This window comes from Patella vulgata, chromosome 6 (assembly GCF_932274485.2).
Source record: "Patella vulgata chromosome 6, xgPatVulg1.2, whole genome shotgun sequence".
Taxonomy (NCBI): domain Eukaryota; kingdom Metazoa; phylum Mollusca; class Gastropoda; family Patellidae; genus Patella; species Patella vulgata.
Genome location: NC_065884.2, coordinates 31,873,839 through 31,945,927, shown reverse-complemented (window position 1 = coordinate 31,945,927; position 72,089 = coordinate 31,873,839). Strand labels below are relative to the sequence as shown.

The following is a 72,089-nucleotide window of genomic DNA, read 5'->3' as shown; positions in this document are numbered from 1 at the left end:
CTGACAGTTCGCTCAACGACGTTACGATATCTATATCGATGAACTAAATCTCTTTAATTTCGTAGTTTAATAGTATTTTCGGTAACAAAACTACTGAGAATTATCAGATACAATCATAATAAGTTAGTTGTGTGTGGTTTCAGGAATTTATAAAACATGGTTCATGTTTTTAAAACATGCATAAAGCGTGGTACGGCCCGGAATGATGTGAGACTGTGACGAGAGACGGCATTTGTGACGTTAACTGAAGTTAACCACACAGTATACTATTACTAGATAATCAAAGAGTAAATTAAAATTATTGTGAATTACTGAACGGTTTAAAATTAGTGATAGTGCTTCAGTAAATATTTTATTGGTCGGATTAAGGCCTACCAGTAAAAGGGAAATGTGATTTTGGATAGCATAACAGTATTAGGCTTACTGTTTTATTAAAAGCTTATTGCAACTAAAATAAAGATACATTATGGGAGATAAGATAACGAGATGGCAGTTCTCGCTATAATAGTTAAAAACTAGATAGTGTAAAGGTAATTTGCTGAAAATTTCAGTCAAATTGATCCACCATGAGCCTAGAAAGAAGCTCGTGAAATTTTTGCATAGTCTCAGTCATCATTACTAAAATTATTAATATAAACAGCAAGTCTCGATTATCCGCTTTTCTTGATTTAATTATCAACGGCCGTTAGCGGCATATAGGAATTTAATCCAGCCAACATCGAAGGCTAGCCTTGACATCGAGAGTTTATTATGGTCTGGATAAGTTAATTAATTTCTAATTGATAATTAAGATAACATTTCAGGCCTAAAGAAAGACTTGTAATAAGCAGATTTTGCTCTTGCATAATGCATGTTTAAGCAAAATAATATTTTTGTTATGAAATTTGTAAAGGTATATAACATACCATAAACTTAACACTTAAATTGTTTACCACAAGTAATTGTAGACCTACATAGAATCACATTTTTCGATACACAATCTTAGAAAAAATTAGGCTTGTCCATTATCCTTTTGCCAGACTACAACATATTCTTCAGAAAATATAGTTAGTTCAATTTTCAATTGCTTTTAATAGTTTTAATGACAACATATGAATCTAAATTTATTTTATTCGGTGGACTGTAGGCCTATTATTGTGTTTGTAGATTTCGGTGGACTGTAGGCCTATTATTGTGTTTGTAGATTTTAGTTGCTTTTACAAAAAATATAGAATGTGCAACTACAGACAGTAAAGCTTACTATTTAAAATTTGATCCTTTAAAAATCACAACTACATGTAATTCTAAAATTACGAAAATACTAGATAGCATGCGATAAAGAATGCAGGGAATGATTTGGTTTACATCAATCGCAAGTACTTCTTGCCTCGGGTACGCGAAACTACTAAAAAAGGGCCTATTAGACCTATGACATATCTTGGAGTCAAGTGGCGTGGTTTCGATTCCCCGCTTGTACTAGACAAGGAGTAGGGTCGCCTGCCCAACCTCGTGGGCTTTCACCGGGTCCCCCAGTTTCCTCTCAATGTTAAAAAAGACCCATCATCAAGTGAATTATTGAAATAAAACTGAACCATGTCAGTCCCGAAATGACCTAGTTTGTGTCGAGTGGACGTTAAACCAAATTTCTCTCTTGTCTCTGAAGTCTCTCCCTACATTACATTAATTTGATTTGATTTAGCGTAGACAAATTAGAGCGAGAGGTCATATCATCAAGGTAAAGACGTATAGATCTACTTCTAGGCCTACAGTACTCAATACTCTACATTGGAATTTTTCATAATATGCAATATAATGCCAATTAAGCCTAACCAATCAAATATGAAAACATCTTTCACCAAATATGTACTCTTACAAAATAAAATTTTTGGTGATATATATTGCTGTTCTTATAATCTATTAGATCTATGTTTATAATCCTTAAGTGGCATTTAGCGATTGAACACATTAAAAACACAACACAGTTTATATGGAAATACAATCACTGGCTTAAAAGTAATGATTTGTGCTTGATAACGTTAAGAGAATACTTGTCGAAACGTCGTGCTATACTAATAAACCAGTGATTATATTTCCATATAAACTGTGTTGTGTTTTTTTAGATCTATGTTATTATGACTCAGTATTTTTATTATATATTTATAGCACTAGGCCTAGCACTCGACCATGACTCGTATCGTACTGGTAGCGACGCGACGTAGACTGGGCTCTTTTTCTTCAGGAATGCTGAATTTTTTTAATCCCTCAATAGTCCCTAAAATTAAAAAAACTCGCCATAGGACCTACACTGGTTACCATATCTACCACTTGGATGTTTACATTTTCTTTTGTTCAACTGCGAAACGTCTTCTTTAGCCGCCATGGTTAGTGACATTACAGACAAACTGTTACGAAGATAGAGATGCTGTTATGTTTGATATTTCATAATTTTAAAATTTCACATTCCGTTCACCATCCGCAATATTGTAAATTAAGAAATTGTTTGAGTAGTCAATCCGTAATTTCCTTATAACCCTCAGACATGCGTCTCATGTGAAGAGCATGGCTGCATTTTCAATTGCTATCAAGTTGTATGCCATCACAAAATTATTTTACGTGCTTCATATAGAATTAAAATTGTTATTTGTTACGACTTTTGATTATGTGTGAAGTCCAGTACGCCCGAGCCTGAATATCCAATACGGCCAACCGTAAAGTTAAGCCAAGCATGGTCTCCAGCCGTTACAGTAAAAAACTTTAACGGTTTTGTCAAGAAAATTGTGATATGCTGCCGAGCATCGATAATACCAAATTCAAGTAAAGAAAAGACTTTTGTGTTTAAGAAGTTGTCGTGGAATAAATTGAACAATAAACATTAACAACGGTGATCGGATTTGAAACTGTTAGCTTAAAAGTAAAAGTAAGCTGTATAGTGTATCACGTGAAAACGGAAATTGTTAGAAATTCACAGCATCAAGAGTAAGAATTAGTATGAATAATTTATTCATCATAGTTTTATAACGTTTTGATAAATTAGATATTTTGAAAGACAAATTAGTTGTCAGTAATCTGTGATACACTGCACGAGAATTCTGAATCCTAGATCAAAGAAAAGCGGCCGCCAACAGTGTTGAGGGTCACGTGATCGCTGATTCATCGACATTAAAGGCACATGTTGCTGAGAAGATTTATACCACGATTTCAACATTAGAAGTTTTTGAGGTTTTGTATGTAAATTTAAGACGGCTGATTTGTATGGAACTATTTATTACCAAGACACCTACACATTACATGGTATTGTAACATACTTACCTTTTTCAAGAAATACCAAGACACCTGTTTTGTTAGGAACTAAGAAGGTACTCTTACAGAGAACTAAAGATACCTATCAAGCCTGAAATTATTAAGACCTTGATATTTATAGAATTTATTTTGCATCAAGTTCAAGTGATCTACCTAGTTATTTTCATTTAAAGACACCAAGAATTTCTAGGAAATTTCACATACTTCAAGCTTTGAGATTAAGTTTCAAGATCAAGATGACATCAAATCCTAAATATCCTATATAAGTAGAAATAGTTGATGGAGAGGAAAAGAAAGAAAAAATAGATCAAGAAGATAAAAGATCAAGAGTTTCACATGGTCCTTCTGTCAAATCCAAATATTCGAAATACTCTGTTGCTAGTTCAACTAGATCGGAAATGGTTAAGAAAGCAACCCTCCTAGAAACAGAATTGAAATTTCATCAACTTAAAGTTGACAAGGAAGCTGAAATTAAAAGATTGCAAGCTGAAAAAGAAGATGAAATTCAAAGATCTCAGCGAGATTTAGAGAAACTGCAAATGCTAGAAGAATTATCAAAGACAAAGGCTGTAATTGAATTTATAGATAAAGAAGAATATAATACGTCTGTTGTCATGGATTCAACTTTGCCGTATGTAAATGGTGGGCCTGTTGATAACAAAGATTTAATGGATAGTTATTTAGAAACACAGTCGAAGTACAGTCAACCTTTACCCCCACCACCAGAAGTTCAGCAAGATAATAGCCCTACAGAGTTTGTCAATCAATCTTACAGAGCTTGTCAATCTTATGTCAAAAAGATAGCGATTCATTGCCCAAACCTGAACCCGAAGTGTTTCAAGGCGATTTATTACAATACCCCATATGGATCAAATCATATGAAACTTTGGTGGAAAGTAGAATAACCACAACTGCTGGTAGATTGTATTATTTACGCAGATATACTGGTGGGGATGCCAAGGATGCTATACTTTTCTACAACAGGATACTGAAGATGCTTATCAAAGTGCCAGGGATACTCTCGATGACAGATATGGAGACAATTTCAAAGTCGGTGAAGCCTACAGAAGAAAATGAAGAGATTGGCCAAGAATTTTGTCACAGGATGGACCTGGATTAATAAAATTCTCTCATTTTCTTTAGCACTGTAAAACAGCAATGCAACAAAATGAATATTTAAAAATCTTGAATGATCCTGAGGAAAGTAAAAAGATATTAAGAAAATTACCTAGTCGATGATTACCTAGCAGGAGATGGTAGAAATAAGAGTAACCTTGAAATCAGCAGAAAAGAAAATGGAAGACATTATCCCAAGTTTGCTGTATTTTGTAATTTTATAGAAAAAGAGGCCAGAATAGCATGTAATCCAGTGATGACTACAATGTACCAAAAAGATTCTGAAGATAACCAGTCTTTTAGATACAGAGACAGAAGTGTAAGATATAGTGATAAAGAACTAGATAAAAGGCCACGGCAGCCTAGAAGAAGTCATAGTTTTGCATCATGAACCATACCCACGCAATCATCTACATCAAAGACCACCGCATTTACAAGTGATGAAACTGAATTAAAGAAAATAGTAGATAAGAAATCTTCACAACCCAAGAAACCTTTTTGTCACTATTGTAAAGATCAACACGATATGTGCACCTGTGAGAAGTTCCTCAAAATTCCACTACCAGAAAGAAGAAATTTATTGTACCAAAAGGGAGTATGCAATGCCTGCCTTTATTATGGTCACACTCGGAAAGACTGCAGAATAAAGAAGACTTGTCAGAAATGTAAACCCAATCACCCCACTTGTCTACATGACGAAGAACTGTATCAGAAGCATAAGGAGAAACCGGAAGCTAGCACTGTCTCAAACTGTATCAAGGAATTTGGAGATTGCTTAGATGTTTCATCACAAATTGTTCCTGTTAAGGTTTTCCACACCGATTTCAGAGAAAGACAAGAATTGGCCTATGCTCTTATAGATGAACATTCTGATGCTTGTTTTATGATAGAATTCCTTGCAGACTCATTAAAGATAACTGGTATACATGTGGACTTAAAATTATCAACCATTACTGGTGTAAATTTAATTCAAAGCAAGAAATATACTGGTTTAGTTGTCCAAGGATATTATGAGGAATTTGAAATTGATTTACCACATGTTTACAGCAGAGACGAAATACCAAGATTAAATACCAAGATTAGAATCTTGTAAGAAGTGGGATCATTTCCAAGGAACCTTGTCAAGACTGATGCCCTATCGTGATGATATCAAGATTGCTCTACTTATAGGTTTAAACTGTCCACGAGCTACTAAACCACAAGAAGTAATACCTGGTAAACTGGATAAACCATATGCTGTGAAAACTCAACTATGGTGGAGCGTTATTGGTATGACTAATCCAGATTGTCATCGATTGTTAAAGTCTAAAAATCAACAACCCCATTTTGAGAAGAACGACCATTTTGTATTCCGGGCTACAGTTAAAGAGCTAATTACCCAAGCCAACCATATGTTTAATTTATACTTCATAGAGAAAGATGAAGACTGTACAAGTTTATCTTGGGAAACAAGAGGTTTATCAAGATAGCTCAAGAGAATATTAAACATAAAGAGAATGGTCATTATGAATTACCCTTACCATTCAAGAAAGATGGTGTAATTTTTCCAGATAATCGAGATATGGCGTTTCAGACTATTATAAAGTTTAAAGAAGAAACTGCAATCTGACCCTGGCTACAAGAAAGTGCCTGAAAAAGATATATAGACAAAATGGTAGAAAGTGGATGATCCCACATCATGGTGTTTACCACCCACAAAAACAGAAGATAAGAGTTGTATTTGACTGCAGCGCACAACACCAAGGACAATCTTTAAATCTACACCTGTTAAAAGGACCAGACCTCACCAATAACTTGACTGGTGTTTTATGTCGATTTCGTCAAGACACCATAGCTATAACATGCGATATTGAAGGAATGTTTAATCAAGTCCCAAGTACAGCAAGATCATAGAGAGCACCTGCGATTTCTATTGTGGGTAGATGGGAATTTAGACAGTGAACCAATAGAATACCGCATGACAGTGCAATTGTTTGGGGCCACGTCCTCCCCCTTTTGTGCAAACCTTGCATTAAAGAAGACAGCTGATGATTATCAAGAAGAATATGGCCAAGACGCGGCTGAATTTATTCGCAAAGATTTCTACATAGATGATGGCTTGACCTCCGTGTCTTCAATCCAAGAAGCAGAAAAACTACTCAACAGTACTAAAGAATTATGCGGAAAAGGAGGATTTCATCTTACACAATTCTTATCGAATTCCAAAGAATTTCTTCAACTGTTATCTCCAGTGCAGAAAGCCAAGGGTGTTAAAGACCTAAATCTCTTCAAGGAAGAATTACCAATCGAAAGAGCTCTTGGAGTTCAGTGGTATGTTGAGTCTGACTGTCTGGTGTTCCAAGTAACCCTGAAGGATAAACCACTCACCCGTAGAGGAATTTTATCATTGGTCTCATCAGTCTTCGACCCACTTGGTTTAATATCACCGTTCATCCTCACTGGTAAAAGATTCCTGCAAAAACTATGTCGCCATGGTACAGATTGGGATGACAGGATACCTGATAGATTGGTACCAAGCTGGGAGAAATGGAAAAATGACATTTTCCACTTATCAGAGCTTAAGATACCCAGATGCTATAAACCAGACTCATTTGGTGAAGTCAAGAAGGCTGAGCTTCCCCAAGACGGTTATGGGGTGTGCTCCTACTTAAGGTTAATCAACCACAAAGATCAAATCCACTGTTCGCTCGTGCTAGCGAAATCTAGAGTAACGCCATTGAAGCCAATAACCATTCCACGCCTCGAACTGAGTGCTGCTCACATGTCTGCTAAAATCAGTAAGTTTCTAGTTAAAGAACTCAATTACCAAGATATTACCAACTTTTACTGGACAGACAGCAAAGTGATACTGGGATATATTTCCAATGAAGCTCGACGTTTCCACATATATGTTGCCAATCGTGTCCAGTCAATTCGTGATATCTCATCACCAAATCAATGGTCTTATGTGTCATCTCAAGAAAATCCTGCCGATTTATCCAGTAGAACCAACTTATCAGCTGAAGAATTGGTGAAGAGCTCATTATGGTGGAATGGGCCTGAATTTCTATGGAAGCCCGTTGATCTGCAAACCTCCTGTAAATTTGAAGACTTGTCACCTTCTAATCCTGAATTAAAACTACTTACCTCATTTTCTACTATTGTCAAGGAGGATTTATCAGTTCTACAAAGACTTTCCCTCCAGAAGAGGTTTAAACTCAAGAAAACTGATGCTAAAAAGAAGAAAAAGGAAACAATATACGTACCTGTTCAAGTCAATGAGATCCAAAGAGCTGAATTGCGGATTATTAAATTAGTACAAGAAGAGGAATTTAAAGCGAGAATTTCAAATTTTGTAAGAAAGTCAAAACATAATTATTTCTATGTCTTTTGCTCAATAGGTTGTCAACTCACAATGACACGATCATAGGCATCATTCTCACACTTAAAACTCATTTACGCAGGAAATAATAACACAATTACCTCCCAATTACCTCCCTTGTTTTCTATCCTCCACCATGGAGTAGGTTTTTTCAAACGTTTGAATTAGAAGAGGAAAATGATATTTTTGCCAATTTCTCAGCTGGCAATAGTGAATTATAGGATTAATAGGATTAGTCTTTAACAAGGTAGGGCTGTTTATGGATACCATCTATTTTCAGGCTTTATTTTAATAAATTTTAAAAATATAACTTAAAAATTTGAAATTTCCGCTTTAAAGAAGAACTGAAGACGTTAAAGGCTGCTGTTCGTCAAAATCCAGATGTAGAAAAGAACCTCATCAAGCCTGCCAGTTCATTATATAAGTTAGATCCTGTATTAGATCAGCATGGCATAATTCGAGTAGGTGGCCGAATCAAGAACTTGACTCTTCAAGACAAGACTAAAAATTCTATAATATTACAAAGGAAAGGCCACATTACAGATTTGATAGTTCGTCATTACCATGATAGAGTACAGTACCAAGGTCGGGGTATAACACACAATGAGATCCGGTCAGCTGGTTTTTGGATTGTAGATGGAAGCTCCTGTGTTGCCTTAGAGTTGGGCGATAATTCGATATTACCGAAAACACCGGTTTGGATCTCAAAACGGACGATACGATGTAGGAAAAATCCGAAACCGGTATATCACCATGATAAAATCGTTTATGATATCGCCGATATTACGCACTAAATACCGAAATATCGAGTCTGAACTCAACTTTCGCTTTCAATCATACACATCGAAGGATTTCCGCTTTGCGTTGTCGGGATTATAAGGACTTATTTAGAATCACTATATTACTTTAGCGAGCTATTCAAGACGATTTATGCCGCATCGTCACCATAACAACGGTAGCACACGCTCATTTCAGTCGGTGTGTAAAACTAAAGTAGTAACCAGTGAACACGTTTTTTATAATATTAAATCAATTTAACATTTTGTAAGATGAACACCGGTAAGCCTACATCTGAATTAAGATTAAGAACAGGTCTAGACCTAGACATAGAGTCAGAGGACAACCTGGTTCCGCCAAAAAAAAAATCTGACGAGTGATATTTGAGTATTTTTTGGGTACAAGACAACCGATAAATCTCAAGTTGATCACATTTGTCGATTCTGCAGGAAGCCAGTTGCAGCAAAGGGTGGCAATACAACAAATTTATTTCTACATTTGAAAAACAAACATCCAGCTGAATACGCCAAATCTAAAGAAGAAGTGGGCCTGTTGTACCCTCCATCACCAAAATTGGTTAGGTCAAGATCAAAATCTACAACCCCAAGTCCAACTTCAGCTAGTTTATTAAGCTCAACAACCAAATTACAGGCAACCAATCAGAATCAGACAACAATTTTGGACACCTGCAAATATAACAAAAACAGTAAACGATGGCAATCGCTTACTGAATCAGTTACGAGATTTATAGTAAAGGGTATGCTTCCAATCTATACTCAGCCAAATTAAAAACTTGACACTCGGGATTTTTGGGACTAGATTTGTAATATTTGGTTTAAGGCAACTATTTTAGTGTTATGTTGTGCACAGACGACCTTGACATCAACAGAAAGCAAGAATACGTCTCGCTGAAAGTCCTTGACATTGATAACGTTCGTGATGTCACAGTACCCCCCAAAATGAAATTCACAGACTTGGAAAACAATCGGAATAAAGTGTTTAGTAACGGTTGTGGCCTTCTCTAGCGTCTCGTACTGCCACACAACGTCTTCTCATGGATCTCAGAACATTAGTAAACACTACCCGAGGAAGACGTCGCCACTGCTCAGCCAGAGCATGTTGAAGGTCCTGCAACGTCTGGTGGATTCACTTGCTGACGAACACGTCGACCCAGTTCGTCCCAGATGTGTTCAATAGGATTAAGGTCGGGGCTAAGCGACGGCCAATCCAGGACTTGGACACCGGCATATCTTAAAAAATTCTGGGTAGCAATTGCTATATGGGGTCGAGCATTGTCTTGTTGAAACGTTAGTCCAGGCCCATGTCTCTGCATAAACGGAAGAAGAACAGGAAGTTTTAAAAGACATCCAGGATTTTCAGTACTTTTCTTAGGGTGACCCATGTACTCTCAGAAATACAGTCCACCGCTGATAGTTCGAGACTACCACTGAAGCGTGCACATTCGCTGTGCCGAGACCAAGTTTCTGACAGTATGATACTATAAATAGCCATGGCACGTGCAATTCTCTACAAATCTATCAACTATTACAGCCGTAAAAAATTTATTGTTGACGATTTTGAATAGCAGTTAAATTAAGCTTCTTGGTTATTACAGCAGATTTAGAAATTACGTTCGTTTCATTTTTTAAATCGCTTTATCATTAACTGTACCGTTAAGAGCGGCATCTTTTGGTTTAGTACAAATAATATCTCTGAATCACTCGGGTTAGGCAGGAACATGATACTAGCAGTAGTTTCATTTTACTTTTACAAGCTTCTTAAAACGATTGTTGAGCTACCTAACGTGCTTATTTCTAAATTCAATTTCTTGTTCTAGCTTTCTGTTACGTTTCGTAAAAAAGTAGTCTTGATTATCCCGACCTGTCAATCAGACGTAGAATGGTCGATAGACTGGTTAAGCGAGACTAATTTCAAAACAAGGGCACGTAACCTATCTTTTACTCAAAAGTATCTGGATGTTATGGACGACTCTTGGAACCAGTTTTCAGTCTATTATTTATACATGATTAATGGTCATAGCTTATTAAGTACAACATGATCGTTTATTTAGTGACTATAATTGTGTGAAACTGATTTGAGGCTTGGCATATATATAAATATTGTGGCGTAATTGTCGAGATATATGGAGATATTTATTTATGGTGGGTCACCCTACTTTTCTGCAAACACGGATCTCTGGTCCAGTTCTCAAATGGAACCGTTCATGTCTTTTACTCTACATTACATTGATAAATTATGGAACTTACAAACAAGGCATCTTCTAACAATGTTTTTCCCTGCAGATCATACTGGCGAAAATTTATCAAGTGGATTGAAAGATACATTAGATGACTGGGGTCTTGAGGAAGACTTTCTTGTTTGTTTAACAACTGACAATGGTTCAAACATTATTAAAGCTACTGAATTGAACTCCTGGACCCGTCTTCAATGTTTTGGACACCGCCTCCATTTAGCTATTAATAATGGCTTGAAAGATAATAGAATTGAAAGAGCAGTGGCAGTATGTAAGAAAGTGGTGTCTGCTTTTTCGTTTAGCTGGAAAAAGAAAAGAGAATTGTTCAAATTGCAGAATCAGCTACTTCTTCTAACACACTCTTTAAAAATTGCTTGTGACACAAGATGGGGCTCCATGTACAAAATGATTTCAAGATATATAGAACAAGAAAAGGCTGTAACTGCAGTACTTTCAGCAGATCGAAAAAGTTCTAGTCTAATACCAAAGTGGCAGGATATTGAAATTTTAGAGAGTGTTGTGAAAGCATTGGAACCAGTTGCAGAATTTACTGATGTCCTAGGCAGCGAAGAGTATGTTAGCATATCCCAGTTCTGCATATGCTAAATAATACCACACTGATTGAAAAGCCTGGTAATAGCCAACTCACTACAGATACTAAAACCCAAATTTTGAAATATATATCTGAATGAAAAATATTCAGATGCTACTTCACGAATGTTACTTAATATTGCCACATTTGTCGATCCACGCTTCAAAGTCAAATATTTAAAGGATGGAGAGGATGCTTCTGTCCATACCAAATTAAAAGAACAAATTGTGCTTACAAGTGAATATAGTGAACTTCATTTTAATCTAGTTGTTCCTAACCATGACCTATCTGAACCAAGCTCCAACAAAAAGTTTAAATTGGCAAAACTTTTAAGACAACATGAAGACAGTGGAGTAAATGATTCTAATAGTAGTTTCAACTTGTCAGAAGACCAGTTAATAGATAGAGAAATAAATCACTACCTCTCACTTCCCCATTTAGAGTATGAATCGGATCCATTGCTTTGGTGGAAGCAGACTGCAATCCAGTTCCCCAAGATAGCCAATGTAGCTAGAAAATTCTTGTGTGTTCCAGCAACAAGTTGTGCATCAGAAAGGCTCTTTAGCACAAGTGGCAACATAGTCACTTGTAAGGGAACCCGACTTAACCCAGACAAAGTGAACATGTTAGTTTTTCTCTCTAAAAATCTGAAATAAAATTCCGAACTCCATACGCGGCCATGCTTTAGTCTTCGTAGACAAATTGTCTGCCTTATTACTTTTAGTTTCATTTGTTTGTAAATTGTTAAAAGTAAATCCAGGTGATATATTGTATCCAAATTAGTGTAATATTACTTTCATGCTTGTAATAAATCTGTCATACTCTGTATACTGTGCTGTCTTTCTATAAATTGTGCAGAAGGGAATTTAGAGCATTGAACCAGTCCCAAAAAGGAATTTCTACTCTACCTTAGTGGCAGCAAAGGGCAATTCTATGTCTACTTGTAAATACAATGCTTGCTGAATTTGGCAATTCAAACACTATTTTTAACAGGGCATGGAATAAATAATATTCTCTATGTTAATAAATACTTTTATTATATAACAGACATATATACATGTATATTAAGAATGAAACGATCCTTTTTAGTTTTTATTTAGTTAAGGTAAAATATCGCGATATGTGTAGGTATCGTGATATAATTTTAAAAATATCGTGATGTGAAAAATTTTCACATCGCCCAACTCTATCAAGATGTGTTACTTACCAGAAGTTAAGAGGAACAACACAAGGACAGAAGATGGCTGATATGCCACCGGACCGGCTTGAACCATCTCCACCTTTCACATACTGCCCAGTAGATTATTTTGGTCCTTTCTACATTAGAGAACGACGCAGTGAAATCAAGAGATACGGTGTGCTGTTAACCTGTAATGTATCAAGAGCAGTGCACTTAGAAGTCGCCAATGATATGTCAACAGGTAGTTTCCTGAATGCTTATCGTAGGTTTGTTGGAAGGAAAGGTCATGTACGTCAAGAAAGATCAGGTCAGGGTTCCAATTTTATTGGTGCTCGTAACGATCTCATTATGGCATTAAAAGACATGGATCCAGATAAGATTCGTCAAGAACTACTGAAGGATGAATGTGATTTTATCCAATTTAAGATGCATGTTCCACACTCAAGGCATATGGGAGGTGTATGGGGACGACAGATACGAACCGTTTGAAATGTGTTATCAGATATTTAATAGCAGACCACTACCTGCTGTAACCAGTGATCCTGATAATCCAACACCGATAACTCCAAATCATTTATTATGGTTGAAATCTAAAGTGGTACTCACTACCAGGTGTATTTGGCAACACTGATCAGTACTCTAAGAAAAGATGGAGACGAGACGTATTCAACATCTAGCTTACCAGTTTTGGATAAACAAAACCTTCAAGAACGATCCAAATGGAATAAACCACATAGAAACATTCAAGTCAACGACGTGGTGATTGTTAAAAGTGATAATGACTCGTAATAATTGACAGTTAGCCCGTGTCGTCCAGACTTACAGTAGTGATGATGGATTAGTTCGAAAAGTTAAACTCGTCGTCGCCGATGGAACCATTGATAAGAAAGGCAAACGTTCTAAACCACCGACCTATATCGAAAGACCAATACACAAGATCGTTCTATTGCTTCCGAATACATAAATATCTGGGGTATTTCCCCATCGAGGAGCCAAGATAGAGACTGCATTGTGCTTATCATTTTCAAACCTTATTGTGTTGAACTTTTTAATGTTATTTAGAGAATGGCAAACCTTTGTGTTCGTTTATACTTTTTCTTTAAAAGACTCATAATATAACTTTTAAAGTGATGTGTGGTAAATTGTTGCCCATTTAGGGGAGCCATGTTACGGAGATAGAGATGCTATTATGTTTGATAATTTCATAATTTTAAAATTCTGTTCACATTCCGTTCACCATCCGTAATATTGTAAATTAAGAAATTGTTTGAGCAGTCAATCCGTAATTTCCCTATAACCGGCAGACATGCGTCTCATGTGAAGAGCTTGGCTGCATTTTCAATTGCTATCAAGTTGTATGCCATCACAAAGTTTTTTTTACGTGCTTCATATAGAATTAAAATTGTTATTTGTTACGACTTTTGATTATGTGTGAAGTCCAGTACGCCTGAATATCCAATGCGGCCAACCAGGGGACGTAAAGTTAAGCCAAGCATGGTCTCCAGCCGTTACACTAACCCCCATGATGCAGTGCGCGACCTACTTTTTATCCAAATGAAGCAGTCGCAACTCTGTGTATTTTAGAAACGCAAATAGATCGTGGCACCTCTGTTATAAATCTTATTTTACAGACGAAATGAAAATGAAATGATGCAAATCAGACGAGAGAGAGAGACACAAACTAGGTCATTTCGGGACTAACATATGGTTTAATTTTATTTACATAATTCGCTTGCGCGTAGGGGTCTTTAGCAGTGGGAGGAAACCGGAGGACCCGGAGAAAACCCACGAGGTTGGACAAGCGACCCTACTCCTTGCCACGTACAACCGGGGACTCGAAACCACGCCAGTCGACTCAATGACAGACTTTATGATACCATGCGCGCACGCTAACCATTCAGCCATCCAACCCCCCGCAAATCAGACGCCGAAAGGGTGAAAGATTAGCCCAATCAATATGTATGCAATTTAAAATCAATCTAAAATGCCCCTCGGAAATGATCATTAAATTCGCTTAAAGATACATTATGTAAGAGCTAAATCTGCCTATTGTAGATCTTTCTTTTGGAGAGAGAGAGAAATGGGGTTTAACGTCCACTCTACACAAACTAGGTCATATCGGGACTAACGTATGGTTTAATTTTATTTCAATAATTTGCTTGCGCGTAGGGGTCTTTAGCAGTGGGAGGAAACCGGAGGACCCGGAGAAAACCCACGAGGTTGGTCAGGCGACCCTACTCCTTGTCACGTACGACCGGGGAATCGAAACCACGCCAGTTGACTCAATGACAGACTTTACGATACAGCGCGCACACGCTAACCATTTAGCCACCCAACCCCAGCGTTGCCACTCTGGATTTTGGAATTTCAACAAACCGGGTGGCAAGTAGTGGCCAAAATTCACCAAATCTCACTTCATTTCAGCAAATGTTCTAAATGACTATGTACCACATTTTGATTTGTAGAAAAGCTCTTTTGGCTTCTGATCTCATTTAACATATTTACAGTTGTATTTCGTGTACATTGTTTTAATTCTCTTCACCGACAACGTCATAGAAGGTCAGAACATTCTCTTCAACTTCACATTGTAGACGTTGATTGTAGCGTGCGTGGCATTGACCTGACTGTAATGCAGACACGAGACCATTCTTCAGGTGTTGTCTAGCCAGAAGTCGGTTTGCGATGGTAGATGCACGAAGCTTAAGTTCGTTGATTGTGTTTTGACGAGATTTACTTCCGAAAACACTCTTTCAACACACGCAGATGTGTGAGGAAGAACAAGAAGCGCCTTCATCAGTTTTGATAGATTGGGAAATTTATGTTGGCCAGTCCCGTCCTTCAAGTTTCCAATGCCATACCAAAATTCAACAGGTAGCTTGTTGCACAGACTTTTGTAGAGTATCTCTGGAGTAAAGTAAAGATCTCCATTCGTCATCAAACTTATCCAGCTTTTATTCCGGAACAAGACGTGGAAATCTGATGGCCAATGTCACCATTGATGTCCGTCTGCGTGAGGGTGACATGGCCTCTTCTGGTTCCAGGCATGAAATCAGGGAAAGCACACTGTCTGTTGAAAAATCAAATCGTTTGCGGATCTCCATACAAAGATCCACTAGGAAAGCCCTGCAGTTTTCTCTGAAGCGTTTTTCAACATCGGTTCCCAAGCTTTTGTTCAACATTTCCGACTGACATCGTCCTCCAAGGTACATCTCTGCCAAAGGTTTGAAGCTTAATTGTTGGGTATAATATCGGAGAGATCAGCACTGAGGACCAGTTCATCACCCACAAAGAGTCCAAGGAGTTCTCTGTACAGATTTGAACAGCTTGTGGATTCTCAAGTCTTCTGCTTGAAACTCGAGGTTCATCCGGTCAACTTTCGGAAGGACATAGTTTCAAAACAACAGCATAGCATGTGTTTCGTGCCAGCATTTCCCATTATTTTGTATATGTTAGCAGAGTTGTCGATCTTGTCTGTTGATGACTGTGTTTGAAAAAAAAAGCAACAACGCATGCCACTGCTCTAGGATCCTGGCGACGACACTACCACGAGAGAGCCACCTCGTCTGCGCCAGTTTGAACTTTTAGTGCTGAGTCACCTTAACTGTCTCTTGAATAAGCTCAAGTTCCCGCTGCCGCTTAGAACTCCTTGAAAAATAGCATCACGCAGAATACCCTCCAACCAACTTGGTAGATGAGTGCTTGCGTGGCTTGCACACAGCGCAAACGAGTGGCACACACACACCCAAGTACAAAAACATCAGGAACATCAGACTTTAATAGAGCTTGAAAACCTCTTTCTCTTCCCATCATTGTTGAAAAGTTGTCCGCTGCAAATCCGATTATATTTTGTATGGGGATCTCCAACATTACTTTAACTGCTTGGTACAAACTCTGTGCCGTGCCTTTCTCAACCTCAACTATGTCCAAGAGTGCATCTCGAACATCAGTGTCAGTGGAGAAACGCACAACAACAGCTAATACTTGACATGTAGGGATGTCCGTGGATTCGTCGATCAGGATTGAAAAGCAGTTATTCTTGCAAATGGACCCAACAGACTCTTTCTCTTCATATGCTTTTCCTTCTTGCATCACATATGATGCTTTAGTGCGGTGTATCCGCATGCTCTCAGCAATTTTATTGTCAGGAAACATTGCTCTGAACCGCTTCACAAGATGGTCAGCATGCGCAAACGGAATCCTATGTTCTGCCATGTACCCCACCATCAACGTCTGGGCCTTTGCAACGCTTTCGTCTAACTTGGACTTTGTTGATACTTGATTTTTTAACAATGTTCCAATGTCTAGTTGGCATTTTTTAGTTTTCAGTGCATTCTTGTGCTTTTCACTTGATCCATGTTTCAATAAGGCTCCTTTGTTGGGATCTTTAAATCTACATCCGCAGACACTGCGAGTAGCTTGACTATTTGATTTGTTCACCAACCAGTCTGAAAAGTCGGCATATCTAGCCATGCATTTCCAAATGGATGCTTAGGGTACTTGGGCTTCGAAGGCACTGCTATCGTAGTTGAGCTATTTGGTTTAGGTGTAGAAATATTGCTGCCATCTATGTCAGAAGTTATTGAATCTTGATCTATATCAAGCTCTGTATCTGACATTTCTTCTGTGATTTGTACTGGGTAAATGAAAAAATTACAACTGCCAATATAAACGACAATTTAACTAAATTGTCTCCACAGTACTTAGAAGATCAACACACATCTAAATAATCTAGATCTAATACACGTGTATAGGCCTAGTAATTCCACGAATCACTAATCCAATGATTCTAGAAAAATGACACCTTGTTCTCGTATGTAACCAGATGTACTGAATTGCACTTGTCGGCGGCGACGGCAAAAATTTCATATTTGCGATGAGCCTCGTTATAAGAAACAAAAATTTGCATAAAAAGCTGTTCCGGCATGCTTACTAGGAAGCTCTGTCTAGACACTAGGCATAGGTCAGCACACACAATGCCATATTGGTAAGGACTTTGAAGTAGGCCGCAGAGCCTAGGAGTCAAATCAAGGTGCCAAAGTATTGCGTTTTGTTTATTTTTTCATTACATTTTTATGATTTTTTTTGTCCTTTTACCCCCTGTTTCACCAAATTTTACCAATTTTTAAATTTCATTCACCAAATCACCAAACACATCCCGATTTCACCAAATTTGGTAAGAAAACACCAAGACTGGTAACCCTGTCAAACCCCCCTCTTTCTTTTGGCCTCAAATGTTATATACATTATTAGACATTTATTAACATAACAAAGGTCATAATCAACTCTTTAGTCCATCGGATACTTGCAATTTTCAATGGATTGAAACAAGATCGTCAATTAATAATTTAATTAAACATGGATAATCAAGACTTTGTTTACTATTGTAACAGCAGTAGCAATGACAACTGAGACTCTGTTATTCTTCAAACAGCCATAATAGCTCAGAAAGAAGTAATTTGACTGATATTTTCTTTAATATATTCATTTTTCATTGTTTAGTTTTCCACTATTAAAGCGAGAACTGTCAGCTATTTATCTAAATCTTACATAATGCATGTGTAAAGGGGCATTATGCGAGAGCGAAATATTAATTATTAACAACTAATACAGTTATTTACTTATTTCAAATGATACTGTATATATTATTTCGCTACCCTGGTCCTTTTGATATGCTGATAAACAAATCAACTCGTTAGACCACCAGATGGTCTTAAATATTGAGTGGATTCAAATCCCCGCCATATCTTCGTTAAACGCTAATACGAAGGCAAGCCCAATTTGTCCGGTAATACAAGGATACTGTCAATAAAATGAATTTGAACTTTTGAGACTTCATTTATTATCATAGCAATGGTATTTGACAATCGAGAATATGAACTGTGGGTGGAGGTTGTGTATGCCCACAATTGACAATTTATGGTTATTTGTTGTACAAAAAACTTCAAACTTTCATATCTTCGCTCATAATAAAGTAATATGAATGACATGTGCAATATATTCATTTTTCATGATCTATTTTTGAACTATTTCAGCAAGAGAGGGCCACATTTTCTCTAAATCTCTCATGGTGTATATTTATCGTATTACATTGTTCATTTGTATGATTTATGTTTTCATCTGCAAGCAATTCTGCGGTTATGTCTTTCCTTTTGTATTTTCGGTCTATTTTATACTTTACGCGTGAAAGCAAACCCTTGCAATATGAATTAAGTAAACCCCTGCAATAGTTTATATAAATTATATATATTTCAGACAACAAAGAATTTACATCCAATAAGATGGGGAGATGGAACCAACAGTTACTCAAGAATTCCCCTGGCTGTGCCAGAATGTGGTTTTAATCACGAACATTGTCCACCAGGTATGTTATTATAATAAAAGAAACCGAGTGGGATCTTTTGCAATAATATTCTCCCTGTTTATTTCTGTGTCTAAGATTTGAATTAGAAATGATATAGAACGTGTTTATTTCTATATCTTAGAATTGAATTACAATGATTTTTAAAAACGCCAACATAGGCCTGGCTGAACTGAAAGGCAATTTCTAAGTCAAACAACGATTGGTTAACAACCGCTTTAATAACCAACCAATTGCAACATAAATTATAGCGCCAGAAAATAGGTTACAGCGTTTATTACCTGTTGATTAAACTAAGATCTCCATTAAACTATAAAGCTAGACTGTATGTAAAATTTGAGATGAAGTCAAGATTATAACATGGTCGCAATAGGCTTCCGTGCATTTTGTTATTTCTCCGATGCTAAATTACTGTCTGAACTATCGTAAATTTGAAACGGATTTCTTCGAGTATGCACAAACTACTTAATTATGTTTAGTAAAAACTTACTTATGTGTTAGAAATCACCCCCGGTTAAATGAAATGCATTATACAATTAAATATCCCAACAAATAAAAACGTTCTCTCTTGCAAAATTGAACTCCCCACAAACTTTGACTTCGAGAAATACAAATATGGAAGCTAATTACGCCACTTATCGTGCAAAGGGGGTGACAGCAATAAATGGCAGATTCCTCGGACTACAGAAGTATCCCTCATGGTGTTCCACGGGGATTTGTACTAGACTCTCTTTTATTTTCAATATACATTAATGTGACATTGTGAACAATATCAATTCAAACATCAGATTAGTTGCTGACGATACCTATTCTCTATACCCACAGGCAAGTGCTGCTACCATCAACGATGACTTAAATCGCATCAAAAATTGGGCTTAGACATGGCTAGTTATTTTTAACCCTCTGATACTGACTATTACTACTCAGGCACTTAAAGGGATTAAAATAAAACTTCTTACTACTCTTTGACTATATATTACAGTAATAAGAAGGGGTACCAGCTGACATTTTGTCTGCTATCATCTCACAATTCTCACTTGTTCTAACACCCGTCGTTTTTATTGCAAACGAAACTTTATTTAATCATTATACACCTTCCAATGTAATTAAATTGGTCATTTTACAGCGTTATTAATTACAAATCAAACTTGAAGCGTGATCACTTGGCTATTCGAATAGGAAATCTTTAAACACAGTATACTGTTCTTTTATCCTTCCACACTTTGATTATGCCGATATTATCTGGGATGGGTGCAGCGATTACTTAGCTAATAAACTAGAATCCCTATAACTGGATACACGCACTATCTGTGGCGCGGTTGGAGGTACTAGCCATGCCTTACTTTATAAAGAGACTGGGTTTGTTCCACTCTAGGAAAGACGCCGTCGACGTCATAAATTAAAATTAGTATATAATTTGAACATATGAACACAAGGTACAGGTTTATGGATAAACAATCAGTGAGTTTAAAACAACCGGAAAACTACCGGAAAACACCATGTTATACTGAATACCGGAAAACACCGGAAAAACACTAAATACCGGAAACCACCCTAAATAGGTAACCCGGAGACGGGCTATATTATAAACCGGAAACTAACCCTAACCCTAATCTTAACCCAGGCACACAGGTTCAGGCTCCCGGTTACCTATTTAGGGTGCCAGTCTCCGGATTACCTATTTAGGGTATTTTCCGGTATTTAGTGTGTTTTCCGGTATTCAGTATAAAATGGTGTTTTCCGGTTGTTTTCCGGTGTTTTCTTGTCTTTTCCGGTATAAAGTATTGCCGCTTGATAGTATATACTCTTTCCAGTCCCAGCTCCTCCAGACAAAAATAACATAAATTGTTCTAGATTTTTCTTATGTATCTTGTTCAAACAAAACTCTCTTACTTTATAAAATACACCCTTTTGGGTATTTTTTCAGTGATCTTATCATGGGTATATTTCTGTACTACTTATAATAGTATTGTATGATTCATTTTTGTTGTTTTTTCTGACCTATCAATTCCGGTATTTCAATTTCCTCTATTTCATCGTGTATATTCTCATCTGGTATGTCAAGACATTCAGGATTATCAACTTGATTTTCTATATCCAATGATGACCAAGTATCTTTTAAGTTTGCTTTACCTTTTTTCTAGTCGCAGCATCAATATTTACTTTATCTTTTTCAAATAAGCTACGATTACTATCAACAATATCTTTGACATCTTCAGTGTCTTTACATATTTTAACTGAACAGATTTGTAAAATGTTTCATATGTCTCAAATCCTATTGGTTTTAACTGTTTATCTATATGATGTGGTAAAAATAGTTGTAAACTACTAAGATAATATTTTTCTGGTTCTTTTGTTAATGAGAATCTGGCATAGCGAATTACAGCTGGTTTAGATCTTGTTCGTTTACTGATATAACCTAAATCTTTCTGAGGTTTATATGCTGGATTTTTTCAGAATTTTCATTTATTCTTTCAGATATGGACATAACTCGATATATTGAACAAAATGTAGCCAAACACATATTATTGAACTCTTCTAATATGCTTATTTTTAAGCATGTAACTTCTTACTAACACATGTTATATTGGCTATTTACACATGTAAAAATGCTAATTTATATGACTTATTTTTTTAAATATTGCAGTTAGAATTTGTATTTTGTTCTACTTCCATTATTACATTTAATTTAATGTAGGCAGTTTAGCTTCGTTAACATTTTGACATTTTACAAAGGTAACAGACGGCGCTGTTTACTTTTGTATGGTGGTTCATTGAGAACATGAACAATTGACCCGGCAGACATGACATTTTTTGTCAAAAATAATAAAAATATTTTACCTACAAATGCAAACTGTTCTAAACTATTTTCGATAAATAAATAGGCTATTTTATCGTGCATTTTTACAAACAATTAACTGTCGATTGTTTTGGCCTATTTGTTTTCTAAAAGAATAATCATGCACGAAATTGAATACATCTATATAAATCGGTCATACTTAGTTTAGCGTATCTCTTCCCCTCAAAATTATAAAATATTTTACGCATACAAATAAAGTATTTATGATATCATTGAAGTAATCCTGAGTAATCTATATCGGGCCAGGCTTCCAAATCGTCGGGAGCCGCGGTGTCACGGTTATTAAGTCACTGGCTCGCTCCCGGAGTTGGAAGAGAAAGTTCCTCAGGTTTTCTGGCGTGGGACGAAATGGGACGAAAACGCGATGGCGTGCACTAAGGGTAGGCCATCACACCCCTGTCCGTACAAAATCCCCAGAAATTGCACACTTCATGACGTATCCGACCCGTCTTCATTAGCACAGTCGCAAACAGCAGGACGTTAAACTTTATTTCATTTCCAAATCACCGGTTTTGTGTTAGGATGTAGGAAGACTTTTGGGGATTGGGCGAACGATTCACCGCCCTTATTGACCCCATTCTATAGGGTCATAACTAAACGAATTTAAAGTTGATATAGTTCTACATTGTTTACACTCTCTCATCAAAGTCCCATATTATGCTCCCGTTGAGGGGTTCCGAGGTAATTGTCACCACCCCTCCCCTCTTATATTTTAATGTTTCCAAATGAAATGAAATGAAATAAAATGAAGTTTAACGTCCTACTGTTCTGTTCCGAACTGGACTAATGAAGACGAGCATATGCCATACAGTGGGGGAAATTTTGTTCGAACAGCGGCACTACGGTCTACTCTTATATCGAATTTCAACTGTCAAGGGATCTTTTACGTGAACTCCAATGTGTACACGGGACCTCGTTCCATCCGAACGACTAGACAGCTGTCCTTGTCAGGCCATCGGTCCTGCATCACTGACAAGGGGGAACCACGCCGGAAAATCTAGATTAACTTTCTCGGCCAATGCAGGGATCGAACACCCGATCTCCAGGCTAGCGAGTCAGCGTCATACCTACTTAGCCACCATGGCCCCCCATTAATGTTTCCATAGGGTAGTATATACAAATATATGTTCGATTTTGGCACTTATCTCACGATAACATTTTGGATTATAGCCCCTGATCGTATGGAAATCGCACACATAGCATGTGGGTCACAATTTTTATTCGATTTATTTTAAAACTAAAATTGTATGTTATATCCGAAAGAACTCGAATAGGTTCAATTTTGACACATATTGGACCGTTATTTCCTGGATTTTAGCCCCGAAGAGATCATAATTTTGATTCTTTTCCGAAAACATTGTGAACGCGGCAGGCTATAGTTTTTAACATTTTTTTTTTATCAAATTAGGTTATGGCCCATTAGCCGAAAACCCCTTCAATATCCAACCTCCTGTAAAATATAAAATATTGTTTATATACCAAAACAAACATAATAAAAACTTAGGATAGTTTACTTTTGCACGTAAAATACTTTATTTTTTCTTTTAGAGAAAAAAATAGCCTATTTTTTAAAAAAAAAAAAATGTCGCGTTTTTGGGTTATATAAAAAGGCACAACTTCATATGTCCTCAATGGACCACCATATAATAAACAGCGCCACCTGTTACCATAATGAGAGTTAGAATTATGACTTATCATAACGGATTAAAAGGGAGTCATAATTTTAGCGCACATTATGCTCACAGATGGCGCTGTTTATTATATGGTGGCTCATTGGGGACATGTAAAATCTCGCCCTTTTCATTACCCGTCAGACATGACGACATTTTTCTGTCAAAAATACTAAAATATTTTACGTACAAAAGCAAATTATTCTAGATATTTTTCAGATGAATAAATAGGCTACTTTTTCGTGCATTTGCCCTAATACGGCCTTATCGATTGATTTAGTCTCTCTTTTTTTGCAATATTCGTTCTCGATATTTTTGAGAGAAGTATTGGCTATTTTTTCCTCTAAAGATAAATAGAATATATTACTCACATAAGTAAATTATTCTGATAATATTTAAGTTATATAGAAATACACCAGTAGAACAAAGTTATTGTGTGTGCTTGTTTTGGTTTATAAACAATATCTTATTTTATTTTAGATTTAGATTGAATTGAGAAACAGGAAATGATAATTCCGATATAAAGATAAAGCAAAGCGCCTACCCCCCCCCCCCACACACACACACCAAACTTTGGACTGATATTAATAAAATCAATTCAAGCGGCTAATCCGATGATTTGGAAATTTAACATACATTATGCAAGAGCTGAATCTGCCTATTGCAGGTTTTGCACCACTGAAAAGGGGAAATAACGCCGGAAAACCCGAGGGACTTTCTCTTCCAACACCGGGAGCGAACCCGAGACCGAGTCGGGACATACTAACCGAGCCACCACGCCTCACGATGATTTGGAGACTTGATCCGATAGAAAGCTAAAATAATATCAAACATACTTTACTTGTGTGCGAAAAATATTTCATAAATTTGAGGGAAAAATTAAAGATACGCCTAACTTATCATTACCTATATATTTATTTATTCACTGCATGACGTAATGAGTTCTTTCTATATATTTTATTGTTCTTTTAGAAACAAAATATGCCAAATCAATCGATATAGCAGTATATTGGAAAATGCACGACAGGGAAGCCATTTTATATATTTTAAAAATATCTACAACAGTTTGCTTTTGTACATTTGTACATAAAATATTTTATGATTTTTATCTGTCGGGTTATGAAAAGTCGAGATTTTAATGTCCATAATCAGCCCCCATACAATAAATGGCGCCATCTGTTACCAAAATGAGGTTAGAATTATGACGGCTTTACCGCGAAACATTTTTGAAATGTCAAAATGTTAACGAAACTATACAGACTATAATAAATTAAATGTAATAATGGAAATATAACAAAATACAAATTCTATCTGCAATATTTAAAAAATAAGTTATATAAATTAGCATTTTTACATGTGTAAATAGCCAATTTAACATGTGTTAAGAACTTACATGTATAGAAGTAAGCATATTAGCATATGCATTACTAGGTTAGGAGTTAGAATTATGGGGGAAATTCCGCTCCATATTATATCTATCTATGATACTGGGCCCTGTTTCACAAAAACTTAAACTAAAATCACTAAAATAGATTTTAACTAAAATCAAACTGAAATTTTAAATTTTATGCGTTTCACAAAGATCGATTGTAACTTAAAATGCAATTTTAATAGATTTTAAGTTAAAATTGCTTGCGCTCGCGCAGTGCACAATTCCGGTGAGGGCACATAGGGTATGAGCATACACGCTTCGGAACTGAAAACTGTTGCCAGGTTGAACTAACCGTTACAATACCAATGAGGAGGGTTTCATACGTTGTTACAATGTCTGCAAATGGTCAGTCAATCGTAGAGAGATGAAATAAAAAAGTTTATTGTGTGTTTTTTGTTTTGAAATGTATCAGTTGGTTGGCCTTGAACTTGCATGTCGCTTTCGTGACCTTGGCATTTGATTTACTCGCAGGCTTCAATGGAAATAATGCGTATCGATAAACTAAATCGCCTGAATTTCGTAGTTTTATGGTATTTTGGATAACAGAAACTACTGAGAAATTGTCACAAACATGTGATATTTCTGACTCAAACGATTAATCTAGACCAACCTATTGTCGATATTTAAAAGTATTCAATAATTTTTAAACTAATACACGAAATAACCAATGTTCCGGTGATGCCTAGATTTGAAATGTCAGTCCCATTGACCCCTTCAATAAAAATTTGAAAATGCCAAAGTGCCACACTCCTTATTGGATAATGCCTATCTGTCTTATTAAATTAAAATGATTTTTTCCCAATATAAAATACCCTTGGCTCCTATATAAATCATCATAACCCCAAAGCCGTAAATACTTTGCATATGGCGTATCTATTATAGGACTGACGGGGTTTCGGTTCCCCGGTTGTACGTCCAACCTCTTGGGATTTCTCCTCCCAAGCGAATTATTCAAATAAAATTGAACCATGTTTTAGTCCCGAAAAGCCCCCCCCCCTCTCTCTGTCTCTCTGTCTCTCTCTCTCTCTCTCTCTCAATTTTAAACAATTGTAGGCCTACAAAAATATTTTTTTTTAGAAATTAGATAATGAAGTGGGTTTAGATTTTTTTTAGGATTTTTTTTTTTTTTGTCTATTAATTATTTGAAAATAATATTATTTATACTTGAATCATGGTAATATATAAAATAGTAACAAAGAGTTTTGTTTACTGGGGTTTTGAGGAATTTTTTTTGTTCTTGTAGTTTTAATTTAGGGCGTCATCTAATTGCTTATATTGCCTTACAATAAAATAAACGGGTGGGCCACAGCTATATTTCCAATGCAATGAAAAAAAAAAAAAATGGAAATTATTTTTGTTAATGATAGTATGTTTAAATTATACAACCCGGGCCATTGGCAATATTATCATTATTCCAACTATATCCATATGTCGCAATAGATCCCACAGGGTAGCTCTAATCAATGTTTGTTAATGTCGTGATTTTAAGTTAGGAGAGGGTGACGGCTGTCCTAAGTTAAAATTGTTTTTAGTTAAAATTTTCCCCTCAAATAGCTTTGTGAAACGCCACTATTTTAAGTTAAGATAGAATTTTAACTTACAATTTTATTTTAGTGGATTTTATTTAAAATGCTTAAAATCGTTTTGTGAAACGCATCTATCTTAACTTAGGATGGAATTTTAGTTTAAGACGATATTAAGGAGATTTAAGTTTTTGTGAAACAGTGCCCTGGTCATAAACAAATTTTCATCACTCAAAGCTCCTTCTTTTGATTTACTCTGTAGAACTTTTAAAGGTACTTTAAGTCTTACATTATTTTCACCAGTTTGAATAAACTGAACCTTACGAGATGATTCTCGTAACCTTAAATTACATATTCTATAAGCACTTTCTTGTGCAGAAATTTGATACAATGCCGATATGTACTTGATATTTTCTTTAAACTTTCTTTTGCTGTCAAATTTCCGTCTTTAGCCTCTTCTTGCGCATCTGATAAAACCAAATCCATTTCACTTCCGATTTCGATATATATGAAACTATATAAACTATACAAGAATAGGCATCAAATACATAATGTATATCGATGTTTACATCCCAAGCTCTCAACAAATTTGGATTATAAGGATTTATCCATACATCTTTCGGAGTTCGTTTTAATATAACATTATTTCTCTTTGATGACACCTCACAAGCTTTCTGAAATAATTCCTGTGTCATACCAAGATCATCGTATATTTCATCAATAGAAGTATAATTTTTCTCTTCATCTGATAATGCTTTCCATAATGCTCCTAGTAGACTTTTTGCTGTGTTCTGGGTCATTTAATCATTGTTACATGTATTGTCTCCATTTTCATCTTCATTTTGTTCTGGGGTATTTATATCATAATTATCTATTGAAAGACATATGAAACTTTGTTTTGTTTTTCTTACAACTCTTTGTATGTTTATAACTATGCCTTTGCACACTATTAACAATCTCGTGTAACTCTGGGTCATTGGCGCAGGACGTTAGAATGGGACGAAAAACCGAGATCCCGTGTACACATTGGTGTGCACGTAACAGAACCCTTGGCTGTTGCAATTCCATATAAGAGTAGGCCGTAGCCCCGCTTTCCGGACAAAATTTCCCCCATAGTACACTGCATGGCATATGCTCATCTTCATTTGACCAGTCGGTGCAGGAAAGTAGGACGTTCAACCTCATTTCATTTCATTTCATTTGTTACTTTACGTGAACAATACTTCATGTAACACCACTTTTGACACCACAAATGCCAGTCCTATAACACGGGAGACAACCCCATTTATTTAAGCTGGAAATCGATAATGGGACAATTAATAATGTACAGCAATGTCTCGGTGTTTATTTCTTATATATCGACCTGTTTACGGTAGTTACCGATCATGCCTGGTTACTACAAGCCACGTTTTAAAATGGCGACTCTATATTGGAATTAGGAAAATGTGATGTTTAGCTTATAGGATGACATTCAATTGATGCTTTTGGTGCAGTTTTATAGAATATGTATTTAAGTCTGCATTAATTCCATATCGGTAATGTTTTATCTAAACATAAGAAAACGGTGCATGCTGTATAGAAAGTATATATTAAGTATGGCGTCTGTATTCCTTTGAATTCTCGTCGCCAATTTTATGTATCTTAAATTGTAATTGTTTTTTTTGTTTTTTAAAAAAATCCAACATAATATAACTATACCAATAATTAATCCAGTTTTAAGTACAACTTTTTTTAAATATATTTTCAGATAATTCACTCCTTGTTATTGTGACCGTATTAGTTGTCGTCATGATTGGTTCTATTTTTGGATTTTTTCTCTTCTTTAGGTAGGGTAAAGATTCATATTCTTAAAATTCCATAATTATTACATAGCTGATAGTACAGAAAACAAAAGAATTGCAATTGGTCCAAGACAATGTTTAAGAAGCTTAATTTTATATGGATCTTTCAAATTGAAAATATTCCCATTTGAAAATTTAAACTAGGTGTTTTTGAATGGGTGCCCCCCCCCCCCCACCAACAACCACCAACAACAACAACTACCTTTCTACCCATTCACACTTTCCATGGTGGCAAGAATAATTTAAATGAATGTCTTCTAAATTGTTTTAAACCGGTTTTGAAATGATTACATGGGTCATTCCATGTCAAGTGGACAAGTGCTTGTAAAGTGATCCCTCAGAATATTATGAAAAAAATATATGTTATAGTGTATACAAATTTCTGTAAACCTGCAAGGTTATATGACTCTAGCATTAATATTGACTGAGATATGGCCTTTTGAATAGTTAGACAATATCTTCTAGTTAGACAATATTCTTAAAATTATGGGGTTTGTAAGGGTCTGTTAGAGAATATTATATAGATTAAGAATTCAGTATGCAAAACAAGTACTGTCAATTGTGTACGGAGTGCCCTAAGCTCCAAAATCTGATACTTGTGCAAAAAAAAAAAAAAAAAAAAAAAAAAAATGTAGACATTTTACTACAATATATTAGAAGTTGTTACTTATCACATGTATAATCTATCAATGGGTATTGTTTGAACAGACATTATTAAAAACCATATCTTTGTCGCTTTCCTGTAAATTTTAGCTTTGAAAATCGACATGTAGACATTTTAGTACAATATATTAGAAGTTGTTACTTATCACACGTATAATTTATCAATGGGTATTGTATTATTTGAGGGGGGTTTGATGGCTGAATGGTTAGCGTGCGCGCGCTGTATCATAAAGTCTGTCATTGAGTCGACTGGCGTGGTTTCGAATCCCCGGTTGTACGTGACAAGGAGTAGGGTCGCCTGTCCAACCTCGTGGGTTTTCTCCGGGTCCTCCGATTTCCTCCCACTGCTAAAGACCCCTACGCGCAAGCGAATTATGTAAATAAAATTAAACCATATGTTAGTCCCGAAATGACCTAGTTTGTGTCGAGTGGCCGTTAAACTCCATCTCTCTCTCTCTCTCTCTCTCTGTATTATTTGAACAAACATTATTAAAAAGTAGCTTTGAAAATCGACTCTCAGGAGAATAGCAAAAAATCACTCTTTTTCAAACGCTAACCATGTATAGGAGGAGCCTTCCATGAAAAAATATGAAACTTTCAAGAATATAGACTGACTAGAAGGAATAAAATCAGATCACAAAAATAGAGTCATATAATAGTAGTTTGAAAACCTGCGAAAGGGTACCGGGATTCAAATGGTCATATGTCAGTGAATATTAATGCTAGAGTCATATAACTTAGTAGTTTTATATGTCTGTATGTACTATTACATATATTTTTTTCATAATTTTCTGAAAGGGTCGTTTCACAACTTTCTGAGAATTTGGCCCACTTGACATGGAATGACCACATTTCGGTTAGTTTACGTGTATAAGTGTGGTCCCCTGCACTTACTAGTCCGGTAACAGGTCGACAAACCTGTAAATATAGTCCACCTAATGTTTTTGATGGATTATATATCTTCAGTATGTGTAGATTTGGGGAAATAAAAATATTCAAGATGGCCGCCATAAGGCATTTTCTGGTTATTCAATGGGGTAAAATATGTGACAGATTCTCTCGGACTTCGGTTTAAAGATGGTTTCTACAAGAATTCGACCCGCTGAATCCAATGAGCTTGGGGATTCCTCCTAAAATTGCAGGCTACTTCCGCTAGCGGACCAAATTCAAAATGGTGACTTATCAAAAGTTCGCTAAAAAAGTGTGAAATATATGGAAATATAGGTTTTGGGTGTAATATATACTGAGCGCCATAGAAAACGCATCACTTTTTTTCTCAAATATTTTATTACTAGGTGGTTTTGTATGTATAATATTATGCAATACTATGGACTATTGTTTCAGACAATGCCCCCAAACACAAAAAATATCGGCCCGTGTGCAAAAAAAAAAAAAAAAATTGCACATGAAAACCCCAATATTCACGTTCAGCATTGTGTGTGACCCCTTTAAAAGCATGTTTTCAACTTAATGTGCAGTACATGAACTGTGAAACGTCAATCTGTCGTAATTAGTTCTTGAACGTGTGAAGGAATCGAGCTAGAGAAGTCGGAATGAAGCCATGGGAATGTCCAGGGCTGGCATGTCTACACGTGCTATTGCCAGACACTCCAATTGTCATCAGTCCACTATTGTAAGGTTGGTGGAACGTGTTCGAGTTACTGGATCAACACGTGACTGTCAACGTCCTGGTCCACAACGCGTTACAACCCAGTCTCAAGACCGCTACATCCGGGTCACTCATCTGCGTGACAGATTCCGCCCAGCGACTCGAACAGGTGCAGCAGTCGTCGGAAGACAAGGACCAGTAAGTGACAACACCGTAAGACGTCGTCTAAGAGAAGTGGGACACAGTGCACGACGACCTTATGTTGGAGCTATCCTCAGGGATCATCACCGTCAGCGGCGTTTGATATGGGCTCAAGGACACCAGACATGGAGAAGAGTAGACTGGCAAAGTGTGCTCTTCAGTGATGAGAGTCGCTTTCATCTTTATCACGCTGATGGCCGTCAACGTGCGTGGAGACGTCTTGGGGAACGTCTTTCAGACTGCTGCGTCTTCGAAACGGATCGATGGGGTGGAGGGAAGTGTAATGGTGTGGGGAGGCTTCACATTTCATCACCGGACCGCCCTACACATTTGCAGGGGTCGCGTTAATGCTGTAGCCTACCGTCCGTGATGATGGCCCGTGGAGGACACACGCGCTACTGACATCTGTGTCGTACTTTTGGTTTTGACCCCTCTGACTTTGTACCCTTGATTACAGATTAAACATTCATAAGTGTACAAATGTGTTGTTATTGATGTGTTCCCATTTGAATATTGTTCACAATAAGAAGCAAAATAAATAAGATATGTTTACAGGATCATTTTGTTATACGAAAAACTAAGTGATGTGTTTTCAATGGCGCTCAGTATATATTTTCAATGTGTGTAGTTTCAGAATCCGGATGATGCCACCTTGGCAGCCTTGGGGAAATTAAAATATTCAAGATGGCCGTCATCGGGCATTTTCTGGTTATTTACTTAAATTTAATGGGTACAATTCGGTAGAAATTCGAACGGACCTCGGTATGAAGGTGGTTTCTGTAAGAATTGGTCCCGCTGAATATAATGAGCTTGGATATTCCTCCTAAGAGTGACGGCTACTTCCCTTAGGTGTACAAATACCAAAAGCTATTCCAACCCGATGATATTCTTCCCCTTATAAATGAAATGAAATGAGATGGTGTTTAACGTCCTACTGTTCTGCTCCGAACTGGACTAATGAAGACGAGCATACGCCATACAGTGTGCTATGAGGGACATTTTGCCCGGACAGCGGCACTACGGCCTACTCTTATATCGAATTCCAACTGTCAAGGGATCTTTTACGTGCACGCCAACGTGTACACGAGACCTCGGTTTTTCGTCCCATCCGAACGACTAGACAGCTGTCCTTGTCAGGCCATCCGTCCTGCATCACTGACAAGGGAGAACCCTGAAAATCTGGATGAACTTTCTCGGCCAATGCAGGGATCGAACACCCGACCGCCAGGCTAGCGAGCCAGCGCCTTACCCACTTAGCCACCGTGATCCCCTTTTCTTTCCCTTATACACACGGTCAAATACAATCAGGTATATGTCTAACTCACCCTCTCTTAAATCTTTGGAATACTCACAATCGGTAGAACAGTCCGATTCTTCCCATTCCATCTGTATCATCCAACGGGCATACCTTTATATGTATTGATATGTAAATATTGTACTTACTATTCGTATTTGATAGGTGGTGGAAGCGAGAACGTGATATAAATAAGATGGTATGGAAGATAGCTTATAAAGATCTGGATTTTGATTTTAGTAAACGAAGTCGCTCATTTCTCGTACGTAAGGTCTATTACCATTTTGTGTACACCCACATTGAAACGTCGTCCTAAATTGCCGTCACCCCTGCTGGCACCGTCCATCGGTCGGTTATTTACATTTCTTGTGAACACGTTAAAGACTACATTTATCATCCGATTATTTTCAAATGTATGTATGTTATTTAAATTAGTGAAACTATTTTCAACAACATTAGAATTTTCTAGAGTTAATGTTCTTGTGGACGATATAGCTTGAAATTTTATATGCATTGTTCAGATTAGTAAAACGAAGAATCGTATAAAATTTCAACAATTAAATGGCTTTTAGAGTTATCAGCCTTTTTTCACTAGCGACAAAAGTTGTCATCCAAACTGCTTGAAATTTATACATATATTGCTTAGACTAGTGACCCTTTCCTTCAATTGTGAATAAGGCATTTATAATGTAGCCAAGCGGCCAGGGAACTGGACCCCGATAGAATGCATCGGCGTCGCGGTTTGACTTGATACCTGGTCTGGCTCTGTGCCTTTATTATTACAGGGATACTCCACCACTACAAATGTCAGGCAGTTACATAGCTCTGTCAGGGGTACCCCACCACTAGAAATGTCTGTCAGAGTGTTTTTGTAATACCTGAAGATGTACGGTACACTGCAGTAAGATTTTCGTGTGGTACACTTTTGAACTAATCTAGCCTAGATAGGGATCATGGCATTTAGGGCGTGGAATACCACACCCACCACCAGAAACCTGACAGGCTTACATTCTGATGATACCAGATATACAAATAAGAAAAAGTTATATTTCTGTACAGCCTGGGATACCGCGGTTGCTATAACGATCGAATTGAGATACCATGCCTAGGGTGGCCCATGTACTCACAGAAATACAGTCCACCGCTGATAGTTCGAGACTACCACTGAAGCGTGCACATTCGCCGTGCCGAGACCAACTTTCTGACAGTATGATACTATAAATAGCCATGGCACGTGCAATTCTTTACAAATCTATCAACTATTACAGCCGTAAAAAATTTATTGTTGACGATTTTGAATAGCAGTAAAATTAAGCTTCTTGGTTATTACAGCAGATTTAGAAATTACGTTCGTTTCATTTTTTAAATCGCTTTATCATTAACTGTACCGTTAAAAGCGGCATCTTTTGGTTTAGTACAAATAATATCTCTGAAACACTCAGGTTAGGCAAGAACATGATACTAGCAGTAGTTTCATTTTACTTTTACAAGCTTCTTAAAACGATTGTTGAGCTACCTAACGTGCTTATTTCTAAATTCAATTTCTTGTTCTAGCTTTCTGTTATGTTTCGTAAAAAAGTAGTCTTGATTATCCCGACCTGTCAATCAGACGTAGAATGGTCGATAGACTGGTTAAGCGAGACTAATTTAAAAACAAGGGCACGTAACCTATCTTTTACTCAAAAGTGTCTGGATGTTATGGACGACTCTTGGAACCAGTTTTCAGTCTATTATTTATACGTGATTAATGGCCATAGCTTATTAAGTACAACATGATCGTTTATTTAGTGACTATAATTGTGTGGAACTGATTTGAGGCTTGGCATATATATAAGTATTGTGGCGTAATTGTCGAGATATATGGAGATATTTATTTATGGTGGGTCACCCTACCATGCCGTTCTCTTATATTTTTTTTTTAAATTTGAAAATTTACTAAATTTGTTACTTCTTGGAATTTGGAGTTTGGTATTACATATTTGGATTGCCGGCGTCTGTCTAATTCTACCGATCTAAGATTATTATGTTGTGAATTGCTCAACTATATTTTTCACTTTCGTAATGCGCATGCAAAGAACATGTCAATATCTAAGTTGTGCATGTGTTGTTATTTTGTGGTGTGTGTGGGGATAATCTTTGTCTTGCATCTGGTAACCGTGTAACACATGGCTACGGTGAAAGCCTTCAGTCTTGCAAGCAAGTCTCGTTACGGCTGGGTTCGAATTTCCGGCGCTATTGCACTTTCGCATATCTACCAGTTCCCGTGGTCGTAGAGACTTGAAATTTGCAGGGGTAGTTCAAGGACACTAGCCATGATCGCACACCAAATTTCAGTCGAATCGATCTATAACTTTTTATTTTACCGACTTTTTATCTTCAGACAAGATACGAGTATATCCGTTCGTCGTCATTTTCTTTGTTGACTACTTAGACTCGAATAACAAGACACTAAGACAGATTCCGACACACTGCGCTTCCTGCCTAACGCTGCAGTTCGTAATAATAATAATAATTTTCTTATATTTTAACTTTTGCGCTAAGCCACCATTTTTTATAAACGACTATTTGGCGATGACTAGTTGGGTTGGCCTTTACGTGTGAATATCGATGTGACCTTGACGCTGACCCTGACTTCAGATTTCCACTCGAGATCGGGACCTTTCCGCTTGTATGTGCCACGCCCCTATTTCTTGTTGTATGTATGAGGTTAATGTCCCGGGTTTAAAGCAGGCAACTCGAACTTTTCAATGTCAGTTTTTGAACATCTGACCTTGGCTTACGACCTTCAGTCCGTAACCATTTCAAATGACCAAAACTGTTGTTTGCATTAACAACGAAGCTATATCTACTTCCGGCGGTGTGATAAGTTCAGGAAAAAGTATTACGTATACCAAATGAATACACCCTAACCAATAGAGATTTGTCATTAATAAACATACTGTTATCGTGATTAGCTGTTGTTTTAGTGATTAGTAGTTACACCGTACACGATCAACTGATCTATCTTGTTTGGCTTAAAATTGATATTTTAAAATTTTAACTATGTTTTAATAATTAACTATTTTGGAGATTGAATATTTGCCTTTATATGATTGGGATTTCTCTGTATCATTGTTATTTTAATTTTGTGCTTCTTATTAAAATTTTTACAACTTCACAATATATGCTATGTGTTTTATTACTCAAGCACAGATCCTTTGTCATGCAAACCATGGGATCTTAATCTGAAACTAAATCTCAAAATTTTCTTGAACATGAATATATATTTATCACCCCATTCCATACAAGGAAAAGAAAGTGGTAATAAATACTCCTTGTATTTGGGTTCAAACATGCATGCAAATTGCACAAGGGTCAATTATTTTGTATTAAATATTCGCATTGTGGACGGGAATATACTGAATAATAATAAAGATCGTCAGTTTATATTTTTACTTTTTATCGAAATAACAAACAACAGAAACTCGACACCCTCTCTTGATAGAAACCGATTTGACCATAAGAAAATCTTCAGAGAAAACCTATCACGGTCCAAGCCAAGATTATGGCCTTTTAAAACGGTACAGAGTGAAGGTCCTAAGTGAATTTCAAATGCCTTTGAATAGTTCGAGTTCAGTTTTCCGTAATATAACCTTGACCCACGACTTTGACCAAGTTATATTTTCTGAAGGGCGTTGTCTCTGCTTTCAGCTCGAACATTAACCTTGATAATACAGCAAGAAATAAGGTTATGGCGCGCATAAACGCAAAAGTCCCGAGATCGATGGGAAGTTTGGAATCAATGTCAAAATCGAGGTCACGGTTGGTTAGCGTTGATTGATGGAGGTCACCACAACCCTTCTTGACCACGCCCATAACCTTCCTCTCGAACACGGACCCTCGGCGTTTGACCGTTTTCTGGCCAAGCGTGACAGGACCAAGGTAAACGTCGATGGTTCAAGCCAAGATGATGGTCTTTTAAAATGGTTACGGGGTGAAGGTCGTAAGTCAAGGTCAAATGTCCCAAAATTGCCTTTGAAAAGTTGACCCACGACTTGGACCCAGTTTTCTTTTCCGAAGGGCGTCGTCTCTGCTTTCACCTCCAACATTAACCTTGAACCTTGATAATACGGCAAGAAATATGGCCATGGAGCGCATAAACGCAAAGGCACCGATATCGATGGGAAGGTTGGAGTCAAGGTCAAAGTTCTGGTCGCGGTTGGTTAGCGTTGATAACCGGATGTCACCACGACCTGCCCGTTGTCTTCCTTTCGAACACAGGCCCTCTGTGTTTGACCGTTTTCTGACCAAGCAGTGTGTGACAGGACAGAGGTAAACGTTGATGGTCCAAGCCAAGATGATGGCTTTTTAAAGTGGATACGGGGTGAAGGTCGTAAGTGAAGGTCAAATGTCCAATAACTGCCTTTGAAAAGTTTGAGTTCAGTTTCCTGTAACATGACCTTGGACCAAGACTTTGACCCAGTTATCTTTTCTGAAGGGCGCCGTCTCTCCTTTCACGCCGAACATTGACCTTGATATGATAATACAGCAAGATATAGGGCCATGGCAAGCATAAACGCAAAAGTCACGAGATCGATGGGAAGTTTGAAGTCACGTTCAAAATAGAGGTCACGGTTGGTTAGCGTTGTTTACTGGAGGTCACCCCGACATTTCATATTGACCACGCCCATAGCTTTCCTTTCGCACACGGACCCTCTGCGTTTGACCGTTTTATGACCAAGTAGTGTGTGACAGGACCAAGGTAAACGTCGATGGTCCAAGCCAAGATGATGGTTACGGGGTGAAGGTCGTAAGTCAAGGTCAAATGTCCCAAAACTGCCTTTGAAAAGTTTGAGTACAATTTTCTGTAACATGACCTTGACCCACTACTTTGACCCAATCGTCGTTTATCAAGGGCATATTTGCTGCAAACATTTCTCCACACCACAACTAATCGTTGAATCGTACATTACTCATCAGTTGTTTATAATTATTTTTTTACCAAATAATGAATAAGCTTTGTTCACGGATGTTTTTGTAATAAAGTAGACTCGTATTATTTGTTGATTGGCGTTTAGACAACATTTAATGGACTTGATACGAAATCTGAATATAAATTATTCGATAGATAATTATTTGTGATAGGATTAGGTTATTGTCTAACATCGTTTAACTTCTTTATAAAAAAAAGTATTTTACAATTACATTGACACTTTAATCACTCACTAAACGGCATCAGGAACTTCAGCCACGATGATCACGTGTATTTGATATTCATGTCCATGAATCCATGCAATTTTCGCGGCAAAATTTAACCTCAGTTACTATGCTCGTAGTATGCACGGAACCGTACACGGTAATAAGATTCCCAGCGTTGATTGGCTGCGAAATGAGGGCGATCTATTGTTATGCATAGTCATTAGAAAATTACATATTCGCTGTGAGTTATGATATAAGTTGTTCGTTGTGTATAGAAATGGTTATTATAATTATATATTGCTAATAATGAATATATCGACAAATGACTGGCACCATTTGTATTTCTGTGCTTATAGAGAATAGTTTGGGAAATCAAGTATTATCCAAATTACCGGTAAATGCGCTAATTGCTTGGGTCTTCTTCATTTGTCACGAGGCCTATTTAAACAAAGGACGCTTAAATGGATCTACGGCATGATAAAGCATTTTAAATTCACTCTAAAATACTCCAATCACAAAATATCTAATCTATAACAATGCAAGACGATAATTCGGTGATTATGATTAGGCCAGTCACATGGTAATTGGACCGTGATGTGTATATACAGTGATATGTTGTACAGTTAGTGATATATTGTACAGATAGTGATATATTGTGTATAGATAATGTATACACGATGTGTAGCGCCTGTGACGTCACCAGCCAATCAACCAGATTAAGGTCGTAATTGAAAAATTGAAAAGCGTTTTGGCGTGTCGGATACTTAAACGTAAACAGCCGGATTAATTTTAATCAGATTGTTGTACGCTTGTCGTAAAGTGGATATAGTAACTATTGGCTACACGTACCGAAAACATTTTTTGTCCATATTATGTGTTCTTTAACATCGAATACACAGCAAGAAATAGGGGCGTAGCACATATAAGCGCAAAGGTCCCGATCTCGAGTGGAAATCTGAAGTCAGGGTCAGCGTCAAGGTCACACCGATATTCACACGGAAATGCCAATCCAACTAGTAGTCGTCAAATTTAGTCGTCTATAAAAAATGGTGGCTTAGCGTAAAAGTTAAAATATACGAAAATTATTATTATTATTACGAACTGCAGCGTTAGGCAGGAAGCGCAATGTGTCGGAATCCGTCTTAGAGTCGAAATAGTCAACAAAGAAAATGGCGTCGAACGGATAAACTCGCATCTCGACTGAAGATAAAAAGTCGGTAAAATAAAAAGTTATTGATCGATTCGACTAACATTTGGTGTGAGATCATGGCTAGTCCCATTGAACACCCCCTGCAAATTTCAAGTCTCTACGACCACGGGAACTGGTAGAGGTGCGAAATTTGCAATAGCGCCGAATTTACTAAATGTCGGACCGAAACTGCCAGACAGGGACAAAATGGCCGCTTCTCTTGTCGGCCCTCTAGACGAAACTGAAAATGGATGTTTATATCTAGATGATCTCGGTGCGAACGGTAATTTCCTGGATTATGGTCCCTGAGTGTATGGAAAGTAACGTTTTTAGTGTGTGGTCCCTTTAGAGCTCACAATTTGTATACTTTATCGTCACTCTGTCCGTCGGTCCGTCCGTTTTGACGAATTCTTTTTTTAAAATTTGATGTGAAGCATCTTGGTCATGAAAGGAGGAACCCTATTTTACGGAGTTATCCCCCTTTTTGTAAGGAACATGAGAGGGTTAACCCTTTTGATATTCAGCGTTCCACGACTTCCGTTCCCATGCTATGCCCATTTTCCCCAAAGAAAACTTGTGAGCGCGATAAAGGCTATAGGGCATCGATCCCTATCGATCTTTATAATCCGGAGTGTTCCGTCCATGAGTTATCCCCCTTTTCGAAAACCGGTGTTATGCCCACTAGTTCAAACAGGAACTTGTGAGCGCAATAAAGGCTATAGTTTGTAATGGATCTTTTTTTTTCATATTTGGTTTGAAGCATTTGGGATCATCGATCCATATCGATATTCATAATCCACAGTCTTCCGTCCCTAAGCTATCACCCTTTTCCGAAAATCGTGTAAACGCGATAGAGGCTAGCTATAGGTTTTAACAGAATTGTTTTTCAAATTTAGATGGAAGCAATGGTGCCGTGAAGATAAACCCTAGAGAATAGATTTTTTCTTGGATCTTAAGTCCTTATCAAATTAGCTCAACATCCAAGTTCTCCTTTTGGATAGGTGCAGTTGAAGTAAAGCTACTGTGTGGGCGTATTCGCGTGGCCATCTTTATCAAATTTGGTGAAAATCATTTGAGTAATGTGAGGATGAAACCTATCGGTTCTCTGCATTCCACGACCTTTCAGTGAGTGGATGAATCCTATTGATTTTCAAATTGGGTGACAAGCACTGGAATGGGAGATAATGGACCCTATTATTTTAACGTTCTAGGAAAAAATTGTGAAGATGATAGAAATTAGATTTCTTGGCGGCATAAAAGTTCATTATTAAATAATTTAGCGTCGAATAAGTAGCCATCCGTGGCTATTTATATTTTCGAGACAAAGCTGCTGTGCGGGCTATCATTTTACATACGCGGCATGTTAAAAGATAGAAAGTTATTCCAGCCTTGACTTAGAGTTCTTGAAATCAGGATTTTTCTTCTAGGTCACCATGGAATTTCTTGTTGCTTTATCATTTTGTTATTCATTCATTGATATGATAGTCAAACGACCTTTAAAATGATTTCCAGTGTGAATTAATCTGGTACTAATTACGTTGTGGTACTGTCATATATATTGTATTATATAAAGCCATGGAAATTTGTTTAACTCGTTCCTTTTAAATTAATCATAATATGAACATTCAATGTATGCGTTGTGTTTATCATTGAAAGAAGGTCGAAATTAACTATATGCATGATTGGTTGTCAGTCACAATACGCTGTGTCTTCTGTAGAAAGCGCCATTAGACCACACAAATAGTGATAAGCATGCCACGTAGTACTCAAGTCCAACCATAAGTACTTATTTTCGAAAATACGACATAAATCGAACGCAGCATCATTGTCATATTTAAAATCTTTATTTGTATTCATTTATTGTTATGATACAGACAACTGTGGCCACCAGTAACGGTGCAAATAGTGAATGTGGTGATAGTTTTGTTGGTAAGTTTCCTAACTCGCCGTCAGCCAAACTACAAAAACTCTTGGAAGTGGATGCAGTTGAATCTATTACCATGTGCCCTCAATATTTTACCACAGTAGCTAGATTCCGAGAAAATATTGTAGCTATACAGGAAATACGAAAAACCAAAATAAAAGTAGACAGAGTATTCTTAGAGAATATGAGGCAGGTAATAATACATTAACCAATTGTTATTTGTCCTTTGTTACTATAAGTCATAAAAGTCAGATACTGTATATAATTCAACTTTTACAACATCGGTGTTATTGTATATCAGAGATTACATTTTATTTTCCTATTTTTTGCACATTTATTACAATTTTTATTTTGCGATTTTATTATTGGTAGCTTTCTTATTTCTTTCTTTGTACTCAATGAATGTTTTTTGTTGCAGCTACTGGCCGTCAAACATAATAATCTAACCGGATTTATAGGAGTGTGTCCAGAATCGTTACATATATGTGCCGTTTGGGAATACTGTAATAAAGGCAGTTTGCAGGTACGTCTATTGTAAGGGTATTATTTCTCGAAATTCGGAACTTTTCGCTTACAAATCACTCAGTTATTTCTGTTTCCGTTCAAATTTATTAAATCTTTTGAAGGCGATGCATGATAAGAGCTCCGAAAAGACATGTTTGTAACTCGATGAGCTTACTCATTGTGGCATAAATTGTATCACAGTATTTCAACAGAACAAACAACAGAAGCTAGGATTGTCCAATTAGATTTAGCTAATAATCTTTAAGTGGCATTTAGCGATAGGCACAACGTTTCGACGAGTATCCTTTTATCGTTATCAAGCACAATGACATTTTAGTAAACTTGAGTGAATATATAAGAGTCAACGATGAAGCCATTTACAGAGATTAAAAAACAATATGAAGTAAATGATTACCCCCCACCCCCCAAAAAAAAGATTGTGGTGCTTGTATTTCTAATTATTAGGGTCATCTATATTTTGGTAAATGGTTTCAATGAAATGAAATATGGTTTTATGGCACGTCAGCTCCAACCGGTCTATATTGCGCCAAACTTATTGTGAACATTATGATACAGGCTAAATTATATCACAGAAAAACATTATATGCATCAATAAAAACAATATCACAGTTAATAAAATTAATAAATTTGGTCATTTGGTACCCCGTATACCCCACAAGAAATATGAGGGTCACCAACCTTGTAGTTACGGAGAACCAGCTATGGCCATTTTAGAGTAAAAAAACCCGTCATTTTTTTAATAAAAAAATTTCCTAATTCCAAATGTTTCCCATAAATTGCCTATTGATTTTTATTATTTTTAATTATGAATAATCTTGTCTACTACTTCAATATATATGACTTTTAAATTTTTCCGAAACCATTTGAGGCTATGAGGGATTTATTTTGAGACGTAGCTTTTGCTATATGCTAAAACATATAAATTTCATGATGCTATATCTCACCCACTGCGGGGCTGAGGACAATTCTATTAATAATGGAAGTTGAGGACTACTACTTGGTTTTGACAAAATGACTGGCACGGATTTCTTTCATATTAAATTTGATGGTCGAACTTGAAGAAAATAACTTCATTTTTGACTTCATTTTTCCAATAAAATCATTCATTGCCTGGATTATTAGGCCAGATAATGCCCCAGCAACCCTGTGTTGGGCCGGTCCAGATGATTCGGGAGTTCCACAAGGATCAGTCCTTGGGCCTGTCTTTTCTGTAATGTATACTAAGAATTTAGGACAACTATGCAGATGATATACAGCTGATCGCAAATTATTCCCTTTCAAAAACTGTTCCATCCCCTAATTGTACACATGACATTAAAGCATAATACTAGTTCTAAGATTAAAGATAGGATGACAAGAAATATGTTAAAATTAAATTTAATTGAATTAATTAAATCAAAATGTATTATATGTGGTCCAAATACACATCTGAAAAATACAAGTTCAAATGATATGGTTGTACGAGATGCAATATTTGTACCACGAGACACTGTGAAGAAGTTAGGTGTCCACTTAGGGTCCAATTTGAGCATGGTCAGTGACATTAGTGAAATTTGTCGAAACTGTTATCTTCGATCCAGGAACATTGGCCATATAAGACACATTATTAGCCAGGAAGCAGCTGCTACACTTCTATGTTCTTTGATATTCTCAAGGAGTGACTACTGTAACAGCCTGTTAGTAGAAACATCTAGTGCCAATATTAAAAAAAAATCAACATGTACAAAATACCGCAGGTCGAATTCTTACCAGATCATCAAATACTCTCATATTACTCCTGTTCTGAAATCACTCCATTGGCTGCCAATTCACGAAAGAATCATCTTCAAAAGTCTGTCTTTGACGTATCAGTGTGTGAATGGCTGAGCTCAAATATACTTATCTAACCTTATGCAAATACAAGTTCCCTCTTGTAACCTCCGGCCGAACACACCTTCATCAGTTGTGTTGCTCGTCGTGCTCAGTGAATGCGCCTTAACTGCGGAACAATCTTCCAGAGATCATTAAATCATGATTAAACCCTTTCTTGTTTTACACCATGACTTAAAACCTATTTTGTTATCAGGATTAATTAAATTAATTTAATTGTATGCGCATTGGACATGCCTCTGTACATGTGCTATATAAATCAGCTGTACATTTCCCCCGTCTTTTGCACAAATAAAATGCGGTTTAGTAGCCAGTTATCCGAAAGAAACTACAATAGCATATTCCTGAAGCAATAGCCCGAGAAATACCGCTCTGGCCATTGCTGGATTGACTTCTAATACTTATGTTTTTAGGGGAGTACGTATCTATTCTCCCCGTTCAATTAAATCGCTCCTAAGTACAACCTTTCGTTTAATCTGGGGTCTTCCCTAAAACTTTGGACAGTGATTTAAGGTATTAACAACGGTGAAAGTATTGTTCGTCTCCAAGCAGTATTGTTTACATTGTAGCAGTTTTGATAACCTTGTTTATCGCGCAATTATTTTTTTCAACAATATTCTGCTAGTGCTATGCACTGATTAATTGGGCGTAATAAATTTCGTGAATCATGACGTAACGTTATGTAAACATATTTGGAGCTCCGTTTAAACTCGAATTATATTGTTACGCAGTTAGGTATTGGTTGTTAATCGGACTATTGACCAGTCATAATTTGGAACAGAAATTTGCTTTCATTACGGCAGTGTTGAATGGGATTAGGTCTAATCAAACGAAAAACTGTGGGGAGTATGCTACAACAGTGACCTTACTCTCATATACTATTTGTTTTTTGTCTTTTTGAAATATCGCTTGATTCGTTTGTCATGTATAGATAGATGTACATGACTGCTAAGCTATTTAGTTTTTTACGATTTGCTGTTAAAAAATTCATGATCCTTCTGCTAGATCATGAGATTATATTGTCGAATTAATAAAATATTGAAAAATAGTCTAGAGAGATTAATTGTATTTACCAAGAACAGCTCTTTTGGCATTTACAGTAAATTAAGCTTCTCAAAATTTTAACGGTGTAATTGTGAGCTCAGTTTTCGTGATTAGATTTTTTAAACGTGAATTTTTTGGTGAACGTATATAATGCGCTTATATTTACTTGTTTATTTCTATTTCTATTATGGCTTGCTCTTAATTGAACTGAAACCCACGTTAATTTGGTTTCCAGTGCCATGTTACACTTTGCAGTATGTAAATAAAGCGTTTTATGTTTCGTCATTTTTGTTGAAAATCGTTATTTTTGGACCAAAATGGAAATTCTTTACTACTAAACGGGTCGAGTGCCACCCAATTGCTTTTTCAGTCAGTATTCCAAAAAATACTTAAACCCGTAGTGGGTGAGATATATATAAAATAAAATTACATACCTAAATTGAGCTATTTTGGTACCTTACAGCACTAAGTCTCTATACCAAAGACCGCTCAATGAAAGTCCACCAAACTTTCTTAATGTATACTTACTAACCATATCTGCGACCCTATAAAGTTTCATTAATCTACTCGCCGTAGTTTAGTTGTAAGCCATAATTGAAAAGTGGCGTAAAAATGATGGGGTTTTTTTTTGGCTTTTTTCGGTCTTAAAAAAATTTCAAATATTTTTCTACACTCTAAAAAATGGTTCGATTGATCTAAAATTGTGGCAGTGGGGTTTGAAGGGGATACCCATCTTACATAAAAAAAATGGCGAAAATCGGTTGAAAATCCGGTTGAAAAGACCCAGTAAGATTAGGTGTGTTGGGAAAGGTAAATGTTTTAAAATCTGGTAGTGTATTTCATCTGGACCAGTTGCATTGTCCGGAGCCCACTTTAGCCAGTCCCGAAGCTCTGCAATGGAAAAAGTATCATTGTAGCATTCATCATTGCGGGACTTGAAATTAAGCCGCCCTTTCTCCTGTTGTTGTTGTTTAATAACTCGAAAGGAATCACAGAGGAGAAATTAGATGATGGATTGAATGAAAATGTACTGGCCAGAGAATTGGCAATATCAGTAAATGTTGTTACGGTGGCATTGCCAACATTTTCATAATTAACTGACAATGCACTATTTTTACCTTTAATCCTACGAATCCTATCCCACACCGACTTTGATGTGGTACGAGAATAGATTCTCGAGTCACACCCTTGCCATGAAGATTTCTTTACTTGACGTATGGTTCGCCGGACTATTTGGTATGCCGCAATATTCTCCATGGAAGGATGGCTTTTTAATCGTCTAAGGATATGATCACGCTCTTTCAGAGCGGATTTGCAATCGTCATTATACCATGGTTTATTGAAATATTTTGGTTCAGTCGTGGTTTTTGGAATCGCCTGCGAAGCTACATCTTGTAGAATTGGAGTGAATAAGGCCATGGGCTCATCTGTATCAAGAGAGAAGAGACAAAAAGATTCAAATAGAGCCCAATCAGCCTTATGCAACTTGCACCCCTGGGTTCTTTCGACCGGAGAGGGACCGCTATTATCAATCAAGATAGGAAAGTGGTCACTACCACACAGATCTTCATTTACTCTTCATGTAAAATCCTGAAACAAGACCGAGGAGCAAATGGTGAGATCGAGGGAAGAAAAATAAGCTGTAGATAAGTAGGCGAGTCATCAATTAATAAACACAAATTATTACGGTTAATGAGGTCCGCTATTTGTTTACATCTGTTGTTATCATCTGGACTACCCCAGAGTGAATGATGACCATTGACATCTCCCGTATTAACGGGAGAGGAAGTTGCGCAACAAAGTCATCAAGATCTCTGGGATTAAGATATAAACTTGGTGGAAGATATTCAGAGCAGAGTGTTATAGGATTATGCAAAGTCACCCTAACTGCAACTGTCTGTAAAGGTGAGTTGAGGGTGACTTGACTTAGAGGGATATCGCCGTTAAGAATAATAGAAACACCCCCATGAGCTCTACCATCACGAACTGAATGATGATGGTAACCAACAAAATGTCCAAAAGACAAAGTGTCAGAATTCCGTAAAAAAGTTATTGTAAAGGATTGTGCTTTTGAATTAATAATTGGACTTCATTAAAATTTGGTTTTAAACCACGACAATTCCATTGAATTCCATTGTCAGGATAATTTAATTTTGGCGGCTTACCGGCGGGTTCATATGAACACCCGCTACGGTAATACCGTCCATCAGTTCAACACCAAATTTGCTGAAATGGGTAATAGGGTCTTGTGAACCCTTTTACCCCTTTCACGCAGTTGTCTTCCCTTTCTGCTAAGAACCACTTGTTCCTGTGAGGGTGGAATACACTTAGGCTGTGATTCTGACCCAGTAGGACCAGGAGTTGCAGCTTTAGCGTGGTTTTAGGGAAGAGACTCCTTGCCATTCCGAGTGGAAGCATTGGGAATGTTCCCATTAACTTCCCTTTATTTTGATCTGATTTCATCAAAGTCTTTGTTTTAATCTGCTTAAAAGTAAAAACTTTAGGTGTAGAACTAACTATTACCAAAGCTCATGTTTTCCCTCCTCAATCTCACTCTGGAACAACCTTGAAACTGATATTCTGAATACGGAGTCCATATCAAATCAAAATATTCATCTCCTTCTAAGGACATATTTCACTTTGGTGACAGATTTTTCGAAATAATTCAATGCAAACTGAGGCATTGTAAAAGTGAACTAAACCACCACAAAGTCATGATGCATATATCAAATAATCCAATGTGTCTGTGGTAAATCAGTTGAAAACTATGATCATTACTTTTTTCATTGTCCACTATATACCGACCCACGATCTAAAACACTGGATACACTTGATCCAAAATATCAAAACAGCAAAGTAGTGCTCTTTTGAATTGAAAATGCTCCTCTAGATATTAATCATTTACTATTCAACACCTTACGAACCTTTATAAATCAAACTAAACAATTCAAATTGTGAGTTCTACCTTACGTAATCCTTGTCCAGAATAAAACTGTAGTAAAATGCTTACTGCCTGCTTTCCTCGACACTGATGACTACCCCGCACCATCTTATCTGGCCAGGTTAAGTCTGTCTGAATAGAAATGGATTTGGTGGAAAATTTAACTGCACTTGAAAATGTTTTCCCCTGTGGTGCAATGGAAAAAAGTGCAGTTAAATCTACCTGCTTTTGAGCATCGAAATAAGGTACTTTTCTTTCAGACATGACCTGTTGGATTCTTTTCTCTTTTTGCCGTACTGGACATTCACGAGAATAAGCAAAGTGCTCCCCCTTACAATTTATGCAACAAAACTCAGCCTGGCAGGTACCCCTCTCGTGGCCATCATGAGTTTTGCTGTGTCCAAACTTTTGGCACTTATAGCAACGAAGAGGATTGGAAATGTATGAATCCACAGGTATGTTTAAATAACCTGCCTTGAGAGTCTTTGGTACGCCGGGACGATTGAAAGTGCTTGTAGGTGCTTGTTGGAATCACCTTATCTCCTCGACGAACACTAATTCTTTCAATCTGATTAAAACACACATCCTATTTTGTTTCGCTTTTACAGTTCAAAATTTCGTTTTACTTGTCTTTACTACAGTAGGATCTGGAAGAGTTGTTATTGACGTGTTCTAAATAGTGTGAGGTATTAGCCAATGAAACAGTCTGTTACGTCGAGCTTTGATAATCCACTAGTAACACTAATTCTGATTGGTTAATCAAATGTCTGACGTCATAGGCTCACTTGCCGCTCGTATGACCTCTGACGTGACCTATCGCAACAACCGGTCAGATCTTCATGTAGTGTAGGCCGCCATGGAAAGTATAAAAGACGAAACGAAATATAGATCTGTGTTTTAATCAGATTGTAATTCTTTTGACGTTTTGTACACCTTGAGAAGTAAGGTATTCTGCAAGTTCCTCCTCACTGCTGTCTCCAAGGTCCCGACAACGTATTACACCTCTACTAGAATTTAGAGACCTATGGGGAGACACCTTAATAGGAATGTCTGCCAAAGATAATTATTTAAGAAGCATGGTAGCATGCTGTTCTAAGGGACTATCCCGATTTCAAGAGAGTCTCAAGAATAAAAGTCGGGGTACGTATGAAATTTAAGCGCCAAAATATAGAGGAATGGTGTATTTACCTTCTCTCAAAATTCCAGCTAAAAATATTTAACCGTTGGACGTGAACGTCAAAACTGCTTATCCGGATACGTAACTCTTTTAAGATTTCGGGGCAGTTTTTTCGTTGGTGACCTGATAATCGATTCCCGTTCCTTGAGAGGTCTATATAGTGAATGACCCATGTGCTCTACTTGATAACGAAAGATAAATTTCACCTACACATTATTTTTATAAAATAAAAGTCTGGTTTTATCCAGACACCGCCTAATACAGCTTGGGACACCGGTCTCCATTTCCATATGAAGACTGACGGGTTTAAGTTGTTTGAAAACTTATCACAAATATTGAGTTAGTTGCTCGGCCCTTAGCGAGAGGATTTTAAGGGATTTTAACACAAAATTAAGTAATTTTATTCTCCAATAAATATCGGGATTAGCCCTTTCAGAGTGTTCCGATTTTAACACAAAATTAAGTAATTTTATTCTCCAATAAATATCGGGATTAGCCCTTTCAGAGTGTTCCGGTTTTTTTTATAGTTTTTTTGGTAGCTTTGGGCTCGCCGGCCAGGCCAGTTATGCTCTTGGTTATCAAAAAAGGTGACACTTTCGATAGGTCTCGAGAGAGACTCTCAATTAAGAGAAACCTCGGCCAAAGTGACTTTTTATTATTATTATTCGTAAATAAATTTGAAACGTCCTCTATTCAGACGTGTTTGTGTGTGTGTGGGGGGGGGATTGGGTAATTCATTAATTTTTTTTTTAAATTTACCCCTCGTCGTCCCCCAGGTTACTACCCTGCCTACCATGGGGAGGACTAGCACGGATTACCAGTGGATTGCCCTAGGGCTCGACGAGGGGTATACTCAAGCCACTAAGTATAAATACTTAGTCGACTCGATTAACCCAAGCCGCGGGTTTGTAGAATGTACTTAGGACACAAAGGTAATTCTGCTGAGTGAAAAACAAAAAAAGGAACAAAGCAATGAAATTGGAAAAACGTAGTTTCTACAGAGCTAAAAACGACCAAAGCCGATTGATCAGAGTGAACCACACGGACCCCCCCCCCCCCCGTCTAGGTGAACCATGGACCATAGTAATAGTGTTGCAGAGAAAGGACTCGCAAGCCAAATCCCCACTCAATTACCAGGAGTCCACTCTCCACCAACACGGGTCGCAACGCTCGGCAACCACGTTGCCCCATTACAGGGATTCTTTTAGTCGCCCTTTACGACACGCAGGACATACGAAGGGCTACCTATACAGTAAAAGGAACAATCAACGGTAGTGTAACTTTGTTTTGAATGAACTTGTTACACCCCTATAGCAAATTGGGTGTTTTATAAGGTGGACTATAACGGCATAACCTCCAATAACTACATGCTTTAAATTTCACGTGCGCAAGAAAAGAACTAAGCCGTGGTTTGATATTTGGTACCTATTACTCACCAGTGCACTAATACCTAGAGATAAACTGTATAACCTTTACCTTATATTTGTAGGATGTGCTTGAAAATGATAATATGAAAATAGACACAATATTCCAGTTTTCTATAGCAGTTGATATATGTACGGTGAGTTAGTTATGCTCAATTATTTTTAAATACAATAATATTGTTCTTTAAAACAGTAACAGTACAGTATAGTACAGTACAGTACAGTCGATTTTGGTTATTTTTACTGCCTGTCATTTCTAGTATTTAATGGGACGCGCATAACGATGAGTAATCACCGCCTGTTGCAGTGTGTGTGGGTGTGTGTGTTTATTACAATTAAAACCGTCTAAAGGTACTTGACAGTGTTCACATTCTGATTGAGGCTCTTGCTTTAAGATAACTTCATCCCTCCTGTTGGTACTATGGGAGTTGGGCCAATCCCAAGGAGAGGCTTGATGTGAAGAAGTTCATTTGTGCCTGCAAGATCCCATGACCGTTGCCAGCGGATGAGATGATTTATTGGGGACCTAAAATCTTGATATGGAATTAAAAAAAAGTGATCTAAAGCAGCTTTGGCAGCAAAATCTCATCAACGTGACTGGGGAGCCAGCAAAAGACGATGTCTTTGCTGTTTAACTCGTAAGATAGTAGCAGACGATAGACATCTGCTACCAATGGGTGTCCAAACTGTTTGTTATAAGCTGCTTGTAGTGAGGACGAAGACTCGGAAAAGATGATGTATTTTAAATCTGATGAGGACTGGATGAACTCCAAGGCCTGGATAATGGCCTTGAGCTCAGCTGTAAAAATAAAAGCAGCAGGTGGAAGGCTTACAAAAATGGTCTCAGATTGTGTTACGGTAGCCGAAGCTACCCGATCATCATCTTTCGAACTATCTGTATCATTTGGAGCATAATCACCATATTTAGACCTTAGCTCTCGAAAGCCAGACTGAAACACCATGGAGCTAGTATCTCTCTTTTTATGTTGCGTAAGATCGAAATCGATCTTTTTGGGGAGATATAGACCACGATGGATTCCTAAAGAAAGGGGTATCAATAATACTGTTAAGGCTGATACCAGCCTCAGACAAATGGGGTTTTATGCGAATACCAAATGGTGGAGTAACTTTAGTCTTGCGAACGGCTCATATATAACAACGATTGGCGAGGCGCCCATAAAACCATGTGACATTGGTTGGGCGCCCGCCAATCTCGTCGTGGGCGCTGGACCAATGTCATCCGGCTTTATAGGGTGCCCATACTGATATGGGCACGTTGGCTTTGGCATTGCGTCCAATGGACACAGCAACCATGATAGAGTCTACAATCTTTAACGGGGTTGTTTCCGCTGTCTTCCGTACCAGAGTTATGCACCCTTTTCTTAAATTTGACTTTGAGGATGAACCCTATCGATATTCGGCGATCTGCGACTTTCCGTTCCGGAGTTATGCCCACTTGAAGCATTGGGGTTATATATGCCGAACCTTATATCTAGTCTGCGTTTCCGATTTACGCCCTCTATTTCAAACACATTGTGACCATGATAGAGGCTACATGAAGTTTTCAGATAGATCACAATATTTGAATGATATGTTTGTTTTCTAATTTTAGTAACAAGTTCTTCCAGATTGATACAAAGTCTTCATTAAGCTGATTATCCCAGTCTAAACTGAAAGTACTTAGCTTCCTAAAACAACAATTAAAAACTCAAAAAATCGGCGATATTAATCCCAGTGGATGATAAAATCAGGAAGTAAAACTCAATACCAAACGTTTGGTTACTGAATCAGATTGCATAGCACTGCGTTATATTTCTTTACATACATACAGTTCAATTGAGAATGGATATTTTCTCTGTTTTCCAGGGCCTTGATTATATTCACTGTAGTCCTATAAAACTTCACGGAAATTTGAAAAGTAGTAAATGTGTTATTGATAGTAGATGGAACTGCAAAATAACAGATTTTGGATTATCTAAATTAAAATCATCACAGGCGTCTGATAAAACCAAATCAGATACTCACAAATTTGAAGGTAAGGTTTGCAAACAAAAAAAATGGCATACATTATTTCGTACCTTTCAAGTGTCAATGATCCTAGACAGACCACCTAAGATTCTCCATAATTATATGGAATTAAATATATTTTATACCAGGTTTTTGTTAATAATCACAATTTTGATTTTGAAAGATAACAGAGTTATGTGGAAATGTAAGGCGGGAAGTTATGTTTATTAGAATGTTATTTCCAGATTTGGTACGTCAAAATTTCCATTGTAAACATCAGACAATCTTTTGAGCAAAACGTTGTTTTGGTAATTCATCTGTAGTAGATAGCTTCATTTCGAGTTAAAACCAAGCAAAGAGATAAGAATTAAAATTAAAACCAATGAGAAAATCTATGTTGAACTGTGGCATTATAAGTTCTTTTAATCCTTAAATTACTTCCACTGTTTCAAGCTCACAGTTTTGTTGATTACTTCATTTTGGTCACTTACAATTTCTTTAACATATTTTACATGTCTGGCCAACACAGCCGATTATGATTTACGCTAGAATGAAACAGTAATTGCTTTTTTAGTCTTTTTTCCTCACTTACAAAAGCTCTGTGTATCTAGTTGGTTTGGTTATGCGCGATTTGTTATTGATATATGGCCTACATGTATTTACTTTATATATACTAAGCAGCAAAAGTAACGCCAGGTTGGTATGTTACTCTGAATAGACGCATTGCATAAAACTTGCCAAATGTTTTTATTGTTTAATTGTGACCACATCTCCAACTTTACCTGAGCAACGAGGCTCCTTCCCAAACACAGAATTGAAGCCAGGAAATGTCCTCAAAAACGCAACCTGATTTCTGAGATGGTAATCTGTGTTCTCCATGATTTTCATTTAACTCATGCTGCACGTGTGCCGATCCTTACCCCTCGCCATCGACGTGAACGTCTATATTTTGTCCACATTTCGCACGTCATCAAAACAAAGTTTTTCAGCATAAGTACGCTCGTGCCCACACCGCCAGAGTTACTCGGGACTTCCTACAGCAGAACGGTGTCGTGGAACGAGACTCATGGGGAGGTCCAAGCATAATGGTTTGGGGTGCAATCAGCCTGAACCATAGAGTGGGTCCTGGAACGAGACTCATGTGGGGGAGGGGCAAGCATAGTGGTTTTGGGATCCTGTGGTGTTCCAAAATCTTGGTCCAGGGAGAGGAGGCGGCATCACAGCAGTGCACTACATCGATCAAGCTTTCAGACCCCACGTCATACCACTTTCGCACGTCATCAAAACAACGTTTTCCAGCATGACAACTCCCGTGCCCACACCGCCAGAGTTACTCGGGACTTTCCACAGCAGAACGATGTCAACGTTATGCACTGGCCAGCCGTTATAGTCCGGACTAAACCCGATTGAACATTTTTGGGATGAAATTCAGAGGAGACTAAATAACTTCGTACCGAGACTAAACACAGCCGATGGATTGAGCCAGGTTTTTCTGAGAGTGTGGTTCCAGGTGTTTATGGCGTTCATCAATCGTCTGGTCCATTCACAGATACTGATGTATAGACTGTGTACAGACTCGAAACCTTCTCGTAATGTCTTGAAATTGTGATGAATTAATCACTACTAATGTGTCAACATACTGTTAAAAAAAATTGCTTTGATCCATTTAGTAAGTCGTTTTCTAGGATGATTTGATTAAAATGCCTGTTTGATTTTGAAATCGTACTGACGTTTTTTTTTTAGTGTGTTTTTTTTTGCTGTTTAATATGACAATGTTCATTTTGATTTTTTCAGTGTTCGCCCACGAAATTCTCTCTCAGACTGGTTGATTCTTTAATTATTTGAATATAATTAAGCCTAAACGTATTATTTAGTACAGGGTACCCCATCTTTTAAATGTTTGGCCAACACAGCCGACCATGATTTACACTAGAATAATACAATATTTGCTTTATTTAGTTCTTTTTCCTCATTTGCAAATTTTCTGTGTTTCTAGTTGGTTTGGTTATGTATGATTCGTTATTCGTGTATGGCCTACATGTATTTACTCTATATATGCTAATGTTCATTGTTCTCACTCAAGCTGGTTAATTCATTACTTATTTGATTATAATTAAGCCTAAAAGTGTTATTTAGTACAGGGTACCATTTCCCAAAACCAGAATGCTTTTCCACACACGGCAGATATTCCAAATTTCATTAAGATTTGTATTAATTAGTATTACTATAAAACTGTTGTTTATTTCAGCCTTATTTTGGACAGCACCGGAGCTGTTAAGAAAAAGATTAGAAGGTAATCGCCGTGAAAGAACTCAAGAAGGTGACATCTATGCGTTAGCTATCATACTTAAGGAAATACTTTGTAAAAACGGGCCCTATGCCGAAGACGTTCAAATGCCTGCTAAAGGTATAGACAATATTTTTGTCTTTCTTATAAAAGAATGTAGAGAAAATAACTAGTAGAAAAGAAACTAAAAAAAAAATAATGGTAATCGTACTTTTTTTCATTTTAATGTGTTTCCTGAAAGCGAATCATAACGCTACAACGGTTACTGATTCGAAATACGTGATGAACTGGCCTGGATATATTGATGTGACCTGATCTGATTCCAGAACTTAGAGAGATGCCTGCAAGGTTATTAAACGTGACTTTACATCGTGGATTGTGTCTTGGCGAGTATGGAACTCGCTCACTAACAAGAAGGTCCCATGTTCCTCGTGATTGTTTATTCCAGATTCCCCTTGACTTTGAGAGTACGGGTGGCCTGGCACGGGAAAGTGTCTGAATTGTTCGATTGAGACAAAAATTAAGAGCAAGCCCGAGCAAAATTCCCTCATAGCACACTGCATGGCGTGTGTCGGTCTTTATAATTTTGATGGGTGCAGAAAAAAAATAAGACGTTTGATCCCATAGATATTTCATTACTTTATCAAAGGTATTTCGCATTACAACGACGCCCAGGTTTTACGTTTTAACGAATATTCTGTAGATTAGTAAATGATTTGTTACTTTTTAGACATTGTATACCAAGTAGCTAAAGAAAACCAAGCTAAACCAAAACGACCATCCATAGAAAATGTTTTAGATCAAAACCTTCTAGTTAGATCTTCAGTTATAGAACTAATTCATGCATGTTGGGAGGAACTGCCAGAACACAGACCAACAGCTAAAAGAATTCACAAAATGATTAGTCGTATTAACCCATTCAGGTTAGTATTTGTGTGTATACATATCTACATATCAATCGCGTTATCCACTGTATTTTCGCCAGTCGAGATAGACTGGCTTCTTATAATACTTTATCAACTGGATCTACACAGCACAATCCAAATCTTCACCTGTATTTTCCAAACACGTCACATATCAATCGCGTTATCCACTGTATTTTCGCCAATCGAGATAGACTGGCTTCTTATAATACTTTATCAACTGGATCTAGACAGCAGAATCCAAATCTTCACCTGTATTTTCCAAACACGTCATTTATTAAAGATGCTTTATGAAAGATCTAAATTGTCTAATGCCGGTATTTTTGCTGGCTACAAAATATTATTAGACATTTATTCACATGCCAAGCCCATACTCAACTCTCTAGTTCATCGGATCAAACACTCAGATTAAATTAATTCAAGTAGGGGATATACAGAAACAATACAAAATTGCGGAAATGCAATGATGTTTTTATTAGAGGTAACCAGTGTATGTTAATAACAGCCCAATTGCCCACACATGAACATAAACAGTTCATATGGGCGGCTTATCTGAAGGCCCCATTTCACTCACAAAGAGATACACTGTCAAAAGTGAAAATGGAGGTTTTTGATTTTTGTCTTAATAATGAGTAATTTCTCCACCAATCCCCAGACATTCAGCAATTCGTCGTGGCATGCTCCTAATGAACCGTCCAAGCAGGATTTGGGTCAATTTGACCCACTCCTCTTGCAGTGCCTCGGCCAATTATTGCTGCTCGCTGTGTAGAGCCCATTTGAAGCATGCCAATAGCCCGTCGACATTCATCATGTTGAAGACGCCCCATTGCAAATTAAACGTAACACGCTAAACAGTAAATCTTATGCAAGAACCGATAGGAAAGCAAACATGGCGTTGGTGAAGTGTAAAAAGGGTGCATCTAAGAATTTCTAAAGATTAAGAAATAGAACCTTTTGCATTTCAAAATTTCCACAAATCAAGATACACCATTTGGACACATGATATTCAGAACAGTAGAGATACACAGAAATTCAGGGCCCTTATTCACGAAAACTTAAACTAAGATACAATCGAAATTTTAAGAAATACTGCAATTCGATTGGCTGACCAATATGCAAATTGGATATATGCAAATTGATTTTACTGGTCAGCCAATCGAATTGCAGTATTTCTTAAAATTTCGATTGTATCTTAGTTTAAGTTTTTGTGAATAAAGGCCCAAAACAGTAGAGATACGTAGAGATACACAGAAATGTGCATATTAATTGGGAGATTTTAAAAATGCAAAAAAGTGTATTTGACTAGTTTCCCGAGATACACCCTTTTGACACTTCGCCGACGATTGACGGGATAAACCAGCACGCGGCAGTTTTCATCAACCCTTCCTTGAAGTGTCAAATTTGACAATGAACCCTACCCACGTGTATGGCGCTATTGCGTGTCGTATGTGCAGCTCAGTGGTTCTGTTGGGGCGATAAGTTCTTCATCTGTGAACATACTCTCAAAGCATGTCAAGTGTCCATGACTATTTATCATATCACAACCTACATAGGTATTTGCATCTGAATATCCCCGACTTTTTTGAAGAGTATATTACAGTAAATATTTTTAAAGTATTATAGCAAAAACTGTAAGCTCTTTATCTAAATCTTTCATTATGCATTTTAATGCGACGCGCCGATTCAAGACAGTGAAAAGAGACTAGTTTCCTTAGCAACGGGTGCTTGATTTCAAATTACTGACGGTACTGATGGTACTACTTCGAAATGATATGGACGGCAAATCTCTCCACTGGTCAAAAGGAACAGTTCTTACCGTGGTATGATAAAGTAAGAACTTAAAACCGGATCGAAGAAAACCCAACGTATTATTAATAAACGCAAGAAATATGTAATACAGTAATACAGTTCTGGAATATAAATCAGAATACCAGACATGTTGTCTTGCAAATTCGAGTATCAAAGTACTTTAGAGTTTGCAAAGCAGAAAATATATCTAACGTGTAACGGGTGCTATCTACCACATGCACTTGGTACATGGAAAATCTCATTCAAAAGTAGTATTCCTGCAGTCTGTTGCATCCATATTCATATACGGGAAATAATCAAATTCAGTGGCAAATAACCCTTCCGAGAAACAACTTTAATATACCCGCCCCCACCCAATGCTATTTAAACTTCTGCGATATCATCTCCATTCAACAAGCAAATTTTTACTTGCTTATTCTCTAAGGCCGTTTCTACCACGACGTAGTGATGAAAGAATTCCATGGCTTGGGCGAAAAGTCTTCCTTTTTTACCTATTGACAAGTTATTTACACTTATCTCACTTATATGAATATGAACGTTATCGGCTGGACATAGTACTTAGCTGCAGGTTAATACTTTTTTTGAAAGATATTTTCAGTGTTTTATACGACGTGCTATTTTGAATTCCAAAGCTCGTATTGATCTGTTGAATGAAATAGATACATGTTCATAAGATATTTTTTTTGTAGAAAAACTAATGTAATGGACAATATGTTAGCAATGATGGAGAAATACTCCAATAATTTAGAAGAGTTAGTGACGGAAAGGACATTGCAGCTAGAAGCTGAAAAAAGAAAAACCGATGCTTTACTGTATAGAATGCTTCCCAAGTAAGTGTATTATTAAAATCGCGATTTCATCGCTGAGTAAAAATGAAAGTTAAATGTATTTACAGGCAGTTGTGTGAGGAAAGACCAACCAATTTATTTTATACAGATTTTGTGCTGCGGGTTAGTTGATATATATATAGTAACTACCATATTTTGTACTAAGTACTAAGATCATGGGACATTCTGTTTATTTCAGACAAGTTGCTGATGATTTGAAATCGGGCAATGTAGTCCAAGCGGAATCATTTGAATCTGTGACGATTTACTTCTCTGATATCGTTGGGTTCACATCCCTTGCTGCTGAAAGCAGCCCCATGGAGGTTTGTTTAATGGTGTTTATTACTTTATAATTGATTCACTAATAAATTGCATGTAACTAGCTTCAAACAGATGCCCAGTGTACAAGTTGGTGTGCACATAAAAGCATAAAAGAATCCTTGACGTTTGTAATTCGTTGGAGAGTTGTCACAAACGTTTAAGTTCCAATTTATTAGCCCTGCTGGTGCAGAAAAGTAGGACGTTAAACCCCAGTTCATATCGAAGTAGGGTTTCGTATTTAAGTTTCAGTCCGCCGGTAGTTTGGGCGTATGCAGTCGTTGCTCCTGTTCTTCCGACGTCATCAATTGCTCTTAACGCGATAGTGTTTTTGTCTTTTGTCGAATTTAACCAATTTGGTGTGATCAGGACTGTAACTAGCCCAGAACAACGAGGGTGGGGGGGGGCGGTAAGTGTTATCAGGGGGGGGGGGGCGAAACCTTATTACGAGCCGGGGGGGGGGGTGCGATGACTGCAGATCTTGATAGGATGATTCATAACGATTTTAAGCTTTAACCATGAAAAGATTGTTCCAATCGATATTCGACTTACTCCTATTTTATGTTTTGAAGTTACGACCCTTATCATTCTAAAATCGCGATTTCTTGTTAACGCATAGATGCTTGCTTTTTTGACAGATTTTTATACGCCAACCTTCTGGGGCCCTCAGTTCCGGAGTTAGCAACCCCCACCCTTGGCCCCACCCAATTGCCATAGTCCTTGCTAACGCAATAGTAGCTACAGTTTTTAAACGCCCACATTTTCATGTGGACGTATTATGCCGTCGCCCCTGTCCGTCCGTCCACAATTGTTTGTGGGCTCTCTACAGGTCACAATTCTTATCCGATTTTGACGAAACTTGAAATATAGGTTTATCCCCAAAAGATCTCGGCTGCTTTCGATATTGGCATGTATCGGATGAAACTTCATGGATTATGGCCCCTGATTGTACGAAAAATCACGTTTTTGGCTTGTTGACCCTATAGAGGTCACAATTTTTATCCGATTTTGTTGAAACTTGAAATGTAAGTTTATAACCCAAAGATCTCGGTTCCTTTCGATATTCGCGCATATCGTAACTTTCTGAATTATGGCCCCTGATTGTACGAAAAATCGCGTTTTTAGCTTGTGGACCCTATAGAGGTCATAATTTTTATCCGATTTAAAAAAAACGTATTATTATATCACCGTTACATCCTAAAGCCGGCTGAGTTCAAATTCGTGAAAATTGGCCCAAAACTGACAGACAAAATGGCCGCCGTTCGTTCTCAAATAGCGTAAAAATATGGTATACCTATAGAGGTCCCAATTTTGATCCGATTTTGTTGAAGTTTGAAATGTAAGTTTATAACACAAAGATCTCGGTTCCTTTCGATATTTGCGCATATCGAATTGTAATTTCCTGAATTATGGCCATTGATTTTAGGAAAAATCGCTTTCTTTTTAGCGCGTTCTCTATCCATCTCTCGACAATGTGGGCGTATCCTGCCTGGCAGCCGCTGGTTAACAGTTTTATTCAAATGGCGGGGTTTCGATTTCCCGGTTGTACGTGACGAGGAATAGGGTCGCCTGTCCAACCTCGTGGATTTTCTCCGGGTCCTCCTGTTTCCTCCCACTGCTAAAGACCCCTACGCACAAGCGAATGATTGAAATAAAATTGACCCATGTGTTAATCCCGAAATGACCTAGTTTGTGTCGAGTGGACGTTAAACCCCATTTCTCACTCTCTCGTTCTGTTTCAGACTTACCTCCCCTTTGGTGAATATAGACTACAGTTTTAACAGATTTTTTTTTTCAAACTGGGTGCAAAGAGTCGTTGTCACGAAAGGACGAACCCTATCGATTTTCAACACTCCGACCGAATACCTTGTTACTCGATAGAAGCTACAGTTTTTATCGAATTTATATCAAATTTGGTGTGAAGTATTAGGGTAGTGAGAGTAAGGATCCCTATCGATATTACCTCCCCTTTTCCGAATATCATGTTAACCCGATGAAGTCTAAAGCTTTTATTATTGTTTTATTTTTAAATTTGGGCTTACGTGAGGAAGGACGCTATCGTTATTAAACCTTGGGCGACCTTTCGTTCCCCAGTTATTGCCCATTTTCCGAAGGCCTTGTTAACGCGAGAGAGGCTACAGATGTTAATGGATTCGGTGCTGCCGTGTGGGTGTATTTACACACTATCTTTGTTTAATTCCCGCTGTTAACCACATATCAGCCGATTTCAAACATAGACAGATATCCACGTTTTGTTTTAAAACAGTTAGACACAATAAAATCGACAATTAAATTTTTTACTCCGTTTTAAAAGCACGTTGATAGAGTTTACAAAACAGAATTATTTCTTTTTCTTTTCAGATAATAGAATTATTAAATGTTTTGTATAGTTTATTTGATGAAACAATACGACCTTTTGATGTATATAAAGTAGAAACTATTGGTGATGCGTATATGATAGTCAGTGGGTTACCAGTTAGAAATGGTGATAAACACGTGAAAGAAATGTGTGATGTTGCCTTAAGTTTGCTGAAAGCTGTTCTTTCATTTAAAATACCACACAAGACAGAAACACAGCTTAGAATTAGAATCGGTAAGTTATGTCTTAAGTCTTGGTTAAACTCCGCTGTATAAACGTTCCATCAAGAATTACAAACACCATTATAGGTATCGGACTATATTAAGGATATGGCAGTGGGATTTATCGTTTATAAGACTTGCTTGATGTCATACCTGAAGAAATTATGTATCTACCATAAATTGTAATTAAAAAGCTCACAATTCAACGATGTTGCCCTGTATTTGCATATGATGTGGTGATATTAGCATATGATTGTGGGCGATATTTTCGAAAGTACCAATTTCGGTAACCTTAAGCTTCCTCCTAACGAGTTGCTCCTACTAGTTCTGTCGCCGAATCATCGTCCGTCCACCCATATATATATATATATATATATATATATATATATATATATATATATATATATATATATATATATATATATATAGTAGGACAGGGTTCGGATACTTGAAGCAGAGGAAGAACAAGATATGATTTGATATTTTTTATTATAAATCAAACAATGGGTTCTGGAAATGTGACGTGTGTCCTTAATTTCTCAAATGATTGATTTGCCAGAAATACTTACATCAATGATGTACAAGATGTACTCCATAATGTGGCTAGATTATTTGCAGACGACACGGCACTTGGGTGTAGCAAACAGTCAGTTTCAGAGATAGAACAGTCCCTAAACTACGATCTGACAAATCTCAACATTTGGGCGAATAATTGGCTTATAAACTTTAATCCAAACAAAACAAAAGCTATTTTATTTAGCTCCAAAAAAAACAGAAAATTATCCGAGTCTGATATTCGATAATCAAGCACTTGAAGTGGTTAAATGTCACAAACACTTGGGCATTACCCTTTCAAATGACGCCAAATGGACCATCCATATAGAAACTATTATCTCGTCCACCTCAAGATTATTAAATATTTTGCGTAAACTAAAATTCACCTTTAATAGACAAACTCTAAATAATGTATATTTGATATTCATAAGGCCAAAATTGGAATACGCATGTGAAGTGTGGGATGGGTGTAACGTTTCCAATACCGAAAAACATGAAAAGGCACAGCTAGAAGCTGCCAGGATTGTGACTGGACTAACTAAAACTTGTTTTCGTGAAGCGCTTTATTTTGAAACCGGATGGAATAAATTGTCAGACAGACGTACACAAAAGCGACTAACTACATTTTTTCAAATTAAAAATCAGATAAACCCAGCATAATTATATGACATTCTAGAATATTATCAACAAACACCACAAAAATACAATTTAAGAAACATTAGCGAATATAGATATCCTTATTGTAGAACAACATTACACCAAACTTCGTACTTCCCCACAACAATTCGAGATTGGGAATTATTAGAGGACCTCATAAAGCAATCAACCACTCTTAAATCCTTCAAATATCTATACAAACAAAAATTACGTTCCTTAATACATAAAGCGCCAATCTACTACTGTAAAGGTAATAGACATGAAAATATTATTCACACTAGAATACGGCACGGGTGTAGTTCGTTGCAAAATGATTTGTATGAAATAAACGTTGTGAATGATCCCACATGTTCTTGTGGCAAATTTATAGAAAATGCCGAACACTATTTCCTGCAATGTCACTTATATGATGTAATTCGTGCTGAACTATTAAATACATTGTCAAGTTATTCTGTGATAAATATAGATATCCTATTGTGCGGCAATTCAGAATTGTCAATTGAGATGAATACAAACCTTTTCCCTGAAGTTCACAAATATATCAAACTTTCAAAACGATTTAAATAAAAGTTATTGTTAGTAGTTACATCTTAGAATAAATTATTAGCTTTAGCTTTTTGGGTGGATATTAGCTTTTTCAATGTTTTAAATATAATTTTATATTCTCTTTATCACCTCTTCACTTATTTTATATAGAACTTTGCGATATAATTCATCTGACTTTACTTATATTACTTATAAATTATTTATTATTGTATATACTATTTCGCAATCTTGTTTGTATTAAATAATGTCTATCATTTCTATGTATGGAAAGGGCTTTTCTAAGTTTTTGAAACTTGTGCTCAAAATCCTTTTGATATTTGTCAATAAAATATGTTTAAACTAAATACTAAATAGAAATCATGAAATTTATACGACAAAGTCTATTTCTCAAACAACGGAATTAATTAATCCACTGTGGTGAATCGATTCATCGATCATGTACAGCACGTTAACCTACAATTTAAAACGAAATCACCGAATTCTTCCTCACGACTCAAGTAAAAAGGCCGCAATGCCTATATCTCCGGTGTCTGGCAGTAGAATGCAATGTCTAAACTACTAGAACACCATTAAAAACGAAATCACCGAATTCTTCCTCACGAATCAAGTGAAAAAACCGCAATGCCTATATCTCCAGTGTCTGACAGTAGAACGCAATGTCTAACCCTGCTAGAACACCATTAAAAACGAAATCCCCAAATTCTTGACGAATCAAATGACCAAATTCCGATATGGTTAAGAACGTGGATGGATTCAGTGTTCCCCACTGCGAAGCGACAAAAAGATATACTGAGCGCCATGGAAAACGCATCACTTAGTTTTTCGTATAACAAAATGATCCTGTAAACATATCTTATTTATTTTGCTTCTTATTGTGAACAATATTCAAATGGGAACACATCAATAACAACACATTTGTACACTTATAGATGTTTAATCTGTAATCAACGGTACAAAGTCAGAGGGGTCAAAACCAAAAGTACGACACAGATGTCAGTAGCGCGTGTGTCCTCCGCGGGCTCTTACGCACGCTGTGCAGCGACGTCGCATGTAATTAACCAATGTTTGAAAGAAGGCCTGGGACAAACTGTTCCATTCTTGGACAAGAGCAGCTTTTAAAGCAGCAATGGTGTGCATCCGTGGTCTCTGATATAGACGGCGTCCAATCTCATCCCAGACATGTTCTATCGTTATGCGGACGTGCATTATCCTGTTGGAAGTGCTGAAGTTGTGGGTGCGCTCGAAACATCGGAACAACAATTGGTTGCAAGACATCATCACTGTAGGCTACAGCATTAACGCAACCCCTGCAAATGTGTAGGGCGGTCCGGTGATGAAATGTGAAGCCTCCCCACACCATTACACTTCCCCCACCCCATCGATTCGTTTCGAAGACGCAGCAGTCTGCAAGACGTTCCCCAAGACGTCTGCACACACGTTGACGGCCATCAGCGTGATAAAGATGAAAGCGACTCTCATCACTGAAGAGCACACTTTGCCAGTCTACTCTTCTCCATGTCTGGTGTCCTTGAGCCCATATCAAACGTCGCTGACGGTGATGATCCCTGAGGAAAGCTCCAACATAAGGTCGTCGTGCACGGAGTCCTACTTCTCTTAGACGACGTCTTTCGGTGTTGACACTTACTGGTCCTTGTCTTCCAACGACTGCTGCACCTGTTCGAGTCGCTGGGCGGAATCTGTCATGCAGATGAGTGACCCGGATGTAGCGGTCTTGAGCCTGGGTTGTAACGCGTTGTGGACCAGGACGTTGACGGTCACGTATTGATCCAGTAACTCGAACACGTTTCACCAACCTAACAATAGTGGACTGATGAGAATTGAACTGTCTGGCAATAGCACGTGTAGACATGCCAGCCCGGGACATTCCAATGGCTTCATTCCGTTATTTTCAGTAAGTCTGTTTATAGTATTGCACAATATTATACATACAAAACCACCTAGTAATAAAATATTTGGGAAAAAAAGTGATGCGTTTTCCATGGCGCTCAGTATATATATACTCTTCAAAAAAAGTAGGGGATATTGAGAGTATGTTCACAGATGAAGAACTTATCGCCCAACACAACCACTGAGCTGCACATGCGACACGCAATAGCGCCATACACGTGGGAGGGGTTCATTGTCAAATTTGACACTTCAAGGAAGGGTTGATAAAAACTACCGCTTGCTGGTTTATCCTATCCATGTTTGCTTTCCTATCGGTTCTTGCATAAGATTTACTGTTTAGCGTATCTTTACGTTAGTGTGTTACGTTTAATTTGATCGGGAGACGTGTTCGTCGACGTCAACGTCAACGTGGCACTGCAAGAGGAGTGGGTCAAATTGCCCCGAATCGTGATTGGACGGTTGATTAGGAGCATGCCACGATGAATTGCTGAATATCTGAAGATTGGTGGAGCAATTATTCATTATTAAGACAAAAAACCAAAACGTCCATTTTCACTTTTGACAGTGTATCTCTTTGCGAGTGAAATGGGGCCGTCAGATAAGCCGCCCATATGAACTGTTATGTCCATGTGTAGGCAACTGGCCTGTCATGAGCGTACACTGGTTACCTCTAATAAAAACAGCAGTGCATTTCCTCAGTTTTGTATTGTTTCTGAATATCCCCTTGGAAGACTTGACGCTGGTCACTGCCCAAGCCGTTGCCAATCACTTCCAGGTCAATGTTCAGACCAATGTTCGGACCATCTACAGGCTTCAGCAACGCTTTCGGGCCACCAACACCACGGATGATCGCTCCTGAACTGGTAGACCAAGGGTTATCACAAAGCGACAAGACCGCCATGTTGAGCGACAGCACAGTCATGCAGAATCCCTTCACACAGGCAGACAGTGTGAACACACGGAAGACCGATACCGATACAGTGCGCCGACGTCTCACCAGAGAGAACATCCATTGCCGTAGACCTTACCGTGGACCGATCCTCACCATCGACGTGAACGTTTATTGTATATTTGTGACCATATCTCCAACTTTACCTGAGCAATAAGGCTCCTTCCAGAACACAGAATTGAACCCAGGAAATGTTCTCTTAAACGCAACCGGACTTCTGAGATGGTAATGTGTTCTCCATGATTTTCATGTAACTCATGCTGCACGTGGACCGATCCTCACCATTGACGTGAACGTTTATATTTTGTCAAACAACACCAGAACTGGCGACACGGGCGATGGAGAACTGTTCTGTTCACAGATAAGAGTCGGTATTGTGTATCAAATGCAGATGGCGGGACCAGAATATGGCGTCGACGTGGCCAGCGTTATTCTGATCAATGTGTCATGGAGCGAGACTCATGGGGAGGTCCAAGCATAATGGTTAAGGGTGGAATCGGTCTGAATCAGAGAGTGGATCCTGTGGTGTTCCAAAATCTTGGTCTAGGGGGAGGCACTGCTGTAAATGAAGCTCTCGGATCCCACGCCATACCACATGTCGCACGTCATCGAAACAACGTTTTCCAGCATGACAACGCCGTGCCCACACCGCCAGAGTTACTCGGGACTTTCTACGGCAGAACTGTGTCAACGTTATGCACTGGCCAGCCCTTAGACTCGACTTAAAACCCGATTGAACATCTTTGGGATGCAATTCAGAGGAGACTTAATAACGTCATCAATCTCCCGGTCCACTCCATGTACAGACGCTGCGCTACTATTATTGACACTCGCGGTGGACACAAATACTAATGTATAGACTGTACAGACTCTAAAGCGGCCTACACACGCTCAAAACTTTTGACAAAAAAGTTAACGTCAAATTTTTTGACAGGTTTTTTGATCGTCTGTGGGTGATATTGACGCCTAAAAAAGATTGAAATCAAATTTTGATGAAATCAAATTCAGTAGATTTTTTATTTTTGCGCAAACTGAGGTTTGTACAACCTGTTTTGAGTCGTGTGTGGCAACACGTCAAAATTTTGCGCAACATTTCATTCTCCGTCCGGACGCCTTCCCGTGCACATCAACATGTCTCAACAAAAGAAAACAAAGTTCCTACTGGAGGTCATTGATCGCTACAGACAGCTCCCCGCACTTTGGAAAATCAAAACCGATGATTACAGCAACAGAAATAAGAAATCACAAGCGTATGAATCGCTTTTACAAAAATACAGGTAAAGGTACAAGGAAGCAACCAACGGCGATTTGAAAAATAGGATTAATTTCTCTTTTTGCCTTTTCCGGCTCCAAAGCTAGTGCAAGGGCCAAGGCTGTAGGTCCGTCCATGGCGAAAGTTTGGCGTACACTGAATATTGCATCAATAAGTGGCGACAGAGAAGTGTCAAAAAATTTGACATCAACTTTTTTGCCAAAGATTTTGAGCGTGTGTAGGCCGCTTATACCTTCTCGTAATGTCTTAGAATTGTGATGAATTAATCACTAATGTGTCAACATACTGTTCACAAAATTGGTTTTGATCCATTTAGTAAGTCATTTTCTAGAATGATTTGATTAAAGTTCCTGTCTGATTTTAAAATCGTACTGACGTTTTGGGGGCTTTTTTTTGCTGGTTAGTATATGATAAGGTTACCCTACCCAACAAAAGAAAACAAAGTTCCTACTGGAGGTCATTGATCGCTACAGACAGCTCCCCGCACTTTGGAAAATCAAAACCGATGATTACAGCAACAGAAATAAGAAATCACAAGCGTATGAATCGCTTTTACAAAAATACAGGTAAAGGTACAAGGAAGCAACCAACGGCGATTTGAAAAATAGGATTAATTTCTCTTTTTGCCTTTTCCGGCTCCAAAGCTAGTGCAAGGGCCAAGGCTGTAGGTCCGTCCATGGCGAAAGTTTGGCGTACACTGAATATTGCATCAATAAGTGGCGACAGAGAAGTGTCAAAAAATTTGACATCAACTTTTTTGCCAAAAATTTTGAGCGTGTGTAGGCCGCTTATACCTTCTCGTAATGTCTTAGAATTGTGATGAATTAATCACTAATGTGTCAACATACTGTTCACAAAATTTGTTTTGATCCATTTAGTAAGTCATTTTCTAGAATGATTTGATTAAAGTTACTGTCTGATTTTAAAATCGCACTGACGTTTTTGGGGCTTTTTTTGCTGGTTAGTATATGATAAGGTTACCCTACCTAGGGGAGTTGCTAACTGAAACTCCCCCAATGAATGAGACGCATCCAGTTTTATAGTCGACGCATGCACGTACGCGATAGTTGATTGGCTCGCATACGCCAAGCGAGTAGACAAATCGATGAGTTTGGGCGACTGGTTTGAAATTCTTTATGCACATCGGGCGACACTTCCACATATACATATTGTCGCCCAACACTGGGGCATATAATAAGAACCTAACCGGCAAAGGTTTATATAAGCCTCTACGATTTTTTTCTAGGTTTACATACCGGTTATGTGGTTGCTGGTGTTGTTGGATCTACTATGCCTAGATATTGTTTGTTTGGTGATACAGTTAATACTGCATCAAGAATGGAATCTACTGGACAAGGTCAACAGTATAAATATGTTATATACAATTTTCTTTCAATGATTGTTTCTGAATTTCCTTTCTAGACTTATCTTCTCAGGATTCAGAATAAGTTGGCCATGCTGTGATATTGTAATTGAAGATATTCTTCACGGGTTCATTGCCTGACTAAAATATTCTAAAGTAGCACGGTATTATGCCATCTTTCACAGATCAGGATGTAAACATGCGGCAGTTGTAAACAATAGTTTCATGACCACACATTTTACCCACCCTCTCGATATTAAAGGGGAACCATACGCCTAGTTGTATAGGTTTATTTGTGGATACAAATCAGTGTAGAAATTATTAAATGTAGTTAATATTCAATTCAGAAATTTGGAAAGCTCTGTATTACCTTGTTTAGTACAAAATGTTTCCCCCCACGTTATTACTATTACTATGCAAACGGGCAGATATATTATGTTAAAATTTTCAAAGTGAATATCATCTGGTCGTGTATGTTTATATTTCAGCCTTAAAAATACACATTAGTTCAAAAGTGGAAGAAAAGATAAAAGATGACCAAACTTATTTTACTAAACCACGTGGTGAAATTGAAATTAAAGTAAGTAGGAACGTCATAATTCATTGAATCATTGCATGGGATTCACAAATAAACTACCCAAATCGAACTGCTTAATTAAAGGAAAGGAAAGCTCCCGTCGCACCTAGTATTGCAATAATTTCCCCTGTGCAGGTGCAGACACCCTAATAACAAATCATTTCGCCTGATATTGCAAAATTAATACGCCGGCTGTGACGTTATGGGGGTGTAAATTTTAGTCACTGTTTATAAACAAAACCAGACACTATGATAGCTACTCTTCATACACTGCAAATGTGTGACTGTAGTTGAATCCACAAAAAGAATTGTATGCATCGGAAATTATCATGAAAGATGAAATAATATTTGTCATAAGGATAACCGACGCCATGCTTTAATCAAGGTATTACTATGATATATTATAGGGAAAGGGTAAAATGGAGACATTCTGGTTAATAGGAAAAGTTGGAATATATCATGAAATAGAAGAAGATCCTGTCTTAAAACGACTGGGTGTGATCCCAGTGTTATCAGATGCGACTACGTGTGAAATACCATCAGACAATTCGGATGCTCAGTTAGATAGATCGAAACTTAAGTCAGAGAAATCCGAACCCATGTCAAAAGCACACGAACCGGCATCATCAAAATCCGAAGACCAGGCAGAGAAATCTGAGCCACTGTCAAAGGAATCCGAGCCACTGTCACAGGAATCCGAGCCACTGTCACATGAATCCAAGCCCCAGGCTGACGAACCACAACTCCAATCAAAGGATTTTGCGTTCCAGCCAGACGGCATCCCGCTTCAGCCAATGCAATCATATCCCCAATCAGATAATTCCTATCATCAGCCAGATAATTTAGAGAAATAAGCCTTAAAAGATCTCGATAAAATTTCTTACTCAATTTGTCTGTGAGACTGTTAAAAAATCACCAACCAACTCATTATAGAGCTAAATCTGTCTTTAAATATATATATATATATATATATATATATATATAAGACGGCAATTGTTGTTCGGATTAAATATCAACATACATATACTGAGAAAAAAAGCAAGCACTATTGCCACAATAATAAACGAAGTGTCGATTTTCAATCCTTCAGTCGGCTCTCTAAATTATCGGATGACTAAGGTAGTGATCGCGTCGGAGACGGCCGACTGAAGGACTGAAAATCGACACTTCGTTTATTATTGTGGCAATAGTACTTGCTTATTTTTTCTCAGTATATATATGTTGATATTTAATCTGAACAACAATTGCCGTCTTATATATACTCTTCAAAAAAGTAGGGGATATTCAGAAACAATACAATACTGCGGAAATGCACTGATGTTTTTATTAGAGGTAACCAGTGTATGTTAATAACAGGCCAATGGCCTACGCATGAACATAAACAGTTCACATGAGCGGCTTATCTGGCGGCCCTATTTCACTCGCAAAGAGATACACTGTCAAAAGTGAAAATGGAGGTTTTTGATTTTTGTCTTAATAATGAGTAATTGCTCCAACAATCCTCAGACATTTAGCAATTCGTCGTGGCATTATCCTAATGAACCGTCCAATCACGATTTGGGGCAATCTGACCCACTCCTCTTGCAGTGCCACAGCCAATTCTTGCAGTGTTGTCGGTTGACGTTGACGTTGACGTCGAGGAACACGTCTCCTGATCATGTCCCAGACATGCTCTATTGGGGAAATTAAACGTAACACACTAAAGCAAAGATACGATAAACAGTAAATATTATGCCAGAACCGATATGAAAGCAAACATGGATAGGATAAACCAGCAAGCGGCAGTTTTCATCAACCCTTCCTTGAAATGTCAAATTTGACAACGAACCCCGCCCACGTTTATGGCGCTATTGCGTTTCGCATGTGCAGCTCAGTGGTTCTGTTGGGGCGATAAGTTCTTCATCTGTTAACTTTCTCTCAAAGCATGTCAAGTGTCCATGACTATTTATCATATCACAACTTGCATAGGTGTTTGCATTTCAATATCCCTTACTTTTTTTGAAGAGTATATAATAAGGTTTTACTTTTAATTTTTGACTTTGATATATTTGCCTATATTTATACAATTGTTCAATTGGATTGTAAAGAACTGTATATCACTTATTATACATCCATATTATACACTGACAATCAGTCAGTATTTTGTGAAATTACTGTCACTATGAAACTGTTTAAATAATCTAGATGTAATTTTAGTTGTAACATGGACGGGAAATCTTCCTTTGTTCTGATCGTTGAATAAGCAGATTGTTTTCCTCTAGTAGATTGGGTGGAGCTTAACCGTGCAATAAATAGACATGTTCAATGTTATTTCACACCTTTGCTGGTTTACACCAGTTTTAGTAGCAATCATATAAAAAAGTGGGGTGGGTTTTCTGTGCAATAACAACAAGCATGTTGAGCAGGTGTCAATGTTGCAAGTCATTTATAGCTCGCTTCATTCGATACGGTCTCTGGTTAAACCTGTTAACTCATGAAAGCTGTGCTATAAATATAGCTGGGCTATAAAATAAAGAAACACAGTAACAGTTCAGTTTCACAATCTACATGTATAAGTGTTTATTATTAAAAAGTTTAGGATATTTTTTGTTCACGCGTAGTGATTGTTTCTAACGGTGACCCTATTGCCCTTGTTCATTTCATTTTCATAAACATGTGTGAGCCTTTTTGTCTTCTGATTTAGATTCAAACTTTTTAAAACATTCGCGTCCTATATTTTTATTATACCAAATTTATTCCGGGCCCCACCACACCTCATCCAGATTTTCCGGCGTGGTTCCCCCGTGTCAGTGATGCAGGATGGAGGGCCTGACAAGGACAGCTGTCTTGTCTTTCGGGTGGGGCGAAAAACCGAGGTCCCGCGTATACACTGGCGTGCACGTAAAAGATCCCTTGACAGTTAGCATTCGATATAAGAGTAGGCCGTAGTGCCGCTCGAAGTGCCACTGTCCGGGCAAAATTTCCCTCATATGCCCGTCTTCATTAGTCCATTCGGAGCAGAACGGTGGGCGTTAAACCCTATTTCATTTCACTTCCAATGCTAATTTCGTTTCCAATGCCAATGAATAATCCATTTAAAGCGCTTTTGAATTCCAACAACCATTTGCTGCTAAGATTGTACAGCTCGAGAAACTGTCTTTTACTCTTATTAAAATAATTTTAAAAGTACAATACATCATGCCATTCAATATGTAAGCATTATTATCATTTACTGTGCTTATATTGAAGTATAACGTCAGTTTTAATAAACCATTCCAAAAAACAATTACATTTAGTGGTTATTTTGTATTGTTATTTTGATATCAACCCCCCACCCCCACCCATACTTTCATTTTTGTCATGTTATTTGTATTTAAGTAGAGTTATTTCCATCGAATTCAGGTGTCTCTTTTTACGTCGTGGACAAGTAATTATTTAATGTTAATATCAAATAATTATTTAATGTAAATATCAAATAATTATTTAATGTAAATATCAAATAATTATTTAATGTAAATATCAAATAATTATTTAATGTAAATATCAAATAATTATTTAATGTAAACATCAAATAATTATGTAATGTAAATGTAAATATCAAATAATTATTTAATGTAAATATCAAACTCAGTCACTGTGTCATGTCATCAGGTAATATCGCGTCATGTCACGACAACAAGGAAGATATACAATATCGAGTATAGTCACGTCAAATACCTTGCCATTTTCAACTCTGCGATATCACTTTCGTGGAAGCAGACTTAAAGAACTAAGGTAGTAGCCATTTTCAACTCTTAATATAGCCAGATTTTATGTTGTTAATTGAGGTCAGGGCCATCATATATTAAAAGATCGAAGGTGACCCGATAGTAGGTTAATATTGTCTTTAGAACTCGAAACATTTTAAACTGGAACCTAAAGTAAATAAAATAGAAATTCAAAAATCGACTACCTGAGGATTGTTGCCAAATAGAAACACAGACAGAACTAATACTACCACGTCATTTTTATGGAGAAAACTGTAAGTGTTAGAGAAAAGTCGAGAGGCCTGGGAAATTTCTGGGCGTTAGCAAAAGAATTCACAAAAAAATTCAATTTGCCATTTTGGGGTATTTGTCTTGACTTCGAATGACTGTCGCGATTTTTACATTGGAGAAACGGGCACTCATCTACGGGATAAAGTACGCAACCATCGACGGGATTGTAACACCTTGTCAATAGAACGATATTAATTAATAATTAGTAACGTC

The 72,089-nt window shown here is 37.4% G+C and overlaps 1 protein-coding gene across 1 annotated transcript; it reads left to right on the top strand.

Moving 5' to 3' along the window:
* The first annotated feature begins 27,798 nt into the window (after positions 1-27,798).
* LOC126825377 (atrial natriuretic peptide receptor 2) lies at positions 27,799-68,804 on the top strand. The gene is made up of 15 exons (XM_050554979.2): positions 27,799-27,937; positions 28,150-28,228; positions 32,176-32,272; positions 40,252-40,494; positions 40,720-40,824; positions 49,347-49,418; positions 51,148-51,316; positions 53,537-53,695; positions 54,306-54,498; positions 56,997-57,137; positions 57,334-57,457; positions 59,814-60,045; positions 67,167-67,277; positions 67,772-67,863; positions 68,268-68,804. The coding sequence occupies exons 2-15, from the start codon at positions 28,191-28,193 to the stop codon at positions 68,712-68,714; spliced, it is 2,223 nt and encodes a 740-aa protein (XP_050410936.1). The 5' UTR covers positions 27,799-27,937; positions 28,150-28,190; the 3' UTR covers positions 68,715-68,804.
* The last annotated feature ends 3,285 nt before the right edge of the window (positions 68,805-72,089 follow it).

What these genes read in the sequence shown, in the direction of transcription:
- LOC126825377 (XM_050554979.2), top strand. Translation starts at nt 28,191, where the DNA reads ATGATTGGTTCTATTTTTGGATTTTTTCTCTTCTTTAG. An exon ending in CTGAAAGCAGCCCCATGGAG is followed by an intron (nt 57,458 to 59,813) that starts GTTTGTTTAATG and finishes TTTTCTTTTCAG; the next exon opens with ATAATAGAATTATTAAATGT. An exon ending in ACAGCTTAGAATTAGAATCG is followed by an intron (nt 60,046 to 67,166) that starts GTAAGTTATGTC and finishes ATTTTTTTCTAG; the next exon opens with GTTTACATACCGGTTATGTG.